At 45.1% G+C, this 72,089-nt stretch overlaps 2 protein-coding genes and 1 long non-coding RNA gene across 3 annotated transcripts; 1 reads left to right on the top strand and 2 right to left on the bottom strand.

The window, feature by feature from the left end:
• Positions 1-11,560: 11,560 nt before the first annotated feature.
• On the bottom strand, positions 11,561-12,614 carry LOC123068600 (uncharacterized). Its single transcript, XR_006431864.1, has 3 exons — positions 12,456-12,614; positions 11,721-11,964; positions 11,561-11,630 (listed from the first exon to the last, which is right to left on the bottom strand). It is a non-coding gene; the product is annotated as an uncharacterized lncRNA (long non-coding RNA).
• Positions 12,615-24,706: 12,092 nt separating this feature from the next.
• On the top strand, positions 24,707-31,570 carry LOC123068599 (E3 ubiquitin-protein ligase PRT6). The gene is made up of 8 exons (XM_044491209.1): positions 24,707-25,015; positions 25,419-26,480; positions 26,955-28,027; positions 28,109-28,249; positions 28,963-29,206; positions 29,297-30,031; positions 30,309-30,494; positions 31,049-31,570. The coding sequence occupies exons 1-8, from the start codon at positions 24,971-24,973 to the stop codon at positions 31,382-31,384; spliced, it is 3,822 nt and encodes a 1,273-aa protein (XP_044347144.1). The 5' UTR covers positions 24,707-24,970; the 3' UTR covers positions 31,385-31,570.
• An 11,387-nt stretch (positions 31,571-42,957) lies between these two features.
• Positions 42,958-45,180, bottom strand: LOC123064804 (F-box/FBD/LRR-repeat protein At1g16930). Its single transcript, XM_044488208.1, has 3 exons — positions 44,045-45,180; positions 43,709-43,852; positions 42,958-43,589 (listed from the first exon to the last, which is right to left on the bottom strand). The coding sequence occupies exons 1-3, from the start codon at positions 45,110-45,112 to the stop codon at positions 43,155-43,157; spliced, it is 1,647 nt and encodes a 548-aa protein (XP_044344143.1). The 5' UTR covers positions 45,113-45,180; the 3' UTR covers positions 42,958-43,154.
• Between the last annotated feature and the right edge of the window lie 26,909 nt (positions 45,181-72,089).

Here is a 72,089-nt window from a genome sequence, read left to right as displayed (position 1 = left end):
AATATAGTGGTACCTGCGCACGCATGCATAACTCATCAATTACATTAATATAACCTCGCTCGAGTAATAAGGGAAACCGAATATGCACACGACAGTAACACTCACGGGCCGTTGTAAGGAAAGAGTATGGTATCTTTGTTTTGATTTTTGATCAACGATTGTAGCAAGTTGTCCTCGGCCTCTTCGATGTTCTTTTCAACCAGAAATACATCTATGATATTTGTGTTAATGAACCCAATATAATAAATTTCTTGTTTTTTGCACTCGGCGATCTTCAATCTGCATAATATATTGAGGATAATTAATTATAAATACATGCAATGAAAGATCCGAGCTATATATAGAGACTTAATGACAGAAATAATACTTACAGGCAGTAGCAAAAGACCATTAATTTATCGAGGGCCTTTTGATTGAAGAACTCGAAGAACTCCTCAAATGGAACACACAATAGATCATTTGAAACGAGGTCGTGCTCCTCTTTAATGTTCAGATACAAACTGTTCGTCCCCTCAGACTCTCTGCAGGTTTTCATGTACCAACTATGGAATCTTCGCATCATTGTTGTCAGAGATTTTTCATCTTTGACGAGAGGCTTCCCGTACTCGTATCTGAATACGTCCACCTCCATGAAATCAGGAAGTGCATCGTCAGGCAGGTAATCTTCAAGATTGCCATAACCGGCCACCGCCCCCGGAGGATTAGACACATAGAGCGGGGGGCACGATTGCTGTGCTTGTTCGCCGAGCTGGGCAATTTTTTCCCCTTTGCTCGTTGTTCTTTTGACCTTTTATCACTGACAGTAGTTCCCGACCGCTTGGCTTGGAGATATGTCTGTTCAGTAATGCGCTCATAGTTGGTTCTCGGCGAAGACTTTGGTGGTTTCCTCAGGGCATCGAGAGTGCGCTTTGCTTTCACCGGATCTACCTTCTCCTCCGAAGGTGGATGTCTCTTTGCTTTCACCCCTTCAAAGAACTCCTTCATGTGGGCCTGCACGATCGTATTGTTTTCCTCCTTGGTCCTCTCGTACGGTAACTTCTCTAGAGGCTTTAGAGGTGGACCGTATCTGTATTGCCTCTCTCCTCTTCTTGTGCTGCTAGACGCCGGAGCAGACGGAGCGGCTGCGGCGTCTGTCTTCTTTCGTGCTTGCTTACGAGGCGGAGGAGAAGGACTACGACGCGCCGGAGCAGCCGGGGCGGCGGCGGGTATCTTCCGCCCTTGCTGGCGAGGCGGAGAAGGAGGAGGCGGAGTGCCACCACGCGCCGGAGAAGGAGGCGGAGTGCCGCCACGCGTGCCCTGATTGTCACTCGCCGGAGGAGGAGGCGGTGGAGGAGGCGGAGTGCCCTGACTCGCCGAAGGAGGAGGAGGAGGCGGAGGCGTCCAGTTCAGAAGGTTGATGAGCTTCTTCCGCCATAGGCATGGAGTCTTGAGAGCAGAACCCAACCTAGTCTCCCCTTCATCGGTAGGGTGCTCAAGCACGAGGTCCTCAAATCCCTCCGTTATTTCATCCACCATCACCTTAGCAAATCCTTCTGGAATCGGCTGGCAGTGATAAGTTGTGCCGGGTCCACTAGGATAAACTCGGCCAACAGCCGCCTTGACCTTCAAATTCATCCATCGCGCCATAATGTGGCAATTTTGAGACTCCGTGATACCATCCACGGGATAGCTGGCAGGAGCCGTCAAGACATGCTCCGGCTGAAGCAGCTCGGTGGAAGCCACGCTGCTTCTCCGCTGAGATGGCGGGGTAGCTTCGGGGGAAGCTTTGGTAGGTCGTTTGTTGCGATATGCTGCTTCTCGTACCTCTTCTCGTTCCTCTAGCCCCATTACCCTTTCGTGCAGCGCCTGCATTTGGTCCTGCTCCAGTTTCTTCCTCCTCTCATGGGTTTTGTAACCCCTTGCGTCCGGAAAACCAACCTTCCACGGAATGGAGCCTGGCGTGCCTCGTGTCCATCCAGGGTGCTCGGGATTCCCAAGGGCCATTGTGAGCTCGTCCTTCTCCCTGTTTGGAAGGAACGTCCCTCACTGCGCTGCATCGATATAGTGTCGAAGGTTCTTGACTGGTGTTTGTAGTTGCTCGTCCGTCCAGTGACACTTCCCTGTTACAGGGTCCAAGGTTCCACCAGCCCCGAAGAACCAAGTCCGGCAATGGTCTGGCCAGCGCATTGTCTCTGGTTCGATCCCTTTTTCAACCAGATCATGCTCAGCCTTGGACCACTTAGGCCGGGCTTTGAGGTAGCCACCTGACCCCGTGCGATGGTGAAGCTTCTTCTTCGCAGCATTTTTCTTGTTTGTCTCCGACATCTTCTTACTCTTTTCCGATGTCTTGTGGGCCACAAATGCGGGCCAGTGATCTTTGATCTTCTCATATTTGCCGATGAATTCTGGTGTCTTTTTTTTCTCGACAAACTGGTTCAGCTCTTTCCTCCACCTCCTCATTAGGCTTGCCATCTTCTTAAGAGCACAAGACTTGATTAATTGCTCTTTAACTGGCTTCTCCGGATCCTCCTCTGGCGGTAGGGTGAAATTTGCCTTTAGCTCAGTCCAAAGATCTTCTTTCTGCATATCATTGACATAAGACACCTCAGGGTCTTCATCCTTAGCAGGCTTATACCATTGCTGGATGCTGATCGGGATCTTGTCCCTAACAAGAACCCCGCACTGAGCAGAAAATGCCTTCCTTGTCCGGATGGGTTCAATCAGTTCGCCGTCGGGCGCGATTTCTATGATCTCAAACTTTTCATCTGAGCTCAACTTTTTCTTCGGGCCTCGTCTCCTTACCGAAGTTGTGCTCGATCCGGAGGGCTAGAAATTATAAGGAAGAAAGACGACAGTAATTAATATGTGTACATATAACAAAACAATGGATGCATCAATTAACTAGTCAGCACGGGCTTAACTAATATATATATATACCTGGCCGGACTCGGTTCGGTGACCGGAGCAGTCAGCACGGTCTCCTTCTTATACCTCCATTGTGTCACCGGAGCCATCATGAACATAGTCCTCCTCTTGTACTGGCATTAATGGGTCGAAGCCATCATAAACATAGCCCTCTTCTTCATCCAGTCCTTCCAGCTGACCATCGGCGTCGAGGAGAAATGACGCAACATCATCACTTCCATTTGCGATTATGTCCCCCAACATCGCTTTTCTTTCTTCGTCTCGGGAGTGCTCCATAGTTTCTGCAAATATTTACAACATGTCAATTATTATTCAAACATGGTACAGATGGATATATATATATATATATATATATATATATATATATATATATATATATATTAGTGGCAAACATAGAACTAGCTAGCTAATCACAATAAGGAATCATGTTAGTGGCCTCGACGCTGCTTCTCTAGGGTTTGGGGTCGCCTCGACAGAACGCTTCAAGGGTTTGGGGTGGCCTCGACGACAACGCTCTTTTAACTTGATAAATTTGGGTGGCCTCGAGAGAGTTAATTTGTCGGGTAGGGGCGCGGCGGGAGGGGGTAGGAGACCAACATCGTTTTCTCTCTAGGGTTTGGGTGTCCTCGAGAGTTATCGGGGAGGGGGTATCGGTACCACCCCCTAGCTCGTGTTGAAGTTTCTTCTCTCTCCTCTATTCCTTTCTTTCTTCTTCTCCTCTTCTTTTTCTTCTTCTTCCTCGAGAAAGGAAAATAATTAAGGAAAAGGAAGAAAAGAGAAAGAAGGAAGAAGAAAAAAAAGAAGAAAAAAAAGAGGAGAAGAACTCCTCTATTCCTTTCTTCTTCTCCTCTATTCCTTTCTTCTTCTCCTCTTCTTTTTCTTCTTTTTCCTCTTCTTGTTTATTTCTCCTCTTCTTCCTCTCCTCCTTTTCTCCTTTCTTCCTCTTCTTATTTTCCTTTTTCCTCTCATTCTTTTAGTATTGCTTGTTTTAAAAAAATGTTCAAATAGAAAATTTCGAAAAAAACAAAGGTTTTGCCTAATGCATTGTTCATATGAATATACAAACATTTGCATATTCTACAATAATTAATATCACCAAAAAAAATCTATGAACAGAAAAAAAACCTAACTTTTCTAAAAATCTATCTTTTGCATATATGAAAACATTAGTACACATATGAACAAAAAATACATATATGAACAAAAACATGCTCTGAACAATTTTTGAACATCTACATACACATAGCCACATACATACACATATACATTATATATATATATATATGAACAAAAAAACTAAACTAATAAAAATGAAAAAAAAACAGAGCCGCATATATATATATATATACATTGAACAAACAGATTAAATTAATAAAAAAAAACAGAGCCGGTGCGGCGCGGCGGCTCACAGCGGTGGCGGCGCGCGGGGGCGGGCGACGGCGACGGGGCAGGGGCTCGGGGCGCGGCGCGCGGGGGCGGGCGACGGCGACGGGGCAGCCTGGCGGCGACGACGGCGGGCGCGGGCTCGGGAAGGACGGCGCGGGCTCGGGGAGGCCGGCGACGACGACGGGCGCGGGCGACGGCGTCGGCGACGGCGGGGGCGACGGGCGAGGTCGGGGCAGCCTGGCGGCGACGATGTGCTCGGCGTCATCGGGGGGCAACTGGTGGCGATGAACTCTGCAAAGCTGTAAAGTGCTACTTATATACAAAGAGCATTGGTCCCGGTTGGTGGCACCAACCGGGACTAATGCCCCCTTTAGTCCCGGTTGATGCCACCAACCGGGACCAAAGGCCTCTTTTCGGCAGCCCAAAGGGCGGGAAGCTGCAGCCTTTAGTCCCGGTTGGTGGCCCGATTGGTGCCACCAACCGGGACCAAAGGCCTCTGTGCTGCCCACATCGGGGCCAAAGTTTAGTCCCACCTCGCTAGTTGAGAGGGGCGCGCAGTGGTTTATAAGCCCCACTGCCGCACCCTCTCGAGCTCCTCTCTATTGCAGGCTTACGGGCCTACTAGCTACTGCTCTGCCTGATGGGCCTTCTGGGCCTACTGCAGGCCTGAATCCTGGCCCAAAGTAGGGATTCAAGTCGAATTCAGGCCGTGTGGGCCCAGTAGGTGGCATTTTTTTGTTTTCTTTACTTATTGTTGCTATTTTTATTTTTTCCAGTTTTTTTGTTTTGTTTTCTGCATTATTTATTTTCTTTTGTTTTTTGCTTTATTTTTTAATTCTTTTTTGCTTTTAGTTTTAGGAAAATTATAAACTTTCTGTTAGTGCCATTACTTTTCAAATTTGAAAACACTTTTTTTTGTTTTCTTTCTTGCTTTATTTATTTTATTTTGTTTCTACTTACAACAAAATACTTATTGTTGTTTTTTTGTTTTGTTTTCTGCATTATTTATTTTCTTTTGTTTTTTGCTTTATTTTTTAATTCTTTTTTCTTTTAGTTTTAGGAAAATTATAAACTTTCTGTTAGTGCCATTACTTTTCAAATTTGAAAACACTTTTTTTGTTATTTTCTTTTCTTTCTTGCTTTATTTATTTTATTTTGTTTCTACTTAGAACAAAATACTTATGTTGCTATTTTTAATTATTACGAGGGCCGAACCATAAGACATTAAAGCATTTCAAATGAACTCTGAAAAAGTTAAAAGTTGGCATGGTGTCATAAATTAACCCATATAGCATGTGCATGTACAAAACGGACAATGGTATCATACTCGTCAGTTACAAAGTTGGCATGGTATCATCATAATAGTTGCCGGAGAAAGTCTTCACTTTTTCTTCGCTTGTGTCATTTGCTTATTGCGCTGTAACCATGGATAATCTTCATCGTTTATCAGGATGCTGGGGTCAGCCTTGACTTTAAAGGGAGTAATTTCATGAAACTTTTCATAATCTTCAGACATGTTTGTCTTGTCCTCCACTCCCACGATGTCCCTTTTTCCTGAAAGAACTAGTGGCGCTTTGGCTCATCGTATGATGTATTCGCTTCCTTATATTTTCTCTTTCTCGGTCTGGTAGACATGTCCTTCACATAGATAACCTGTGCCACATCATTGGCTAGGACGAACGGTTCGTCAGTACCCAAGATTTTTCAGATCCACTGTTGTCATTCCGTACTGTGGGTCTACATGTACCCCGCCTCCTGACAGATTGACCCATTTCCACTTAAACAAAGGGACCTTAAAATCATGTCCGTAGTCAAGTTCCCATATGTCCACTATGTAACCATAATATGTGTCCTTTCCCCTCTCGGTTGTTGTATCAAAGCGGACACCGCTGTTTTGGTTGGTGCTCTTTTGATCTTGGTCAATCGTGTAAAATGTATTCCCATTTATCTCATATCCTTTCCAAATCGTAACAGTCGAAGATGGTTCCCTGGATAACAAGTACAGCTCATCACAAACAGTGTTGTCACCTCTGATATGTGCTTCCAACCAACTGCTGAAAGTCCTGATGTGTTCACATGTAATCCAGTCGTCGCACTGCTCCGGGTGTTTGGAGCGCAGACTGTTCTTGTGTTCATCAACATACGGGGTCACTAAGGTAGAGTTCTATAGAACTGTGTAGTGTGCTTGAGACCAAAAATATCCGTCCCTGCATATTATTGAGTCCCTTCCAAGCGTGCCTTTTCCAGTCAGTCTCCCCTCATACCGCGATTTAGGGAGACCTGTCTTCTTAAGGCCAGGAATGAAGTCAACACAAACCCGATGACATCCTCTGTTTGATGGCCCATGGAGATGCTTCCTTCTGGCCTAGCGCGATTACGGACATATTTCTTTAGGACTCCCATGAACCTCTCAAAGGGGTACATATTGTGTAGAAATACGGGGCCCAGAATGACAATCTCGTCATCTAGATGAACTAGGACGTGCGTCATGATATTGAAGAAGGATGGTGGGAACACCAGCTTGAAACTGACAAGACATTGCACCACATCACTCCTTAGCCTTGGTATGATTTCTGGATCGATCACCTTCTGAGAGATTGCATTGAGGAATGCACATAGCTTCACAATGGCTAATCGGACGTTTTCCGGTAGAAGCCCCCTCAATGCAACCGGAAGCAGTTGCGTCATAATCATGTGGCAGTCATGAGACTTTAGGTTCTGAAACTTTTTCTTTGCCATATTTATTATTCCTTTTATATTCGACGAGAAGCCAGTCGGGACCTTCATACTAAGCAGGCATTCAAAGAAGATTTCCTTCTCTTCTTTGGTAAGAGCATAGCTGGCAGGACCTTCATACTGCTTTGGAGGCATGCCGTCTTTTTCGTGCAAACATTGTAGGTCCTCCCGTGCCTCAGCTGTATCTTTTGTCTTCCCATACACGCCCAAGAAGCCTAGCAGGTTCACGCAAAGGTTCTTCGTCACGTGCATCACGTCGATCGAAGAGCGGACCTCTAGGTCTTTCCAGTAGGGTAGGTCCCAAAATATAGATTTCTTCTTCCACATGGGTGCGTGTCCCCCAGCGTCACTCGGAACAGCTAGTCCGCCGAGACCCTTTCCAAAGATTACGTGTAAATCATTGACCATAGCAAGTACGTGATCACCGGTACGCATGGCGGGCTTCTTCCGGTGATCTGCCTCGCCTTTGAAGTGCTTGCCTTTCTTTCGACATTGATGGTTGGTCGGAAGAAATCGACGATGGCCCAGGTACACATTCTTCCTGCAGCTTGCCAGGTATATACTATCGGTGTCAAGTAAACAGTGCGTGCATGCGTGGTATCCCTTGTTTGTCTGTCCTGAAAGGTTACTGAGAGCGGGCCAATCGTTGATGGTCACGAACAGCAACGCCTTTAGGTTAAATTCCTCATGTTTGTGCTCATCCCACGTACACACATCGTTTCCATTCCACAGCTGTAAAAGTTCTTCAACTAATGGCCTTAGGTACACATCAATGTCATTGCCGGGTTGCTTAGGGCCTTGGATGAGAACTGGCAACATAATGAACTTCTGCTTCATGCACATCCAAGGAGGAAGGTTATACATACATAGAGTCACGGGCCAGGTGTTGTGATTGCTGCTCTGCTCCCCGAAAGGATTAATGCCATCCGCGCTTAAAGCAAACCATACGTTCGTTGGCTCACTTGCAAACTCATCCCAGTACTTTCTCTCGATTTTTCTCTACTGCGACCCGTCAGCGGGTGCTCTCAACTTCCCGTCTTTCTTACGGTCCTCACTGTGTCATCGCATCAACTTGGCATGCTCTCTGTTTCTGAACAGACGTTTCAACTGTGGTATTATAGGAGCATACCATATCACCTTCGCAGGAACCCTCTTCCTGGGGGGCTCGCCGTCAACATCACCAGGGTCATCTCGTCTGATCTTATACCGTAATGCACCGCATACCGGGCATGCATTCAGATCCTTGTACACACGGCGGTAGAGGATGCAGTCATTAGGGCATGCATGTATCTTCTGCACCTCCAATCCTAGAGGGCATACGACCTTCTTTGTTGCGTATGTACTGTCGGGCAATTCGTTATCCTTTGGAAGCTTCTTCTTCAATATTTTCAGTAGCTTCTCAAATCCTTTGTCAGGCACAACATTCTCTGCCTTCCACTGCAGCAATTCCAGTACGGTACCGAGCTTTGTGTTGCCATCTTCGCAATTGGGGTACAACCCTTTTTTGTGGTCCTCTAGCATGCGATCGAACTTCAGCTTCTCCTTTTGACTTTCGCATTGCGTCCTTGCATCGACAATGATCCGGCGGAGATCATCATCATCGGGCACATCGTCTGGTTCCTCTTGATCTTCAGCAGCTTCGCCCGTTGCAGCATCATCATGCACATCGCCTGGTTCCTCTTGATCTTCAGGAGCATCACCGTATTCAGGGGGCACATAGTTGTCATCGTACTCTTCTTCTTCGCCGTCTTCCATCATAACCCCTATTTCTCTGTGCCTCGTTCAAGCATTATAGTGTGGCATGAAACCCTTGTAAAGCAGGTGGGTGTGGAGGATTTTTCGGTCAGAGTAAGATTTCGTATTCCCACATATAGGGCATGGACAACACATAAAACCATTCTGCTTGTTTGCCTCAGCCATTTCGAGAAAATCATGCATGCCCTTAATGTACTCGGAGGTGTGTCTTGAACCGTACATCCATTGCCGATTCATCTGCGTGCATTATATAATGAAGTGACCAAATTAATAGAAGTTCATCATCACATTAAAACCAAAGTACATACATAGTTCTCATCTAACAACATAAAGCTCTGCAGAGCATCTAAATTAATTAAACCATACACTGAAACTATGTAAAACATTTCAATGCGAAAACAAATGCGATCATAATCGCAACCAATGTAACAACTGATCCAACGGCATAATGATACCAATCCTCGGTATGAATGGAATATTTTCTAATCTTTCTAATCTTCAAGCGCATTGCATCCATCTTGATCTTGTGATCATCGACGACATCCGCAACATGCAACTCCAATATCATCTTCTCCTCCTCAATTTTTCTAATTTTTTCCTTCAAGAAATTGTTTTCTTCTTCAACTAAATTTAACCTCTCGACAATAGGGTCGGTTGGAATTTCCGGTTCAACAACCTCCTAGATAAATAAAATCTATGTCACGTTGGTCGGCATAATTGTCATAAGAAATAAATGAACCAATAGTTATGAAAAGATAATATATACCACATCCGAATCATAGACAGGACGAGGGCTGACGGGGGCGGATACCAAAACCATCGCACTATATAAGATGCAATAATAAAAGTAAGAAAATAATACAAGTATCTATTTAAACATACAAGTAAGAATATTTTTCCTTTCAGAAAGAAGATAAGAACAAGAGGCTCACCACGGTGGTGCCGGCGATGAGATCGGTACGGGTGATCGACGACGGTGAAGCTGGGGACGGGGCGTGACGGACCGCTAAACCTAGACAAATATTGAGGAAAATGGAGCTTGGCGGTCGAGCTTGGAGAGGAGAAACCTTAAGTAGTGTGGCTCGGGCATTCCATCGAACACCTTGTGTGCATAGAAGGTGAGCTAGAGCACCACCAAGCCCTCTCCCCCTCGGCCAGAAAAAATAGAGCAGTGTGCTCTGCTCTCGCGCGAGGGGGTATATATAGGCACCACCATTGGTCCCGGTTGGTCGCATGAACTGAGACTAAAGGTTGACCTTTGGTCCCGGTTCGTGCCATCAACCGGGACCAATGGTGGTGGGCCAGAAGCGAGGCCCATTGGTCCCGGTTCATCCCTCCAACCGAGACCAAAAGGTCCAGACGAACCGGGACCAATGGCCCACGTGGCCCGGCCGGCCCCCGGGGCTCAAGAACCGGGTCCAATGCCCCCATTGGTCCCGGTTTTGGATTGAACCGGGACTAATGGGCTGGACCGGCCTGGACCATTGCCCCCTTTTCTACTAGTGAGTGAATAAAGCAAGCCATTGTCAAGAGAAGAGGATTATCACCTGAAGACGAATCAGGCAGCAGAGTGGACTTTTGGAATCTGTATCCCGGCACAAAGAGCAAACTGGTCGCGTCTCAACGGCAGTTGATCTGGGCGCATCTGGCTCAAATGCTGGAACATCATGCCCTTTGTTTCCTGACGACTTCATACTTCAGCAAGTTCTGACCGCTCTGCTCCCATTTTGGCCTAAGACATACAGATTCAGATAAGAAATTAGCAATTACTCCCTCTGTCCCAAAATATAAGAACGTTTTTAACATTAGTATAGTGTCAAAAACGTTCTTATATTCTGGGACATAGGGAGTAGAATTTATGGTAACAAAATCGAGAAAAGGTCATAATTAACAAGCAATGTAGGGAAGGCAACCTGTAGGTGAATTGACAAATACCAATACGTAAATTCAATAGCTAATCGAGGAAACTACACACCTAGTGTTTCTATCCTAGAAAAAATTATGTTGTAAGCACATCCAAACAAAGACCCTGTTTTTCAATTTTGACTGAACCTGGAATTCAAGATGGCTTGAAAATATAATTAGACTAGTATTTTTTTAAGTTAAACTCTTACCATTATTGCAGCTTCGCTTTGGTGCTTTCCCATCGAATCTGGAGATCATAAATTCTGTTTGGCGCTGGCATGATCTGGAATGGATGGGAGTACTTGTGGTGCCATTTGTCTTACTGCAGACATACACTGCTTACTTAGCTTGGCAAATCTCTTTAACAAACTCTCAACTAGAGATGGAATACTGCATCCAGAAGAGGTGATGTCATTGTTTTCCTTGTGCATCAGTGAAACAAGCAAGGTTAGCATGCTATCCTTCTTTAGCTTGTCAGACTCTGGGGAGACTAGTTCTGTAGAGTAGGTCAATATGGGAAAAGCATCTTCTGCATCCGATGACAGAACAAACCATGATTCATCATCATGCTGCAGTAAGTCCATCCCATACTGGTCCGCAGAAATTTGACACTCTGATTCACATATGTCAAGTGCCAACGAAAGCAGGTGCAGACCAGTCAAAAGAACATTGTTAGGGGCACGTGATACCGATGATGCGTCGGTGTAAACAGCATAAAAGAGAACAACACGAATAATTTGAAGGACAGCTTTGGAGGTTGCAATCTTAGAAATACTGCGCATAGGGCTCAAAACATGAGTCCATTGAGGCAGTTGAGCGCCAAGAGCAGAAACTTTGCAAAAACGGTAATATCTCTCTTTAGCAATCTGTAATTCCCTAGAACTCCATCGCGGGTGATACAAGTCCAACTCCTTCCAGAATGCTTCGTGAAGCACATACTTGCCCTGTGATAACTTTTCTTATTAGTCACCCATTCATTCAAACATAAAAAGTTAAGTTGCAGAAGCATGTAGTATAATTTCAAGGGCTAAAACCTTTTTCTTTCCAGATGGATCAGAACAAACTGCGACTGAATCTAGAACATCTTGAAATTGTTCGCTTGACGAAAGGTCACGGGGAAGAGACCTCACAATCTGGCTATGGGTGGCATCTCCGACAGCCAATTTATAAATCAATTCTCTCTTCAAGTTGTCTGCTGTGGAACGCCCACAAAATCTGCGTTCTTTGACTAATTGCACAATAAAAGTTAGCATTTCTTGTATAAGAACTGACTCATACCTGAAAAAGCATAAGAACATTTTAACAAAAAAATTCAGGCAAACTATTAATCTGGATATTGACAGGAAATGCACAGAAGCAATAACATGCTATTCCCTTAAGGCTTTTGTATCATAACACAAAAATAATAATTCTAGAACAAAAATAAAAAAAGGTTGACCTGAATATCACTCAAGTGCGCAACTAAAAGAATACAGTAAGCACAAATGAGCTTCCATGCATGTGCCACTGCCACAACATGTAAGAAGTTAAGTACGTCCCATTGCCACATAAGCACAATCAAATAACAACGGATACAACTAAAACTTACTGGCACTGACAGAGAAAATAGAATGATGAAGATAAAATTGAGCACACTCCACAAGACAAGATGATAAAATAAAAAGTAATACATGATTACAAAAAAAGTATGCTTAAACTTTAGCAAGTAGGGAGACGAGCAAGAAAAACAGTAACACAAGGCGAACTGTCATTATATACTGGGGGCTTACTCATTCTATTGAGTGAGATCCAGAGATGTATAATCTGACAAACCAAATCTTTCTTGAATGGTCCTCACAAAGAACTCTGGAGAAGATATGCACCACAGCATTGAAGCAGAAACAAATCCGACTCCAAGCCCTGTTCAAACCTGGAAAGATGGGTAATCAATCAGTAGAACTTCAGGACCGTAAGTTGGATAGAAATTCATTTGAGGTCACCAAGAAATCACCATTGCACAGAGCGGTACCACTCAGCACTTAGTATAGTTGCATCACCATTCTTACGCCACATCCCGGCACGCACTTGTGCGCAAAATACTCTCACCCTTAATGGATGCTCCATCACAACTAAAGCAAACCCATAAGGCTCACAATCTCCAAGTACCTGAGAAAAGAACTCACTGGACCGCACAACTGAACATTCCTCTGTTTTGGCATCCTCTCCGAACATTTCTTCATTGCTTCCCGCAATAGCATTGAAAGCATACGGTATAAAGGGATATGAAAAGACGTTTCTTGTGAACTGACATCAAAGACAACATGATGCCAGCCGGTCTTGCTGAGTACACCTTGTTCATCAGTTCCTGAATCTGAGTGAGCATATAGAAGGTTGCCACCAGTCAGAGTAACAGCAGTGGCATTTTCAGATTGCAATTGTACATCCGGCGCGCTGCTAGTTTCTTGCAACTTTCCCTTGTCTGTGACGTTACCAACCTGAGGCATCCCCTTGACCTATCAGCAACATGTTGCCAGACTCTTGAATAGGAGGACCAATTACTTCATAATAATCCTCTAATTGGGATCCTTCATTAACCTTCACGCCCACCTCACCAATCTGTTTATCGGATCCACCCCTGATAGCATCAAGAGGCAGCAACTTTCTACTCAGCAGACCAGGTTCCAGCCAGCCATCAATAGCTTTCAAGCACTGACAAATTAAACAGGCAGCAGGTGCTGGTAATTCATTGCTCAAAGAACTCTCTCTGTTACTCAAATTGCACACCAAGTTCTCCTGGGAGACCCTTCCAACTTTTGCAAGCCGCTGGTTCTCGACACTTTCGATGCCTTTTATCGTAGTGGAGCATATAGTAACACTTGTTGACTCTTGTTTCCCAGGAGAAGAAAATGCTCCCCGTGGAAAATATAGAACCTACAATATTCGTTGTTGTATTGATCTAACCCGTGTAGGTATATATATAGAGGTACAATGGACGGAGAGAGACTTGGAGTAGAGGACAAGTTAAACTTATCCTATTTCTATGTCTTATCTCTATCTTAAACGTAAATATACTTCTAACATTCCCCCTCGGTCGTAGCGGGAGTGAAGCGGACGATTACGACTGAATTTGAAGTCTTGCTCTTTTGTCGTCTTCTCCGCTGCGCCATCATCAACGGCGCCTCTGATGGGTCGGCAGTTAGGGCGGTGACTGCGTCCCCTTCTGGTCCCTTCCTGCCTTCTCCTCTATTCCCTCCCGTAGTCACAGCGGAAGTGTCGTGGACGCAAGTGACGAGGCGAACGCTGTTGACTGGAGTTGTTGCCGATGAGTTGCTGTAGACGTAGCCATTAATGTCGAGGTAGCCGATCATGGTGATGTAGCCTTGTAAAGCCGGAGGCGCAAAAAAAAATGCACTATGACGGAGCTGCAGACGTGGACGATGCACCTTGCGGATGTCAGAGGGTGCCGTCGGCGATGAGTCCACCAGTTTTGCCAAGACCGAAGGAAGCCCATCGAGCACACATCGGTTTTGTCAGAACCGTGCGGCCGTGTAGGGTCGTCACTGTAGTGACGCCGTGTCGATGCAGTCGTGCCGTCGTGGATGACGCGGTCGATGCCGTCGTCGTGACGCGGTCATTGCCGTCATCGTGGTCGCGTCTTGCAGAAAATTCTGTCAGAGGACGCTAGGTGTCCATCTTGTGAACAAGGTGGCGGCGGTGTGTTGATGAAGATGTTGATGAAGACCACGTTGATGAAGACCTTGGCAATGAAGTGTCGGCGATGACGTTACAGCGTCAATGTCGACGATGATGCGTCGCTTGAAGGCGTCCCTCCGCGATGACGAAGTGTCGATGTCGTGCCGTGCTGAAGAAGTATGTTGGCTCGGCGTAGTCGTACAGCTCAATGTCGTTCGGCGTATTGCGTCGGTGCAGAAGTTTAAATCGATGTAGATGTCGATGCAGTTGCAGCAGGCCAGCTCGATGTAGACCGTTGCTTGACGGCGCGCCCGTGAGATGCTGGAAATCGTGCGGGTCTACGAAGCTGGAGACGCGTGGAGCTGGGTCCCGATGAAGCTCGATGCCGATGTCGACTGGTTGGAGCTCGATCGTAGCATGCTCATGGATCCGCCACATGCATGTATGGCAATTAATTCCATCAGCATGCACTTCGTCGGGTGGATCGGGTGCTGGATCTGTAGCGGATGGCCAACCCAGGCATGAATGCGCCTGCATGCATGGAGTTGATGTTGCTGCAGGCTCGTGGCGTTGGAGAAGTCATCGTGCTGGGTTGTCCTCAAGCCGATGGAGACTCGATGTGTAGCGCCTCGATCCTGCCCTGCGCCCATGCGCGCGATCCTTGCAGGTCAATGCAGCAGGACGCGAGCGCGGTGACTGCATCATCCTCAGGAGGGAGTCCTTGCTTGCTGGGTTAATGAAGCCGGTTGGTGGAGGCAGGAGTCCCGGCGGCGCGGGTCGACGTAGATTGCATCGCACTTATGTCGCCATCTGGTGATGACGCGCTCGTCCGTGTGGCCGGCTGCTGATGGCGCGTGGTGCTGATGTAGATCGTGCCCGGGAGGTGTCGGCCTGAGGCGGTCGCCGAGCCGAGGAAGATTTCAGATCGAACAGGTGGTTGTTCGGCCGTGTCCTTGCATGCGCCGCTCGGAGTAGATCGATCTGCTGCATGTCGCTGGGTGTGCGCCACCTCCGGCCCGTGGCGCGGAGCAGCTGCACGTGGTACCGTCCGTGTCGTGCGGTCGCGCGCTTGCTGTAGGCGTAGATCGTACCAGGAGATCGACCTCCTGGTGTCCAGGCCTCCGTGCGCGCGCGTGTCTTGAGCGTGTGGAACCGCCGGGTTGAGGCTGTTGGGCCGGATGTATGCACGGAAATCACCGGGGATGCTGATTTTTCTCACCGGAGTGGATCTGATCGTGGGGTTTATTTGTGGCTAAGAAAAAAAATAGATCTACGGAAAGGAATTTGAAGATTGATCTAATCTAAGGAATTGATCTAAACTATGGAGTCGATCTAATCTTTTGACCGATCGGGTGCCTTGCCCCTAGGGAGAGAAGATTAATCTCCCCCGGGGCGGCGCGCTGCGAAAGTGGTAAAGGAACCTAGGATCGGCATCGTGAGACTAACCGCTCTAATACCATGTGGAAAATATAGAACCTACAATATTCATTGTTGTATTGATCTAACCCGTGTAGGGATATATATAGAGGTACAATGGACGGAGAGAGACTTGGAGTAGAGGACAAGTTAAACTTATCCTATTTCTATCTCTTATCTCTATCTTAAACGTAAATATACTTCTAACACTCCCATCATCAAAAGATTCTGAATGATCCCAAGATATTGTCCTAGCACGAAAGGCGCAGATAGATTCTCATTCTCATCTTCAACATGAATACTCGTCACTCTCTTGTGAGGATCCATTCCTTGCACAAGTAACAACAGCTTAACCCATGAACTTGTTAGATCAGGCCTCTCAGAAGCAACATACATCGAAACCTCCTCATGTCTCAGGACATAGCGTGCATCTTCCAATAATCTAAAAGAAGCATTGTACAAATTTACCCATTTGCTCGTCTACAAATAACAATGTAGGAACATTCCTGTGAGCATATGTAATAACATTACACTGTACAGATCTTTGTGGGATATCAGTTAACATATAGTGTGAACACACATTTATCAGAAACCAACAAAATATTATCCTGAAATGTCTACTGTTCATCCATCCCCAGTAATCCAAGTACATGGACCTGTTATTTGTCTCTTCTGCATAGTTATTTTTGAGACTTCTCTTGTGCATAGTCAAAGAGAAGCTAGGCGTGCTAATGTTTGATGACAAGCCTACATTCAGGGCCTATGCCCTGTTTTTGACCTGTAAGTGTTACCATTAACGGGTAAGAGAAATATGTTCACCGCGAATTGTACCAGCAGCTTTCACAGAATATAGCAATTATGCTTGAAAAGTAACAATATCCCATCAGTGCACATTGGCTGGATAATAAGGCATATAAGCATCTAACGTTTTGAGCCACAGAAAGAAGAAGATAAACATACCTGTAAACGACCATCCTCACCAACGCAAGAAAGAAACAGAGCTGTCAAACATTCAAGAAGAATACCCAACAAATTGTGCTCGCGCACAAGCCTTGTAGTCAGCGTAGGCACGGTAAATATTTGGACAGAAAAGTTTGGTATCAGCGGATACTCCTCCAGCACAAGATCAATAAGTATGAGCGTCCTCACCCCAAACGCCCGGGTCCCGCCCGATGGCCCAGGCGTTCACCATGACGGGCATTGCTGCTGGGATCTGGTACCCGTCGAGGAGCCGCACCCTGTCCATGGACAGGTGCGGCCCGAGCAGGGGCGCTGGACGGTGGAGGCGAAAACATTCTTTGATCACTGCCTTGAAGTATGGTTTACCCGCGAGATCATCCCGGGTTAGTATCCCTCCATGTCCATGGCTGCTTCCTCTGTTGGGGACGCTTCTCCTCTGTTCGGCTTGGAGTGTGTACATCGCGCGAGGGTTCGCCATTAGTTCCACCAAAACGCATTCCATGAGCGTTGCGGTGGAGTCGTGGCGCCGAAGAAGGTGTCCTGCGTACACAATGACAAACAGAAGCACATGATCAGTAGGCATTTGAAGTGGATCAGTAGGCTAATTCAAGAAAGAAAAATAAGTACGAGTATCAAGATTTCAGGAACTTACGATTAAGATTGATCTCACGTGCTCCTTGGACAACCCGTACTCGCGCTGAGCCGACCTCAGCGAGTCGATGAATCCGTCCTGCTCGTGCTCCGCGATGATTTCATCTAGAACCCTGTCCCACACGCTCCTGAGCTTGGCCGCCTTGCCGCAGATGAACCGCCTGACGAAGGCAGCCTTGCTGACCAAGGCCGGGAAGAAGTCCAGCGCGCTATAACCGGCGACGAGGGCGCCGGTGGAACGGACAAGGTCCTGCAGCTGTTGGCAGCGGCCGTCCATGTTGAACACCGGCCCGAAGACCGCGCGGCAGACCATGGCCATGGACTAGCTGTGGAGCAGCTTGCCCATTTCCAGCGCCTCGTGGCCGACCGCCGCGTCCGAGATCCATGCCATGGCACGAGCCATCTCTGACTCCCGGCCTCGACAGAACGACTCCACCTTGTTGACCGTCAACAAGGTGGTGGTAAGGATCTTCTTGGCCCGGCGCCACTCGTCCCCGTACGCCGCGAAGGCGACGTCGACTGGGCCGCCGAGAAGGTTGAATATGTAGGGATATATGTAGCGTAAAATATGTTTGAAATGAAAAAAAATTAAATGGAAAACACAAAATTAAAAGAAAAAATAAACCTCTAAAATCCCTGAACCTTTTAGTCCCGGTTGGTGTAACCAACCGGGACTAAAGGCCCCCAGCCCCCCCCCTGGCGCGGGCCTGTACCACGTTGTGGGCCTTTAGTCTCGGGTCGTCACGAACCGGCACTAACGGGGGGGGGGGGGGGGGGGCTTTAGTCCCCACCCTTTAGTGCCGGTTGCAGAACCGGGACTAAAGGGCCTTATAAACCGGCACTAAATCTCGATTCTGCACTAGTGATAGCAGCTCAGAATCTTACAATAAGGGCATTACAATTAAAAGTTCACACACAAATTTAAGCAAATAAGTCTTTGGAACCAAAAGAACAGTAGCAAGCCATCAATGGTTCACATGGCAGCCTCGAAATCTTTTTTTTTTTGGAACATAGACGGTAGAGGCGTCCGGCTTTAAATTAATATAGCCACCAGGCAGCATCCACACAAACATAAGTCTTACAAACCAAATGAAACAGTCTTCGAGCCGTAGGATCCGAATATAGCTAGGAAGGGACAGACATAAGGTCTAGATCACAAAAGTGGACCCTCAAGTAGATAGATAGCTTAAAGTAAGAAACTCATGGTCACGCAGTCGTCCCGTCTTGTCGCGCCTTCGCCATGGTCGTCTTGATCAACTCCATAGTCTCCTTCATGCGTTCCTCGTCACGCTTCTTCCCCAACGGCGCCCATACCTGAAGGAAAATGTGACATTTGAAGATGATGTCAGCCGGGTGAGCCGGGAACTTGTGCTCAATCGTAATTTTGTTCCAGACCGACCAAAGGGAACCACAACAACACCCCAATGCATCGCCAAACTATCCTAGCATTGACCCCACGTTGCGCCGTTAAGATAGTAAGTAAATCGTGGCTAGATTGTGGATTCCAATTTTGTTTGAAAGTGTCTCTAACCGCACTTCACGCAAATCTAGCGAGCGCTCATCCAAAGAACACGTGGTTTGTGTTTTCCCCTAAACCGCAAGTGGTGCATGTTCCGTCCGCCGGCCCATTGCATTTGGCCACATTATCGGAGGTTGGTAAGCGCTTGCGAAACATTTGCCACAAGAAGATCTTGATTTTGAGAGGTATACCGGCCTTCCATAGCCCCCTAGCTATGTCTAGCGTAGTACCCTCGGAAAGCTTGTCGTATAGGGACTTGACCGTAAACTTCTTGGAGGAGGTCAACTTCCATGTAATCATATCTGCCCCAATACTACGGGTCAATCCATCCAAGTCAGTCGTCAACGATTCCCAGCTGGCGGCCTCCGTCGTGTCTAGTGTCCTAATAAAGGAGATAGCAGGCGGATGGAGACGTAGCGCATCGGCCACCATAATGTTGGTGTCCGTTGCCAGTTGGTATAGTTCCGGGTGGGAGTGCCACAGCCGTCCCTGACCCCACAAATGGTCGAGCCAGAAACGTGTGGACTTGCCATCGTTCACACATAATTGCGCACCCACTGTGAAAGCCGGCCGCACTGCTTGGACCCCATTCCAAAAGGCCGAACCATTGCTCTTTGCCTTGAACAAATTCCCATCCGGAAAATATTTAGCACGAAGGATGTCGGCCCAGAGTCCCGACTCATTTTGGGTCAGACGCCACCACCACTTAATAAGCAGGGCCACTTTCATGAGTTTAGAGTTCATAACACCCAGGCCGCCGAATTTTTTTTGGCCTACAAACCGCTGCCCATTTCACTAAGTGATATTTGCGCTTGGTCCCAGCTCCTTCCCAAAAGAACCGAGAGCGCGGTGTGTCGAATCTAGCATGAACCCCATCGGCTAGTAAGAACATTCCCATTGTGAAAAGTGGGAGGGAGGATAAGCTCGAGTTAGTGAGAATAAGCTGTGCCGCCGAGGACATAAACCTGCCCCTCCAAGGGCTTACCCGGTTTGCGAATTTCCCATATAAAGGCTCCCATTCCACAATGAAGAGTTTCTTGGTCGAGATCGGGAGGCCAAGGTACTTAATCGGGAAGCTCCCCAGCCTGCAGTTAAGTAGGTTGGCAATCCGAGCACTTTCAGGATCATCCACCCCGATGGTGATCACTTCGCTCTTCAAAAAGTTGATCTTAAGCCCCGATAAAATCTCGAAAGCGAGCAACAACAGCTTGATGGTAGCTATGCTGTGTTCGTCGGGCTCGAACAAGAGCATCGTATCATCTGCGTATTGCAGGTGCGTAACCCCACCAGGGATGAGGTGGGGCACTAGCCCAATAATGTGACCCGCTACTCGCGCTTTGTTAATCATGGCCGCCAAGGCATCCGCAACAAAGTTAAAAATGAGATGCGAGCTTGGGTCTCCCTGCCGGAGACCCCGTTACTTACGGAAAAACTTGCCCATTGTGCCATTGATAGTGACCGCCATTTGCCCACTACATACGAGGTGCATGATGCGGTGCACAAAACCTGCCTCAAATCCCTTTTTGAGGAAGACCTCTCGTACAAACTCCCAGTTCACGCGATCATAGGCTTTCTCGAAATCTAATTTAAGGAGCATGCCCTGGGCCCTGGTGCATTTTAACTCGTGAACGATTTCTTGTAACGCAATTGGGCCCTCAAGAATGTTTCGACGTTTAAGAAAACCTGTCTGACTAGAACTAATGACCCGCTGAGCAACCGGAGCCAAACGCGATGCGTAAGCTTTTGCACAAATTTTGAAAGGAACATTGATCAGGGTGATGGGTCTAAAAAGCTTAATGTTATCCGCCCCTTTCACCTTAGGAATAAGGCTAATGGCACCATAATTCAGGCGAGAGAGGTCGACCATACCCAGCGCAAAGCCGTTGACAATATCATAGAACAGATGCTTAAGGCAGGTCAAAACTTCTTGAAGAACTCGATAGGCCACCCGTCCGATCCGGGCGCCGTGCTCGTTTTCATGCCGTCTAGGGCCTGATCTATTTCCTCGGGCAGAAAAGATAGAGCAAGCCTGCCGTTCTCCTCCGGATATACACGCTCCTCATGATCCCACAGATCATCATGCAAGCAAAGAGGTTTTTCGTCGGCCGTCCCCAAAAGGCCTGTGAAAAACTCACAAATATGAGCCACGATTTGATCCTGCATCAACAGGAGCCCGTGATCGGATTGCAGACGCAGAATGGAGCACTTCCGTTTCCTCCCGTTCGCATAAGCGTGGAAATGTCCGGTATTTGCGTCTCCTTTCGTAACCCATTTGACTCCGCCCCTACGTCGCCAGTACTCCCCCTCCGCGCGCAAAATCGCCGTGACTTGGTTTTCCAAGGCGTACCTATGGGCCCACTCGGCCTCCGAGAAAGGACGGCGATCTGCTTCCGCATCTAACATCGCAATTGCCTCTACAATACGCGCGCGAGCTTTCTTGGATTCGCTACCGTGGTTAGCGCCCCACCCGCGCAGGAAGGCATGTACCTTGCCTGCAGCCGCGTTCCAGCACTCCGCTGGCCCATGTTGGGGCCCCACTTGGGCACAGATCGATCCCCATCGATCTACCACCATCTGGGCGAAAACCTCCGCTTCGAACCACGCCGTTTCGAAGTAGAACCTCGAAATCTCAATTCTTCATGAAGAGTCAAACACTCAAGCACAACTTTCCAGATCAGGTGGGGGCACAACCTACATGAGAACATACCATGAGATCACACATAATTTAAAACTTGGGAATTATGCACATTATTTAGTAGCAACGAGGAAGTACTTCACCTCTTGATTGTCTTGAGACAAGTCCAGAAACTTGGTGAGTTAGCATTATTGCCATCTAAGATAAAACAAGTTAGTACAAGTGAGCATCTAAAGAAACATGGCAGCAAGATCAATAAGAATATAGTAAGCAAACACCTTGAACCTTGAAACATGGCACAAGAAGGAAAGATTTAAGTCAGAGTAGTTATTTGAGCGATATTAGTATGGTGCAGACTAATCATGCTATTCTACTCCGGATCATAAAACACTAAACTTAAGCATGTATTGTCCACTGCAAAGTTGTAGTTTCACAAAAGCATAGGGTTATTTATGGTACTCCCTCCGTCCGTAAATACTTGTCGTAGAAATGGATGTATCTAGACTTATTTTAGTTCTAGATACAACCATTTTTATCCATTTCTTCGACAAGTATTTTCGGACGGAGGGAGTATGTAGCAACTGGAGCACTTTTTGACTAGTCAGCTCGTCAAGAGAATAGAAAGCTACGGCTAGGACAAGACAATTGTTTTGTGCTACCATGCTTTGGACGAGAGTAGCTGGAGGACTAGAGCCATGTTAATTCCATGTTCCAGATTGGTACAAGGGAAACAACTTGGTTGTGATTCAACTTCAAATCGCAGTCGAGTTGTCATCTGGAGATGCTTCCTAGCAAATACCGGGACACAGTGTAACTGTAAACTAATTAACATGAGATTCATGAGTTATATTTCAGGCTTCACTTGGTTACGTGCTGCAGATTCCGGTGTCGAATTGACAAGTCCATCTAACACATCCACCAATGTACAGCATCAAGCCATTACGACAGGTGACGAAATTCTTGTGCTCTACTTCAGAAACTTCAGAATCTGACAATGCATAAACTTTCCCTTCAACTAGACGCTCTTTGAAACACATTTTTATCTTTGTGTGTGATGTACAGTATATTGGCTTGCATGGTTTGTCCCTGCAAGTGAAAGGCCGAAAGAAGCATCAATATGTTGAGAAGACCAAAAGATAAGGGTGCTAACTGGACAATTCTGTTTGGTGTCGAGGTTCAGGCAGGGAATGTGCACCCGGATTTGGGTTGAAGGTTTCCCACATCAGTGGGATGCGCACCCGGACTCGGACTCTGTACCTCTGCTTTGAAGCTGTTAACTGAGATAGACAGTGGGGTGAACTGAACCTCAGTTGCATCCATTTTGCCCTTAATGCCTCAAACTTAAGCTCTGCAGGCATCTGGACACAAAATCAAAATAAATACAGTTTGTTCAATCTTTTTGTGGTGTCTCTATATATGTCAAGCCAACAATTGTGAAAAAACTTGGGAATGTGCAGCAATATTTTTCACCATGAAGCTGAAAGAAACCTGAATGAGATGCGAGGTGGAGCACTGTCGCGGTCGAGCCCACCCACTTCCGTTCATCTCCGCCCACCTCCACCACCACTAGGCATGCCCGCTGGTACTGGCCCAACCGCCATTTCCGGCCACCCGCGGCCGGCGTCGCCAGCCCGGCCATCCCTCTAAACACCCCGCACCACGACATCTTCTCCGACGCCGGCGAGCCCCCGCACCATCAACCCTGACCTACTCAGGCCGTCTCCGCTCCGGCGGCTCCTCAACCGCCTCGTCTCTGCCGGAGACAGCCTCGTCGTGCTCCGGCTGGACCGCATTATTGGGTCGGGCCAGCAGCAACCCCCGTTTGTGTTGGCAGGACGAAAAGACTTTAATACCCTTTGAGCTCAATATAATCAGATTTGTGAGGGAAGCGTGTGTAGAATTGTACTATAGCGAGGACCTTCTCGATGATGTGAAATAATCAGTTGCAATGCATCATGTTATTTGCATTAAATTACTTTTAGTTATCTTATCTGAATTTATAATCATGTACTACTATCTCCGATTCAAAATAATTGAAGTTTTAGGATTGTCACTTTGACCGAGTCTATAAAAATATGTTAACATTACAAAACCAAATTTACTTCATTAAATTCATTATAAAATATTTATTGAATTATACCCCTTTGTTCCAAATTATAAGATGTTTTACCTTTTTTTAAATAAAACGTATGTAGACATGCTTTCACTATGCGGCTGAAAGGCTATTTATAGCACACAGGGGTAGAGGAAACGGGACACTTGGTCAAGCTATCCAACTTATTCTAGAAGTCCAACCAAAATATTTTTTAGAAGCTTACTAGTCAAGTCTTAATTAGTTGGCTTTTAAAAATATATATTTGATTGGGTGTTTAGAATAAGCTGGGCAGGGGCAGCTTATTTCAGCTTATTCTAGAAGTCTATAAAATAAATGGCCCTTGCTACCTCCTACACTACCCTTGTTAGTATAGTGTCTATCCATTTCCTACCCGTTGCCTAGATATTTTACAAACTAGGCAACGGGGTGCTTTGCTCATACTCTCTCCGTCTGAAAATACCTGTCAGGAAAATGAAGGGAGTATAAATTTAGTAGATGTTTTATAGGAGGCGGATTTGTGGTCTATGGGGACATCTACACCCAATATGGAATTTCTTTAGTAATTCAACAAAAAATTAAAAATTCCTGAAAATATTTTTGAATTAAACTTGACCTTTTATTGTACTCGTGAGAAAAAATCCACACAAAAAAAATCTCCCTTTGACTTCTTTTCAAAAAAGACAAATTTTTGGCTGAAATAGTGTGAATAGTTAGTACCCCTCTGTAAACTAATATAAGAGCGTTTAGATCACTATTTTAGTGATCTAAATGCTCTTATATTAATTTACGGAGGAAGTAGAGAATAAATTTTGTCTTTTTTGCTGTGAGGTCAACTTTTGTTTTTTTCATGAAAATTTATATACTGGTGCAAAAGTAAGTCAATATTTTTGTGAAAATAGTTCTTACCTATTTTGACTTTTTATTAAAATATTAAAAAAATCCTCATAAATGTTGCATATACAACCAGAAACACAAATGTATTTCCCACGTTTTGTATAGTATAAAAAAAGGCCCCCTTTAATGGCGGCAAAAGAATGCAGAGAAAGCAAAGAAGAAAAACTTGGGTAGCGGCAAAGGACTTTTGTTCCGGAGGCGAATGAGTGCGTGGTGGGGAGGATGGCGTGGCAGGCTTTGGGAGTAGTTTAGTCATTACCGGGCTCGCTCAACCATCTCCGCTCTACGTACTACTACTCACTAACACTAAGTCAGTCGTCGCCTACAGTTGGGGAATTTGTTGGTGTTCCTGTGTGAGCTGCGGGGAGGATTCCTGCGGGGAGGATTGTTTGATCCGGCGAGGCGAGGCTGGACCTGCGCCAACCGGCTGCTTCTGCTTGCCATGGCCGGAATCGACGACGGCGGGGCCGCCGCGCAGCTGGTGCAGGTGCGTCTTTCTCGTCTCCTCTGATCGATCTGGCCCCGTGCCGGCGGTTGCCTGCCTTCTGCTGCATGCCTGTGTGGGATTTGTTCTTAGAACCGCTGGTAGCGCTCGCGATTCGCCTTGGCGAAATCGATTTGTGTATCCATAAGTTCATCTAAAAAATTATTACTGTAACACTCTTTTGGCCCTTTCCTCTTTCGGACCTGATCACCACCGCCAGAATTTTTTATTTTTTTTTAGCCAAGAACGTTTTTCTCATTCAGCTTTCTCGATGCTATCTATGGTTGGAGATCTACAGATGAGAAGTTGCAATGATTCAGTAGGATATAAGTACCATTTGCAAAAAAAATAAATAAATCAACATCTGCTAATCAGCTGATGTACTAACACTGTGTCCCTCCTGCAGAAGCTGATAATCTGTGGAGTTGCAGAAGAGCAGACACATCAAGAAGGCTTGCTCATGTATTTGGAGGAGCACAAGGATAAGATTCCTGAGATCACTGCGGCCATCTTGTCAGCAGGCACTGATTTAATGGAGTCGCCGAAGAAGGATGAAGACGGCAGCAGAAGCAGCACCAACGCATACAGTGAGAGCCTGTTGTGGCTGCAGTGGATGATGTTCGGCAAAAATCCAGATGCAATGCTTCATGACATGGAGCTTAGCTCTGAGGATGACCGCGCTGTCTGCGGGACTGTCTGGGGGCAGAATGGCGTTGCTTACCGTTGCCGGACCTGCGAGAGTGACCCCACATGCGTGATTTGTGTTCCGTGCTTCCAGAATGGTAATCACAAGGATCATGATTACTCCATCCTTGAAACAGGTGGTGGGTGTTGTGATTGTGGGGATGCTACTGCTTGGAAGCCTCAAGGGTTCTGCACGAGGCACAAGGGGGCTGAACAAATTAAGCCTCTTACCGAGGAGCTTGCGAGTTCCGTAGGGCCTGTGTTGGACGAGCTGTTGCTGTTCTGGAAGGAGAGGATTTGCATTCCTCGTGAAAAGGCTGACGATTGCAAGAAGAGGGTTGCCCAAGAGTTGACGATTTCTATTGCTGACATGCTTCTTCGCTTCTGCGCATGCAGTGAAAGCCTTCTAAGTTTTGTGTCCCAAAGGATCCATGAGTCCCCTGGTCTCTTGGATGCATTGATGAGGGCAGAGAGGATACTGGACAAGAAAGTTGTGAACAAATTGCATGAGTTGCTTTTGAAGCTTATCGCTGAACCGGCTTTTAAGTGTGAGTTTGCCAAAGTTTTTATTCAGTACTACCCTGTTGCATTTTCTGAAGTTATTAAAGGGGGCAACGACAATGTTCTGGAGGAGTATCCACTGATACCAGCCTTTTCTGTCCAAATATTTACCGTGCCTACGCTGACTACAAGGCTTGTGCGCGAGCACAATTTGTTGGGTACTCTTCTTGAATGTTTGACAGCTCTGTTTCTTTCTTGTGTTGGTGAGGATGGCCGTTTACAGGTATGTTTATCTTCTTCTTTCTGTGGCTCAAAAAGTTAGATGCTTATATGCCTTATTATCCAGCCAATGTGCACTGATGGGATATTGTTACTTTTCGAGCATAATTGCTATATTCTGTCAAAGCTGCTGGTACGCGGTGAACATTTTCTCTTACCCGTTAATGGTAACACTTACAGGTCAAAAACAGGGCATAGGCCCTGAATGTAGGCTTGTCATCAAACATTAGCACGCCTAGCTTCTCTTTGACTATGCACAAGAGAACTCTCAAAAACAACTATGCACAAGAGACAAACGACATGTCCATGTACTTGGATTACTAGGGATGGATGAACAATAGACATTTCAGGATAATATTTTGTTGGTTTCTGATAAATGTGTGTTCACACTATGTGTTAACAGATATCCTACAAAGATCTGTACAGGGTTATGTTATTTCATATGGTCACATGAATGCTTGTACTTTGTTATTTGCAGACGAGCAAATGGGTAAATTTGTATGATGCTTCTTTTAAATTATTGGAAGATGCACGCTATGTCCTGAGACATGAGGAGGTTTCTACATATGTTGCTTCTGAGAGGCCTGATCTAACAAGTTCATGGGTTAAGCTGTTGTTACTTGTGCAAGGAATGGATCCTCACAAGAGAGTGACGAGTATCCCTGCTGAAGGTGAGAATGAGAATCTATCTGCGCCTTTCATGCTAGGGCATTATCTTGGGATCATTCAGAATCTTTTGCTGAAGGGAGCATTATCTTCTCCTGGGCAACAAGAGTCAACAAATGTTACTGCATGCTCCACCGCGACAAAAGGCATGGAAAGTGCCAAGAACCAGCGGCTTGCAAAAGTTGGAAGGGTCTCCCATGAGAACTCGGTATGCACTTTGAGTGATTCGAGCAGTGAGATACCATCACCTGCTGCCTGCTTAATTCGTCAGTGCTTGAAAGCTATTGGTAGCTGGCTGGAACTGACTGGTGATTTGGGCGTGAAGGTAAATGAAGGATCCCAACTAGATAATGTTGCAGATTATTATGAACTAATTGGTCCTCCTATTCAAGAGTCAGGCAACATGTTGCTGATAGGTCAAGGGGGGATGCCTCAGGTTGGTAACATCACAGGAAGGGGAAAGATGCAAGAAACTAGCAGTGTTGTTACTCTGACTGGTGGCAACCTTTTATATGCCCACCCACATTCAGGAACTGATGAACTAGGTCTATTCAGTAAGACAGGTTGGCATCATGCTGTCTTTGATGTCAGTTCACAAGAAACGTCTTTTCATATCCCTTTACACCGTATGCTTTCATTACTATTGCGGGAAGCAATGAAGAAATGTTTCGGAGAGGATGCCAAAACAGAGGAATGTTCAGTTGTGCAGTCCAATGAGTTCTTTTCTCAGGTACTTGGAGGTTGTGAGCCTTATGCGTTTGCTTCAGTTGTGATGGAGCATCCATTAAGAGTGAGAGTATTTTGCGCACAAGTGCGTGCCGGGATGTGGCGTAAGAATGGTGATGCAGCTATACTAAGTGCTGAGTGGTACCGCTCTGTGCAATGGTGATTTCTTGGTGACCTCAAATGAATTTCTATTCAACTTACGGTCCTGAAGTTCTACTGATTGATTACCCATCTTTCCAGGTTTGAACAGGGCTTGGAGTCGGATTTGTTTCTGCTTCAATGCTGTGGTGCATTATCTTCTCCAGAGTTCTTTATGAGGACCATTCAAGAAAGATTTGGTTTGTCAGATTATACATCTCTGGATCTCACTCAACAGAATGAGTAAGCCCCCAGTATATAATGACAGTTCGACTTGTGTTTCTGTTAACATATTGCTTCTTTCAATTTTTGGTGGTACATGTACGTTTGCATTGATAAACCCAGTCAACCGTTTTTCTTGCGTGTCTCCCTACTTGCTAAAGTTTAAGCATACTTTTTTGTAATCATGTACTCCTCCGTTCCTAAATGTAAGTCTTTGTAGAGATTCCACTAGGTGGACTACATACGGAGCAAAATGAATGAATCCACACTTAAAATGCATCTATATACATCCGTATGTAGTTCATAGTGGAATCTCTATAAAGACTTATATTTAGGAACGGAGGGAGTATTACTTTTTATTTTATCATCTTGTCTTGTGGAGTGTGCTCAATTTTATCTTCATCATTCTATTTTCTCTGTCAGTGCCAGTAAGTTTTAGTTGTAACCGTTGTTATTTGACTGTGCTTATGTGGCAATGGGACGTACTTAACTTCTTACATGTTGTGGCACATGCATGGAAGCTCGTTTGTGCTTACTGTATTCTTTTAGTTGCGCATTTGAGTGATATTCAGGTCAACCTTTTTTTTATTTTTGCTCTAGAATTATTATTTTTTGTGTTATGATACAAAAGCCTTAAGGGAATAGCATGTTATTGCTTCTGTGCATTTCCTGTCAATATCCAGATTAATAGTTTGCCTGAATAGTTCTGTTAAAATGTTCTTATGCTTTTTCAGGTATGAGTCGGTTCTTATACAAGATATGCTAACTTTTATTGTGCAACTAGTCAAAGAACGCAGATTTTGTGGGTGTTCCATAGCAGACAACTTGAAGAGAGAATTGATTTATAAATTGGCTGTTGGAGATGCCACCCATAGCCAGATTGTGAGGTCTCTTCCCCATGACCTTTCGTCAAGAGAACAATTTGAAGATGTTCTAGATTCAGTCGCAGTTTGTTCTGATCCATCTGGAAAGAAAAAGGTTTTAATCCTTGAAATTATACTACATGCTTCTGCAGCTTACTTTTTTATGTTTGAATGCATGACTAATAAGAAAGGTTATATATCACAGGGCAAGTATGTGCTTCGCGAAGCATTCTGGAAGGAATTGGACTTGTATCACCCGCGCTGGAGTCCCAGGGAATTGCAGATTGCTAAAGAGAGATATTACCGTTTTTGCAAAGTTTCTGCTCTTGGCGCTCAACTACCTCAATGGACTCATGTTTTTAGCCCTCTGCGCAGTATTTCTAAGATTGCCACCTCCAAAGCTGTCCTTCAAATTGTTCGTGCTGTTCTCTTCTATGCTGTTTACACCGACGCATCATCGGTATCACGTGCCCCTAGCAATGTTCTTGTGACTGGTCTGCACCTGCTTTCGTTGGCACTTGACATATGTGAAGCAGAGTCTCAAATTTCTGCGGACCAGTATGGGATGGACTTACTGCAGCATGATGATGAATCGTGGGTTGTTCTGTCATCGGATGCAGAAGAGGCTTTTCCCATATTGACCTACTCTACAGAACTAGTCTCCCCAGAGTCTGACAAGCTAAAGAAGGATAGCATGCTAACCTTGCTTGTCTCACTGATGCACAAGGAAAAGAATGGCAGCACCTTTTCTGGATGCAATATTCCGTCTCTAGCTGAGAGTTTGTTACAGAGATTTGCCAAGCTAAGTAAGCAGTGCATGTCTGCAGTAAGACAAATGGCACCACAAGTACTCCCATCCATTCCAGATCATGCCAGCGCCAAACAGAATTTAGGATCTCCAGATTCGACGGGAAAACGCCGATGCGAAGCTGCAATCATGGTAAGAGTTTAATTTAAAAGGTTCACCGGTCTAATTATATTCTCAAGCCATCTTGAATACCAAGTTTAGTCGAAATAAGTCTTTGTTTGGGTGTGCTTACAACATAATTTTTCTCTAGGATAGAAACACTAATAGTTTCCTCCCATTCATCTACAATTAAATTTACATATTATAATCTTCAATTCATCTACAGTTTTCCCTCCCATTTCTGCCATTTTCTCATTTTGTTACTATAGATTCTAAGTGCTAGTTTCTTATCTGAATCTGTATGTCTTAGGCAAAAATGGGAGCAGAGCAGTCAAAACCTGCTGAAAGTATAAAGTCCTCAGGAAATGAAGGGCGTGATGTTCCAGCATTTGAGCCAGATGCGCCCAAATCAACTGCCGTTGAGACGCGACCAGTTTGCTCTCTGTGCCAAGATTCGGATTCCAAAAGTCCACTCTGCTGTTTGATTCGTCTTCAGGTGATAATCCTCTTCTCTTGACAATTGTCTTGCTTTCTCCAGTTGATGCTTTATGGCAACATGAACTGGTGATTCCCTTCTGTAGTATTTCGACAACTTAAAGTACCTTTCTCTATCTCATGTTCAATATCATGCCAATAAGACTAGCTAGATTTTTTTAAATCTATTATATGTTGGTGGTATACTATTCTTGTTTGTTCTCTGATCCAGAAATCTCAGATTGCAACTTTTGCTAGGTCTTCTATTTGTCCGGGATACACCAATGTAACCTTCCTTCATTACATCATGGAAATGACACATTTCTTGATTTCTCAACATCCACTGATTAGAATATATCATGTTTTACCAAGTGGATGCACGTTACGGTGCAAGTGATTACTGTGGGGCTTACAAAAATAGCATGATGCAAAATCTGACGGTTTCATAAATATAGCTTACCAAGCCAACTTTTAGGACTCAAAATAGTTTGTGTGCGATATAACATGTAAAAGTTGTTCTGCTTGATGGTCCACTGATGCAACTTCTCTCCTACTCTGCTAACTGAAACTCTTCAGACTGCTATGGAAACTATGATGGCAGACACTGTTGAAGATGGTCAGACCCCAAGATCAGTTGCAGAGTTCGCTTCCAAGCTACTCTCCCATGCCAGCTCCATAGGCTCGTCGAAGTCGCCAGCTGTTCAAGTTCTTGAGGATAAACTCGAGGTAGAAAGACGGGGTGCAGCTGCTCTCCGGGAAGAAATCAGCACCCTGAAGAAGCGAGCAGAAAAGGCTGATGCGATCATCGCGAAAACCCAACAGGAGATGGAGGAAGTCGGGAAGAAGCAAGCCGAGACTGACCAGATTCTTCAGCTTCTCCTGCGCAGGTCTCAGGGTAACCCCGCTTCTTAGTCTGTGTTGAAACTGTGATTCTTATGGATGTATGGCGACCTTATTTGAACTTGTCGTTGTGTGAACCCACTTGGTATCTTGTGTATATATCTTAAATAAAATGTGAGTTAAATGCTGGATGTATGTGACATATTCAGTATGTGTATTGTATTGGGCTATGCAAATGCATGATGCTTCTGATTGCCATTTGGCCGATCCATGTTGCTTCCTGGCGGGTGACCATGCAGTCAACTCCGGTAGCACCACAAGCTCCAGTGTACCAGATATTTTCCCAACACTCCTGTGTGTGGAGCTCCCAGCTGACCAGCTGCACGCAACAAACACCGCATGTGGCCACCATGTGCTGCTGACATATCTTTGTTTCCCATCCACTCGTCTTCTCCATAGGCTTTCTATCGAGACTTCCAGAGCCAAGGCAAAATCCCCAATGTGTGCTTCTCATCCTCGATCGCGCCAGCCAGGACACCATTGTTGGAATATAATGTCCGGCCCTCTCCCATAGTTCAGACTTCTGGATGAGTTGGGCCTCTCCCATATCAACTCATCCAAAAGTCTGAACTGATGGAGAGAGGCGGGCAATATATTTCAACACTCTCCATCACGTCTAGGCTATTTTAGTCCTTAGACGTGGGATCGATGTAGACCGTAGAATCGTTTATTTAATACTACGTTGGCAGGATCTTGAACTTAAGACCTTTTGGCTCTGATACCATGTTCAATTCATGCTCCAGCCAACTCATTCAAAAGTCCGAACTATGAGAGAGCGCCGGACATTCTACTCCAACAACCATGACACTTGACGTCGTTGGGATGCCACAGCATGCCCTATCGGTGCACCGCCGCCGCAGATCTGTTGAGCGCAGCTCAACTGCAATGCATAGCGTGGAGCTCAAACGTAATAACCTAAAATAAATATGTGCTAATATTTAGTGTAATCAGATTTTTGTACTGGGATTATTTATTAAACTACCATGTGAAAAGAGAAGGAATAGACATATACAAAACGTCTGCTAAATTATATGAGCAAAGCATCCCGTTGCCTAGTTTGTAAAATATCTGGGCAACGAGCAGATAGACACGGTACTAATCAGGGTAGTGTAAAGGTTTCCGAGTAAAGTCGATCTAATCAACCTGCTTTCCCTTAGTCGGTAGATTCAACAGACATCCCACTCTCCTCTACCCCTGTGTGCTATAAATAGCCTTTCGGCCGTACGGTGTAAAACACGTCTACATACATTTGATTCAAGAAAAAAAAGATAGAACATTTTATAATTTAGAACAAAGGGGGTATATTAAAAAACGTATTTTATAATGAATTTAATGAAGTTTGGTTTTGTGATATTAATATATTTTTATATAGACTCGGTCAGATTAACAATCCAAAAAATTTATTATTTGAAACGGGGATAGTACTACACGATTACAAATTTAAATAAGATAACTAAAAGTAATTTAACCCAAATAACATGATGCAACTGACCCTTTATGGAAAAATTTCACATCATCGAGGATGTCCTCGCCATGGTTCAATTCCACACACACACTCCTCTCACAAATCTGATTATATATTTAATTCAAAGGGTATTGTAGTAAAAAAACGCTCTTATATTATGAGGGAGAGAAGTGGACGCACCGCACAAGATGCACAGAGGCGCTGCATCCACTGCCTCAAGTCACCGTAGCAGATCACCGTCTGCGCCCGATCGACCACAGAAACAGAGCCCCGCCGCCATCGTCAGCCACGCGGGCAAGCGCGGGGGCGTCGCTCGGCGGCGGTGAGAGGAGAGCGCACGGGGTGAGGGGCCGAGAAAAGTGGATCCGGACGCCACCCGAGACGGGGACGACGCGGGGCCGGTGCTCGCGTACTCCCGTGCTTGATTTGCACTACAAGACATGCTTGACAAATTATAACAAAAATATGTAGGATAGTACATGTTATCTTCTACCATCATGCAAAAGTTTAGATGCAACTAGTACTTGTACTAGACGCAACAAAAAAGAGAAATCGATGTTTGAACAGTAACATAACTATTATGAACAGTTGCAACCCGCAACTATCGAAGCTGATTTTCTCTTTTTCGTTGCACCTTCCACAAGTATTTGTTGCATTTCAGATTTTGTGTGATGATACTCCCTTCGTCCTTCAAGGAGTGTATTTTTAACTATGTTGGAGAGTCAAGCTATCTCAAAGTTTGATCGAGTTTGTGCAAAAATATATCAATATTTGTGAAACCAAATTGATATATGATGAAAATATATTTTATCATGCATCTAATGCTACTAATTTAATGGCATAAATGTTGATGTATTATTGTATAAATCGGTCAAACATAATTTTTTTGACTTTCCAATCAAGTTGGAAGTACACTCATTTAAGGACGGAGGGGGTAGGTGATAATGTGCACTATCCATTTATATTTTTGTTAGATTTTTTCATGCACTATTGACACTACTGGAATCAATTTATATGCCGGGTGCCACGAACACTCGGCAAAGGGCCGAAAACCGCCGCCAAAGCCTTTGCCGAGAGTGGCACTCGGCAAAGGCCACCCGGCGTATAGCTCTCAGGCAAACAGGAATTTGCCGAGAGCCAATGGTCAGGCACTCGGCAAACACTTTGCCGAGAGCCAAACAGTGTAGCTCGGCAAAATAAAGTGACTCATGGACACCTGACGGAAACGGCAACCTGACAGGTGGGTCCAGCCATCTAGGTCAAGGGCCAATAGAAAGCTGACACGTGGCGCCCACCTGACTGGTGGGTCCAACTGTGTAGGCCGAGGCTGGCTTTGCCGACAGCCACTCTCGGCAAAGTAAGCCAATAGGAAGCCGACACGTGGTGATCATCTGACAGGTGGGTCCAACCGTGTAGGCTGATGCTGGCTTTGCCGAGAGCCGTTCTCGGCAAAGCTGGCCAATAGAAAACTGACACGTGGCACCCACCTGACAGGTGGGTCCAACCGTGTAGGCCACAACTGCCTTTGCCGAGAGCGGCTCTCGGCAAAGCGGGCCAATAGGAAACTGACACGTGGCTACCACCTAACATGTGGGTCCAACCGTGTAGGCCGAGCCTGGCTTTGCCGAGAGCTGCTCTTGGCAAAGTAAGCCAGTAGAAAACTGCCAAGGGTAACGCTCGTCAAAGGTTTGTCAGGCCCTACAGGTCATCCTGGTTTTCTGAGAGGAGCCCTCGGTAAAGAGAGCCACCCGCTCCAGTTCAATAGGTTTTACCGAGAGTAGCCCTCGGTAAAGGTATGTCCAACAGTCTTTTTTCCTCGTTTTTGGTTTTATTCCTGCAACAAAACAACACAAACAACAGTATACAGTGCATCCCACATCGAACATCTCACATATAAGCAGCATTGCACATAAAAAGCAATATTTCTCAATCACATCCCACATACAAGCAATAGTGCATAAATGGTCTAATAGTGTTGTTCATACACTCGACTACCACAAGTTCACAAGTCTCGAGCACACAAGATGCAATAGTTCTCAAGCACACGCCTGGAAGGACTAGGAGTGGGAACATGAACATGAAGTTCACACAGTTTTGGTGCTCGGAGTGGGAACATGAACACCAGAAGGACTAGGAGGCGGACAAGGAGGAGCCATCATTACGTTTGCTTCCCCAACTACATCAACATCAGAAGGAGTAGGAGGTAGACGAGGTGGAACCGTCGGAACATTGTTGGACCCTTGTGATGGATTGAGCTGTAAGAATTTTGAGACAATAAGATGAATGCATATGGCAATGTCGAAAATGGTCACTCGGCAAAGTTCGAATGGAACTCACAATGTTCCACTCTTCCGTCGCTGGCATGTCTGGCTTGCCCTGTATAGAATAAAGATTGGCCACCATATATTGTAAAGACTTCACTAGATCATTTTGTGCCTTCAGTTGAGCCCGGTTTTCATTCGTTCCTTCTCGGTGTCATTCAGCCGGGTCTATAATATGGCAATGTAAATGTCATCAGTGTTGAAATGCAAACATGCAGGACCATTAAGGATCATGAAGAAGCACTGACCTGAATTTCCTTAATAATGGTCACGGTATGTGGTACGTGACGCTCTATGGTAGGAGCAGAGCTAGTACTCATAGCACGGAGCGTGGTGACTCTCGAAAGGGAGGAGGTTATGACGGAATCGAGGTGAATTGCCATCCGGCCATTCAGTCAACCGCCTGCCGCGGCAATGGCCACAATAGGGTCAAACGGCGCCGTAAGAGGATCAACATCTTCCTCGTACTTCTCATTTAACTTTTTGGTGTAGTTCTCCCCATCTGACTTGGCTTTAGAGCTGATCCAGTCCCTCTTCGGGCGAAGATCCGTGCACCCGGCGTATAGGAAAATTCCAGTAGTGTGAGATGTATTTTGATAGTGGGAGCACGGGAGCACCTAAACACCTTGGAGCACCTGATATCTCTTGATTATGCATTTTACAATATTATACTCCCTCCGTTCCTAAATACTTGTCTTTCTAGAGATTTCAACAAGTGACTACATATGAAGCAAAATGAGTGAATCTACATTTTAAAATATGTCTATATACATCCGTATGTAGTAGTCCATTTGAATCTCTAAAAAGACAAATATTTAGGAACGGAAGGAGTAACAGTGTATGCCATTTTGTTAAAGCTGTGAATGATTTTTGTTTAGATGGTGCTGATTGGCTCAATTGTTGCGTTATGCAGTACTTAATTTTTTCAGAGGAAAAAGGAACCTCCCTCCGTGCAACTGTATGTCCTTTTTTGGGTACATCTTTGGGTATCTTGAGTTGAACTGAAATTTCTTGTAACTTAGCTAACACTCATGGCTTCACCTTCACAGTTATCCGCGCCGGGCTCCAGGTTCCTGGTCCTGGGAGCGCCGCTCCAGAACATCACGCATGTCCATCATGCTCAAGCAGGTCAGCGGTTGCATGAAAATTGTCATCGGCCCGCCAGCATACTTGGCAATCTCGTTTTACTCATATAGTCAATGGGAAATGCCACGTTGGAATGACAAATTATTTGTTACAGAATTTAATTATATGAGCTCGAACTTGCTATTTTTTAAATAATACATTTTTTAATAAATTTGAGAAATAATACACCATTTTTATTTTCTTTAAAATTAATACACTGTTGGCCACCTGGAAGCCGACTGGCTGCAGTCGGCCGTGGCTAAGCCGACAGGCCTCAGTCGGCCACTGCAAGGCCGACAAGTGGCCACTCGACCGCGTGGAAGCCGACGATAGGCCATGCCGCGTCACCCCTTATCCACTCGGCCTGGTGGGCGTCCGGTCGGCCGGGCCCAGGCCGATAGGGCCAGTCAGCTTTGGCCAGGCCGAAAGGAGGCGGCTAAGCCACCAGCCACACACGCCCCCCTTCTTCCTCCTACATTCTTCTTCTATTCTTCCGTTCTTCTCTCCCTACTCGAATAAACTCTAATTTTTACACGAATGTTAGCCGATTTCTTGCCCATTTTCCACCGTAGTTGCATTGTAGAGGGTTGGGGGAGGCAAGGGAGACCTCGATCTCGTGATGGGATAGCTTGGTGGTGGTGGTGAGCATTTTGGTAGAGGTGGTGGAGGTGGAGGTGGTGGATGCTCCGGTGATTGAAGGCCACCGTTCATTGTTGCTTCGCACGCTTCAAGGGTAAAATTCAACTGACATTTTCTCTGTCATAGTTGTTCCGTAAGTATTTAGTAATATGTTTAGATGTGAAATATTATGGTGTGCGATTATTCAGTGGGTTCCGTAATATTCCGTAATATATTTAGATGTCTGATATTTAGGTCTGTGAATATTTTTAGTTGGTCCGGTAATTTTTCATAATATATTTAGATGTCAAATATTTAGGTGTGTGCATATTTTTAGTTGGTCCGGTAATATTCCGCAATATATTTAGATGTCAGATATTTAGGTCTGTTAATATTTTTACTTGATCCAATAAAATTTCGTAATATATTTAGATGTCCAATATTTAGGTTTGTGAATATTTTTAGTTGGTCCGATAATATTCCGTAATATATTCAGATGTCAAATATTTAGGTGTGTGAATATTTTTAGTTTGTTATGCTGCACGCCCCGCACGTCTGGTTGCGGCCACAGATATCTCTACACGCCTCGCCATTGATGCATCTTTGCTCACGTGCTTAGTGGACCGATGGAGGCCCGAGACCCACATGTTTCACTTCCGCCGAGGAGAGATGGCAACTACTCTGGAGGACGTGTCACTTTTGTTGGGACTACCCTTGGCGGGTCATGCCATAGGACCGTTGGAGGCACCGGCTGCTTGGGAGCAGGAAATTGCACAACGTTTCCGAGATGTTTACCCTAATGCTCCGGCCTTAGTCTCGGAGCCTTACGGACCTAAGTTTGACTGGTTGCTCCATTTCTAGGTTAGTTCACCAGCCTCATATTTTTATTTGTCATGCATCTGGTTCTACATATACCTTCTCTATTTACTAACTGTCTCTATTTACTTACTGACTACAGATCTAGAAGTTCCCGGGGTATCCACAAGTCCTCTTGACTGCGACACAGATCACTCGGAGCCTGGAGGCATACCTACTGTGGCTTCTTGATAACCACAAGTATAGGGGATCGCAACTGTTTTCGAGGGTAGAGTATTCAACCCTAATTTATTGATTCGACACATGGGGAGCCAAAGAATATTTGTGAGTATTAGCAGTTGAGTTGTCAATTCAACCACACCTGGAAACTTAATATTTGCATCAAAGTGATCAGTGGCACGGTAATATGATGGTCTGATAGCAATAGCAAACAATAGCATCAGTAGTAACAATGACAACAGTGATTTTGTAGCAGTTGTAACGGCAGCAGCAACAGTAGTAACTTAGCAGAGATCAATATAGGAAAAACTCGTAGGCATTGGATCGGTGACATATGGTGGATGACATTTATCATGTAACAGTTATAACCTAGGGCGACACAAAACTAGCTCCAGTTCATCGATATAATGTAGGCATGTATTCCATATATAGTCATACATGCTTGCGATAAGAACTTGCATGACATCTTTTGTCTTACCCTCCCGTGGCAGCGGGTCCATATGAAAACTAAGGGATATTAAGGCCTCCTTTTAATAGAGAACCGGAACAAAGCATTAACACATAGTGAATACATGAACTCCTCAAACTACGGTAATCACTGGAAAGAATCCCGATTATTGTCACTTTGGGGTATACGGATCATAACACGTAATAGGTGACTATAACTTGCAAGATCGGATCAAGAACATAGATATAATCATGAAAACATAAATGGTTCAGATCTGAAATCATGGCACTCGGGCCCTAGTGACAAGCATTAAGCATAGCAAAGTCATAGCAACATCAATCTCAGAACATAGTGGATACTAGGGATCAAACCCTAACAAAACTAACTTGATTACATGATAGATATCATCCAACCCATCACGGTCTAGCAAGCTTACGAAGGAATTTACTCACGCCCAGTGGTGAGCATCATGAGATTGGCGATGAAGGAGGGTTGATGATGACGACGGCTACGAATCCCCCTCTTCGAAGCTCCGAACGGACTCCAGATCAGGCCTCCCGATGAAGAACAGGAGGTGGCGGCGGCTCTGTCTCATGAAACGTGATGAAACTTTCTCTCTTATTTTTTCTCCGGAAATAGGAATTTATAGTCCAGGAATTAGGGTCGGTGGAGCCACGAGGGCCCCACAAGCCACCAGGGCGCGCCTGGCACCTGGGGCGCGCCCTGGTGTCTTGTGGACCCAGGGTGGCCCCTCTCCGGTGGTTCTTCGCTCCAGTATTTTTATATATTATATAAAAATTCTCCTGAAAGTTTCGTCCAATTCTGAGAATTTTTATTTCTGCACAAAAACAACATCATCGCAATTCTGCTGAAAACAGCATCAGTCCGGGTTAGTTCCATTCAAATCATGCAAATTAGGGGCCAAAACAATGGCAAAAGTGTTTGGAAAAGTAGATACGTTGGAGTATCACTTCTCGGGAAGGTGATGTTCACAGAGAATGGAGGGAAAGGGTTGGCGGGAAAGAATGACGACAAAGGGTTGGCGGGAAGGATAATGCCGGAACATATGGAGGGAAAGGTTGCGGGAAATTGCGGCTAACTAGGGAGAGGGTGGCGGGATAAAATTACGGTCGAAAATATGGTTCCATGCAGCCGTCGGTTGAAAATTTTGGTCTCATGTAGCTGTCGAGTTTGCCTAAGCCGATTTGAACTAATCGGTTTCGGCGAAGCTGATTACTACTAATTGGTTTCGGCTAAACCGATTAGTACTAACTAGCTTCGGCAAACTGATGCTAATGCCGCTGGTCGACCGGCCTATCGGCTTAGGCTAGGTCGACTGGGTCCTAATTAGCCTAGGCATGGCCGACTGGATCCAATGGGCTTAGCGACCCTTGATGCTGTATTGTTTTTCATAAATTTTTGAAATGTCGTATTATTTCTCATTTTAAAAAAAATATTTAACAAATTAGCCTCAAACTTGACAGGTTATGACGATGATGCAAATTTCAAAACGAGGACAATTATGCCAGCTCAAGGCGTCCAGCTTGGCAGCCCAGTCACCCAATGGGGCAATCTTCCCTAAAGTAAATCACCTTTTACCATAACCGGGTGTGCTAGAACAAGGAAAAAAGTGATGGGGAACGTAGCAAAAATTCAAAAATTTTCCTACGAATCACCAAGATCTATCTATGGAGAGACCAGCAACGAGTAGAAGGAGAGTGCATCTACATACCCTTGTAGATCGCTAAGCGGAAGCGTTCAAGTGAACGGGGTTGATGGAGTCGTACTCGTCGTGATTCAGATCACCGATGATCCTAGTGCCGAACGGACGGCACCTCCGCGTTCAACACACGTACAGCCCGGTGACGTCTCCCACGCCTTGATCCAGCAAGGAGAGAGGGAGAGGTTGAGGAAGACTCCATCCAACAGCAGCACAACGGCGTGGTGGTGGAGGAGGAGCGTGGCAATCCCGCAGGGCTTCGCCAAGCACCATGGGAGAAGAGGAGGAGGGAGAGGGGCTGGGCTGCACCAACGAGAGATCAAATCGCGTGTTATGGGCAGCCCCTAGGCCTCATATATATAGGGGAAGGGGAGGGCTGCGCCCCCTTTAGGGTTTCCCACCCCAAGGGGCGGCGGCCAGCCTCCAGATGGCATCTGGTGCGGCGGCCAAGAGAGGGGGGGAGGAGTCCATCCTCCCCAAGGCACCTCGGAGGTGCCTTCCCCCTTGAGGACTCTTCCCTCTAGGGTTCCCTAGGCGCATGGGCCTCTTGGGGCTGGTGCCCTTGGCCCATGTAGGCCAAGGCGCACCCCCTACAGCCCATGTGGCCCCCCGGGGCAGGTGGCCCCACCCGGTGGGCCCCCGGGACCCTTCCGGTGGTCCCGGTACAATACCGATGACCCCGAAACTTGTCCCGATGGCCGAAACAGGACTTCCTATATATAAATCTTTACCTCCGGACCATTCCGGAACTCCTCGTGACGTCCGGGATCTCATCCGGGACTCCGAACAACATTCGGTAACCACATACAAGCTTCCTTTATAACCCTAGCGTCATCGAACCTTAAGTGTGTAGACCCTACGGGTTCGGGAGACATGCAGACATGACCGAGACGTTCTCCAGTCAATAACCAACAGCGGGATCTGGATACCCATGTTGGCTCCCACATGTTCCACGATGATCTCATCGGATGAACCACGATGTCAAGGACTCAATCGATCCCGTATACAATTCTCTTTGTCTAGCGGTATTTTACTTGCCCGAGATTCGATCGTCGGTATACCGATACCTTGTTCAATCTCGTTACCGGCAAGTCACTTTACTCGTTCCGTAACACATCATCCCGTGATCAAATCCTTGGTCACATTGCGCATATGATGATGTCCTACCGAGTGGGCCCAGAGATACCTCTCCGTTTACACGGAGTGACAAATCCCAGTCTCGATCCGCATAAAACAATAGATACTTTCGGAGATACCTGTAGTGCACCTTTATAGTCACCCAGTTACGTTGTGACGTTTGATACACCCAAAGCACTCCTACGGTATCCAGGAGTTACACGATCTCATGGTCAAAGGAAGAGATACTTGACATTGGCAAAGCTCTAGCAAACGAACTACACGATCTTTGTGCTAGGCTTAGGATTGGGTCTTGTCCATCACATCATTCTCCTAATGATGTGATCCCGTTATCAACGACATCCAATGTCCATAGCCAGGAAACCATGACTATCTGTTGATCACAACGAGCTAGTCAACTAGAGGCTCACTAGGGACATATTGTGGTCTATGTATTCACACGTGTATTACGATTTCCGGATAATACAGTTATAGCATGAATAAAAGACAATTATCATGAACAAGGAAATATAATAATAATACTTTTATTATTGCCTCTAGGGCATATTTCCAACAAAAAGGTGAATATTTTCATGGAATCAAATAGTGTATCTGCTGATTGCAGTGCACAAGATTCAAGAGCAACCGTAACATCCATAGCGTACCGCATAACAGCATTTCATTTGGAAGAAGCAGCAGAACTAAGCAGCCAAGCACAATACCACGTCATTGCTGCTAGTACCAAATATATATGCACTAATACAAGTCAAAGCTAGGCACACAGACTGTTTCATCTAACCCAAAGCTTAGGCAGAGTGATATCAGATTCTTTCTGTTGTTTTCTCATCAAGTTCAATTGTCATTCAGACATAAGCATAATACTGATGCAAGCAACAAACACACTCCTATCCTCAGTGGTTAAAAGTATATTTGTAGCATGCTAATAGCAACATATAATAACTTATAACAATCATGGACAATATCTGATCAAGCAAATAAATGCACCATAAATCAACAGTGAAGTTACACAGTCAAGTAATTCCAAACGGAGGGAGTAATAAACTGATAATGGCACACCTAAAGTCCATTCTTCTAGGTAGAAAGGACCTTAATTCACAGTTTAAAGGAAAGCATGGCACCAAGAATTCAAACCTAGCATTTGAAATCACCAAAAGAACTATTTTTATTTTAGCATTTGTTTCCCTCTGAGTTGCTTAAGCTGTTACTTACCTTTGTGCAAGATACCTATTTCATCTTCAGACAGTGCAGTGCACGTGGCATAGTGATAAATTGGACTTAACGGTGCCTAAAAAAAAATATGGTCCATCATTTCAAAACAAAATGCCAGAGCACATGGTAGAAGCAGACTGACCAAGATATATATTTGTTTAAGGTAAAATGAAGCCTAGACTTATGTCCCTATCATAAATGTAATTATGTATAAATAAGTGTCACCCAAACCCAGTTGAAGCAACAATCAATAGTAAATTTAGCCCCATATTCCATAAGTGCATGGTAAAATGGATAGGCAGAACAAAAATTAGAAACACCGTAAATAGCTACGGAGGTAATTTGGTGTAAATATGTAAATAAGCAACCAAGCACCATAGAGAATTTGCAAAAATTGAAGCACGATGCCAAAAGGAGCAATTCTTGAGGAACATTCTTAGATAGTAAGCGATGGATAAAACTTTCCCATCAATATTCAGCCATACATTTAGACAAACTCCTGCAATGTAAACTGAATCCTGGAAACAGCATTTCTATTTAACTAACAATAGTCTTCTGCAAGAGAAATGATAGTGCTAAATAACTTGGGCACTTAATAGTCACTGAAGCCAAGCAAGTAGGATCCTTCCCAAATCCCAGACCAGAGAAAACACATTACCAACAGTCTAAGGCAGTACGTTATAGATGCTTAACAACACAGAAAACTAATGGGCAGCACATTTGTCTTCGCGGCATTTTGAGACATCAAAAGGATCCTCAATAGAAAAATCAAATCCTCTTAGGTAGCACCACGCTGTACCTTCTTGCTCAAATGGACTCTTGAAGACCATCATCTTGCAGCATCCATTAGCCCATTTTGCAGAAGCCATGAAGATCCTCAGCTTGGCACCCAAATTATCTGACGGCAAATGCCCATGGGTCATCACAATCACCATCTCCTCCAGAACTTGCGCATGCTCGGCAATGTACTTGAGGAAGTCAAGCTCGCTTTTCCTCCCCCGGAACTCACGGAGAACCAACTTCTTGATGTGCCTCTGGATGCATTCAATAGGACCAGCATCCTTCCAGAACTTGAGGTTGATGGCTTTGCTTGTGCCACCAGTTTTAGGTCCCCAGAACTTGAAGTCATCATTCTCGGACTGCAAATTAATAAATCAAACAGAGGACATATAGATGGCACGTCATGAGTAGCAGTCTCAATTCATTTGGTGCAGGCAGACACAAACATGAGTAGCTAGTGACTCAGGTCAAATTATACCTGGACATAGAGCGTCTCGATGTTAGGAAAGCATCTGAGGAAACTAGGCAGCATCCTGGCTTCAAAGTGGGTTCCAAGTTTCACTTGAACTCCCAGCATCTGAACGCTTGGGACAGTGGTGTTTGGACTTGCCTTGGTGTTAACCTGCAAATTAATTTAATTATGATGCATTTTGTGGTAATACTGCTATATATACTTACTACAAATTAAAGGATGGAACTTAGAAATTAGTATTAAAACATGGTGATTCGGAATGAAAGAAGATTCATACTCCCTCCGTCCGAAAATACTTGTCATCAAAATAGATAAAAGGGGATGTATCTAAAGCACACGGACCATGATGGCTGTGTTGCGAATCTCAAGTTGGTGCATTCCAGGCACCAAGAATCCCAGGAAGCGCAGCTTGGGTGCATGGCCGATCTTGACTTTGGAGGACATGTTGGTGAGATCACGGTCGCCCCAACCCCAAGCTTCCCACAGAAAGAGCCTCTCCAGGCGTGTAGCGCGCACCACATTGATTTCTGGCACGATAGCCATGCACACCTGAACGCTTCGTAGACTGCGGCTGTGGATGCGGAGGCACACTGGCCACCGGCTTCTGGCGATCATGAGCTTCTCCAGGACGGGGCATCTGTCCAGCACGAAGGCGAGGTCCTTGTCCTTGATGAGGAGGTTGCAGAGGCCAAGCTCCCGGAGGTAGGGGAAGGCAGCAGTAGGCGGGAGGTCGGATGTGCTTGTGTCCGGGAAGCACCAGGTGCCGATGTAGAGCTTGGTGAGGGCGGTGCAGTTGAAGAGCTCGGCGGCGGGTATGGGCAGCTGGTCGTCGAACTTGGATGCGAGGTTCACAAAGACGAGTTCTTTGACGCCCTTGGCGGCGAGGAGTTTGAGCCAGAGCTCCAACTTGTCCAGGTGATACAACATGTTGTTGCCGGCGAGGTAGACGAAGGCGAAGGGGCCCGGGTGCGCGGCGAGGACGTGGGACACGTTGTCTGCGAGGGTGCCCATGGCGTCCAGGATGCGAAACAGGCCGGCGTACCAGGACTCGAGGCCCATCTCGCGGAACTGGCCGCGCCCCACGACGCTGCGGTCGGAGAGGAGGTGCGCGTCGACGAGGACGAGCGGCACCGAGTGCCAGACGCGGCGCCAGCGCTTGGCCAGCGCGGTGGTGCGCCCGGCGTCCTTGGCGGGGAGGCGGGAGACGATGTTGCGGAGGATCCCGACGGGGAGGCGGCTGATGCGGTCGACGCCGTCCCGCGCGGCGGCGGCGGCGCTGGCGAGGGGCGCGGCCGTGGAGACGGTCGGCCTGGGGATGGCCTTGAAGACGTCCACCGTCAGCATTCGCATGTTCTCGTCCATCTTCTTGAACTCGGGGCCAGAGAAAATCATCCCGGCTACGTCCTCCATGGTGAGGCCAAAGGACGGACGCCGAAGGCGGAGGCGGAGGGCGCGGCGGTGGAGCTGGTGGGAATGGGGAAAGTGGAGTGGAGGCGAGGCGAGGCGGCTGCTTTGGTCTTTGTGAATGATTGAGCTAGGGTTTTGGTTTGGTTCCTTCCTTGTCGGCTGGGCCAAATGTCCCAAGCTGTATTGTTGTTCCAGGGCCCATCACACGCTCCTACTTACTTGGTGCATTTAATTTGAAATTGAAGGCAAGCTCAATGCCTCTTTAGTTTGTCAAATGAGGGAGTTTGATGAAAATGAAGCTGTGGGATGTTTTAGCTTAAACCGGAGATTGGGACTTTCCAATACTTTTATCATGGATGGATGCAAATGACATGCACATGTAGGTGATGTTTCTCGCAACATTTTGATATCTTATTTGTATTTTTCTGAGTTAGTATGAATTTTTATGAAGTTTTCAAAATGACAATCAAACGGTCAAAGGGCAAAAGCATAAGATGAGCAAAGCGGTTTGGGCATGAACGCGTGTTTTTGGAAATTAATAAAAAGGATGAATATTAATAAAAGATTAAAGAAAGAGTTGGAAATTTTACGTGTTGTTCCTGGGAGAGTTGCCCCCTCGGTAAGAGAAATTAAAATTAAAAATGAGCTGCTGGAGCTATACAAGCATGAGGAGCTCATGTGGAAGCAGAGAGCTCAGTAGAATGGCTGCGGGCTGGTGACAAAAGTACTCGTTATTTCCAGATGAGGGCCAACATGCGAAGAGTTAAGAATAAAATTAAAGTGTTACTTGGGGCAGATGGTGTACTGCTGAAATTTCAGATGGGCTCTAGGCCCATATAGCAATTTCTGAAAAATCTCTAAAGGTCCATGTGGGTTATATGGCACTAGGTGTAGTGGGAAGTTTAGTCCCACCCTGAAAGTGGAAGAGGAGTTGGACCTCCTTATAAGGGTTTCTCTTCCACATGCTATTGGAGGTTGAGAAGAGAAGAGGCCCTCGCGCACTCCTCCGCCGCGCCACGGGTTGCGGGATTGAGCCGAGCCGAGCTCACACCTACGCGCTTACTTTTGCCAGTCACTAACGGAGAGTTCTCTGACAGCTGGACCACAATCTGAGACGTCGGATCGTGGGCTGTCACGGACTCGGACGTGGGTCGAGCCCCACGCGGCTGCATCTATATAAGTGTGCGGTGTCTCCTAACCCTAGCCGCCATGAACAGATCACATCTGCTCCACGCGCACGCCCACCGTCGTTCCCTTGCTGCTGCTGCCGCTGATGTCTACTACACAACCTTCTTATTGTAGACGTTGTTGGGTCTGCAAGTGCACATGTTTGTAGGACAGTAGCAAATTTCTCTCAAGTGGATGACCTAAGGTTTATCAATCCGTAGGAGGCGCAGGATGAAGATGATCTCTCTCAAACAACCCTGCAACCAAATAACAAAGAGTCTCTTGTGTCCCCAACACACCCAATACAATGCACTAGTAGAAAAACACCTAATAGTCCCGGTTCGTGAGGGCCTTTAGTCCCGGTTCATGAACCGGGACTAATGGGCCGTTACTAATACCTCCACCCATTAGTCCCGGTTCAAACTAGAACCGGGACTAATGTGCCTCCACACGGCTCTGTGCGCCGAGCCCAGTCAGGGGGCCTTTGGTACCGGTTGGTGGCTCCAACCGGGACCAAAAGTCCATGTTTTTTTTTGGAAATTGACTGCTTTAGGGGTTTTGGGGGTTATTTTTAGGTTGTTATATTAGCTAGCTAATAAAGAGAAGTGTCCTCTCTTATATCTTCGTCCTTGGTTTACCAACGCTGCTGCTATATATGTTCATTTTACCCGCTGATATAATAACTCATGCATGCTCGCATACATCAGCATATATAATAACAAGTACCCGTCCTACTAATCATGCATCATCATACAACTTTTACTCGTTATTAATAATAAGTCATACGATCATCATCCTCATAGTCATCGGACCCAACCCTACATAATTGTTCTTAACACATGATCATCAGTATCAGGTAGGACCTAAACACCCTTAAGGTAAAATAGCATAAAACAATATAAACCCTGACTCTCCATTATGAAGAATGGCAATCATCCTGTCTTCAATTTTTGCCCTTCGCTGAATGTTGCTTCCAAGAAGCTCCTTACGACTGTCCATACATTTTTTCCATTCTTTGATTCTCAGGTCTCCACTTATTTTAGAAACCCGGTATGGACAGTTGAGATTCGTAGGCCGACCTGGTTGTATGTTCAAAACATGAAGGCTACCATGTGTATACATCAGATGAGGCACACAATCATTCGGGATTATCTGTTGAAAAACATAGTAATAACTTCGTAGTTAGCAATGATATGATGTACTAGTTTTAGAAGTGTGCAAAAAGATGCACGGATGTTGTAATAGTACAAAAATCTTACCAGGGTATCTCCATGGTAGTTACCGTAGTTCAACACGTGCACTAGTGGCACGTATTGACCATAATATTGAGGAGTTCGATTGTAGGCATTGTAATTCTCAAGATCAGTACAAAATGTGACCAGATGATTTTTCTCCTGATAAGTTAGTTCGGAGCCTTCGGTGTAGTAGGTTCTGTCTACCATCTTCCGCACATTCTTTGAAGAATGAAAATAAGCTGTCAATGGAGAATAAGTTTTCAACTATTTTGAAATAAACAATATAAATTACTTAATATCTATGTTAAGCTCACATGGGGGAAGAATTGGAGGTGTATCCACAAGGACGAAAATCGTAGGTCTCTCTTGCTCGATTGTAGGATCACCAAGATCCATGGTAACAAGCATACCCTCATCAAAACCATACATCTTGCAAAGTGCTTCCCAATTTTTGCAACCAAAATGGGTTACACTCTGAGCATTGTACAACTTTACTTGAAAATCCACACCATGATGGGTACTTAGGATAATTTTTTTGGTTTCGAAACTTTCATGGTCTTCAAAACCCATCCTCTCCAAGACATAGCGTCTTGCAAAGCATGGGATAAGCTAGTCGAATTGGAAAAGATGAAAAATATTGTCATGATTAAAATAGTTGAAGTCATGAGTAATTACGAAAAAAACTTTTATCGTCGGTTGCGTACCGTATGAACATCGAAGGTCTCCTCAAGCTTAATGTTGAAGCGACGATCTTCGTCCAGCACAATGAACCTGTCGCAGATACCTCGGTCGTCGTGGCACCAGTCGCACTCCCTCGGGCGGTTTTCATCGTCCGATGAGTACGACATTTCCGGCCTACGTTCATAATTCAAATATTAAACTAGATCATTATTATTAATCATGGGTTGACTATCGATGATCGATGTACGTAGCTCCTCCTTTCATTCCCGAATGTATTATTATATCAAATTGTCTAGCACACGGGAATGAAGGAGAACTTATCCAATATGAGCATTCAATAAGCAAAACCAAATCATAAAATAAGCAAAACTAAATCATAAAATAAAGTATAGTATTCAAATTAGCATGCATTCAATAATTATAAGCAAAAGTACATCATCTCTTGGTGTTCGTACATCGTCGAATATTATCACTAATACAACTAGAACCGTAGCGCCCGACGGGTATCGACGCGAGCGGTGGACACCCAAAGATAAGGAACTATCACAGGATCATAGCTCCAGTGAGATCCCTGAAGAACCTGCCAGGTATTGTCGAATCTGCCCTCCAATGCAACCATGTAGCGACGGATGTGCTCGTCCTCCTCGCTGACACGGTGACGTACCACCTCCACGGTGTCCGGATGCCTCACCACCGTCACTGGCCCACGCGACCGCCACCAAACAAGGATCGGGTCAACAACGGGCTGCCTCCTCACCAATCTACGTCCCCCGGAAGGTAGCACCTCCCAATACCAGCCCGGCGGAGCCCAGTCCCGAACATGACCCTGATCAAGCAGGCCTCCACCGCCTAGTCGACGACGATGAGGATGCGGGATAGGCATCGCCGACGTCGATGCGGCAACTACTTCTATATATAGTTAAATAAAAGTAGTTTTATTAATTAAATCAACTATCTAGTTCAACTACTAAGCACTTACTAAAAACAAACTACTTCTATATATAGTAAAATAAATTAGTTTATTAAATCAACTAGCTAGTTCAACTATATATAAACTACTTCTTATTAATCTAACAAAAAAATCATTAATTGCTACACATCTAATCTAACAACTATATATAAACTACTTCTTATTACTACACATCTAAACTATATACAAAAAAATCATTAAAATTCTATGAACAAAATTAATTACTACACATCTAATCTAATCTAACAAAAAAAATTAATCTAACAAAAAAAATCTATGAACTACATATCTAAATTACTACACACATCTAATCTAACAAAAAAATGTAATTAATCTAACAAAAAATCTAACATAATATAAACAAATTAATTGCTACACATCTAATCTAACCAAAAAATCTAATCTAACAACAAAATCTATGAACTACATATATCTAAATTACTACACATCTAACCTAACAAAAAAATCTAATTAAATCTAACAAAAAAAATCGAAGGCGACGGCGAGGTGCTCACGTACGGCGACGGCAACGGCGACGGCGATGGCGAAGGCGATGACGAGGGGGCGACGCAGGCCGGGGCGGCGGGGCGACGCGGGTTGGGCGGGGCGGCGCGGGCCGGGGCGGCGGGGCGCGGCGCGGGCGGGCTGGGCAGGGCGCGCAGGCGGCGACAGCGTGGGGCGGGGCGGCGCGGGGCGGCGACGGCGTCAGGGCGTGGCGGGACGGGGCGGCGACGGTGAGGTGGCGGCAGGGAGACGCGCGGCGACGGGAGTGGAGCAGAAGAGATCGAAAACTGCCAAGTCCTGTATATATATAGGAAGAGCATCGGTCCCGGTTCATGGTACCAACCGGGACCAATGGCCCCTTTAGTTCCGGTTGGAGCCACCAATCGGAATCAAAGGCCTCTTTTCAGCAACCCAAAGGGCAGGAAACAAAGACCTGTGGTCCCGGTTGGTGGCTCTAACCGGGACTAAAGTGGGGGCGTTGGTACCTCTTGGTGCCACGAACCGGTACCAATGCAACCCTTTAGTTCCGGTTGGTGCCACCAACCGGGACTAAAGGCCATGTGCTGCCCGCGTCGCGGCACGAAAGTTTAGTCTCACCTCGCTAGCTGAGGGAGCTCGAGAGTGGTTTATAAGCACCAGTCCTGCTGGCCTCTTGAGCTCCTCTCAAATGCAGGCTTACGGGCCTAAACGCACTATATGTGCCTGTGGGCCTATTGGGCCTATTGCGGGCCTGAATCCTGGCCCATTCTTGGGTTTCTAGTCGTATTCAGGCCGTGGTAGCCCTTTAGGTGGCACTTTTATTTTATTTTATTTTATTTTGATTCTTCCTGCAGCTGTTTTTTTAGTCCCACCTCGCCAAGCGAGAGGCACTCGCAGCTGTTTATAAGCCCTGAGTGCAGAGACGATGACGAAGAGGCTCAATGCTCCTGCACGTTGGTTAGCTTCAAGCCTTGAGGAATACGGTAGACTGCACAGAGCTATGTGCAGTGCAGTTGACACTATTCCGAAAGGCTTGAAGCAAATTAACAAGCATTGCGCCTCTTTTTTATTTTTAATGACTTATTACAACTGAGAAATAAAAAGAAAAAAATAACTAAAAAGAAAAAAAACTATATAGAAAACTACTCATAAATGAATTGAACCAAAAAATAGTTGTGATTAACTGTACTAAAAAAGGAGCATAGATGCTTATTTTTAATGACTTATTACAACTCAGAAATAAAAAGAAAAAAATAAATATAGCAGAAAAGAAAGAAAAAACTATATAAAAAGATACTCAGAAATGAATTGAAGCAAAAAATAGTTGTGATTAACTGTACTAAAAAAGGAGCATAGATGCTTATTTGTAATGACTTATTACAACTCAGAAATAAAAAGAAAAGAAAGTAGTTGTGATTAACTTTACTAAAATATGAGCGTAGATGCTTATTTTTAATGACTTATTACAATTCAAAAATAAATAGAAGAAAAAATAGTTATGATTAACTTTACTAAAAAATAAGCATAGATGCTTATTTTTAATGACTTATTACAACTCAGAAAAAAAAGGAAAAAAAATAAATATAGCAGAAAAGAAAAAAAACTATATAAAAAGCTACTCAGAAATGAGCATAGATGCGCTTATAGAGGAAATTCAAATTAAATTCATAACAAATTTCAAGAGAAATTCGTATGAATTTAGCCTAAATTCCCTATATAAGGGCATCCATTTTCATTTTCAGAGGAGCTCAATAAGGCAGAGAGGGAGGGGCTTATAAACCGGTCTGATTCCCCTCCGGTTGGCGAGGTGGGACTAAACTTTGGCCGCAACGAGGACCAACCCTTTAGTCCCGGTTGGCGGAATGGACCGGGACTAATGGTCGTCCTTTGGTCCCGGTTCGGGCCACCAACCGGGACCAATGGTGGTGGGCCAGGAGCGAGGGCCATTGGTCCCGGTTCGTGCCACCAACCGGGACCAATAGGTCCAGCCGAACCGGGACCAATGGCCCACGTGGCCCGGCCGGCCCCTGGGGCTCACGAACCGGGTCCAATGCCCCCATTGGTCCCGGTTCTGGATTGAACCGGGACTAATGGGCTGGACCGGCCTGGACCATTGGCCCCTTTTCTACTAGTGATGATAAATTGTATAGGTGCACTAGTTCGGCGAAGAGATGGTAATACAAGTGCAAAAGAGATAGTAGATAAAGGTTTTTGTAATCTGAAATAATAAAAACAGCAAGGTAACTAAGGGCAAAAGTGAGCGTAAACGGTATTGCAATGGTAGGAAAGAAGGCCTAGGGTTCATACTTTCACTAGTGCAAGTTCTCTCAACAATAATAACATAGATAGATTATATAACAATCCCTCAACATGCAACAAAGAGTCACTCCAAAGACACTAATAGCGAAGAACAAACGAAGAGATTATGGTAGGGTACGAAGCCACCTCAAAGTTATTCTTTCGTATCAATCTATTCAAGAGTTCGTACTAGAATAACACCTTAAGACAGAAATCAACCAAAACCCTAATGTCACCTAGATACTCCATTGTCACCTCAAGTATCCGTGGGCATGATTATACCATATGCATCACACAATCTTAGATTCATCCAACCAACAGAAAGTACTTCAAAGAGTGCCCAAAAGTTTCTACCGGAGAGTCAAGAACGTGTGCCAACCCCTAGGCATAGGTTCATGGGCGGAACCCTCAAGTTGGTTAGCAAAACATACATCAAGAGGCACATGATATCCCATTATCACCACAGATAAGCACGACAAGACATACATCAAGTGTTCTCATAAAAGACTCAATCCGATAAGATAACTTCAAAGGGGAAACTCAATTCATCACAAGAGAGTAGAGGGGGAAAAACATCATAAGATCCAACTACAATAGCAAAGCTCGAGATACATCAAGATCATGCCATAGAGGGAACACGAGAGAGAACATGAGAGAGAGAGAGAGAGAGATCAAACACATAGCTACTAGTACATACCCTCAGCCTCGAGGGTGAACTACTCCCTCCTCGTCATGGAGAGCGCCGGGATGATGAAGATGGCCACCGGTGAAGGATCCCCCCTCCGGTAGGGTGCCGGGAAGGGATCCCGAGAGGTTTTTGGTGGCTACAGAGGCTTGCGGCGGTGGAACTCCCGATCTATCTTGATATTCGATGGTTTTAGGGTACGTAGGGTTATATAGGTGAAATAAGTCGGTCGGGGAGTGCTCGAGGGGTCCACGAGACAGGGGGCCGCGCCCTGTAGGGAGGGGGGCGCCCCCTATCTCCTGGGCTCCTCGAGGATCTTCTCACTTGATCTCCAAGCCTCCAGGATGATAATCTTCCAAAAAAACATGTTGCCGAAGGTTTCATTCCGTTTGGACTCCGTTTGATATTCCTTTTCTTTGAAATACTGAAACAGGCAATAAAACAGCAATATGGGCTGGGCCTCCGGTTAATAGGTTAGTCCCAAAAGTAATATATAAGTGTATAATAAAGCCCATAATCATGCAAAACACATAGTAATATAGCATGAATGCTTCATAAATTATAGATACGTTGGAGACGTATCAACATCCCCAAGCTTAATTCCTACTCGTCCTTGAGTAGGTAAATGATACAAGAAAGAATTTATGAAGTGTGAATGCTAGAAGGTGCACAAGTTTGATCAATGATAATTTCAATCACCTTTACTAGCATCATTATATGTCATAACAGTAGTTCATCTCATAAAACTTTTCACGAACTAGTAACAAGAAATTCACATGTTAAAGCATAGACCATAAACTTTCTTGAAAACTAGCAAACTTCATTCTTAGTCATCAAACAATTGCAATTCATCTTACTTTCAGGAAGAGTCTATGTCAGAGCTTTGATTTAGCAAACTTCACATACTCAACTATCATATAGTCTTCTACAATTGCTAACACTCATGCAATACTTGTGGTTATGAAGTTTTAATCAGACACAGAGAAAGATTGGGGCTTATAATGTTGCCTCCAAACGTATTCACCTTTGGGTGATGTCAACTATGATAGTTCATTCTAACATACATCCAGTTGGATATATATATCAGAATCACCCTAACACAAAGTGCTTGCCAAAGGATAAAATGAAAAAGGGAAAGGTGAAGATCACCTTGACTCTTGCATAAAGTAAAGGATATAAAGTAAAATATAGGCCCTTCGCAGAGGGAAGCAGAGGTTGTCATGCGCTTTTAGGGTTGGATACACAAAATCTTAATGCGAAAGAACGTCAATTTATATTGCCCTTTGTATATGGACCTTTATTATGCAGTACGTCGCTTTTATTGCTTCCATAACAAGTTCGTACAAAGCTTATTTTATCCACACTAACAAGTCATGCATATTTAGAGAGCAATTTTAATTGCTTGCACCGATGACAACTTACTTGAAGGATCTTACTCAATCCATAGGTAGATATGGTGGACTCTCATGGCAAAACTGGGTTTAAGGATATTTGGAAGCACAAGTAGTATCTCTACTTGGTGCTAGGAATTTTGGCTAGCATGAGGGGGAAAGGCAAGCTCAACATGTTTGAATGATCCATAATAATATACTTTAACTGAGATGCGAGAAAACATAACCCATTACATTGTGTTCCTTGTCCAACATAAACTCTTTAGCATGTCATAATTAATGAGTGCTCACAATTATAAAAGATGTCTATGATAATATATTTATATGTGAATTCTTTTTTCCTTCAATATTCTTTCATGAATTGTTCAAATGACCAATACAATGCTTGCTAACCGTCAATAAATTTACAACCTCTACTTCTTAGATGTGAAGTCATTACTCCCCATGGGATAAGCAAATGAGACATATATAATTTCAGATTTATGACATTCAACTCATTCAACAATTTACTCATAGGATATAAGTGAAGCACACGAGTAAATGACAAACTACTCCAAAAAGATATAAGTGAAGATCAATGAGTAGCTAAATAATTATGCAACTATGTGAAGACTCTCTCTCAATTAAGAATTTCAGATCTTAGTATTGTATTCAAGCAGCAAGAAAAACAAAATAAAATGACATTGCAAGGATAGCACAACTCATGTGAAGAAGCAAAAAAACTTAGGCTCAACCAATACTAACCGATGATTGTCGAAGAAAAAAGGTGGGATGCCTATCGGGGCATCCCGAAGCTTAGATGCTTGAGACTTCTTGAAATATTATATTGGGGTGCCTTGGGCATCCCCAAGCTTGAACTTTTCTGTCTCCTTAATTCCTCTCATATCATGGTTTCTCTTTTTATCAAAAGCTTCATCCACAACAAACTCAACAAGAACTCGTGAGATAGGTTAGTATAAACCAATGCAAAACCTTATCATTTTCTACTGTAACAAATCACTAATATTATTATTCAACATTGAATACTAAATGTATCTGCATATTTAATACTCATATCCTCAAATAGAATCATTAAACAAGCAAACATATGCAAACAATGCAACCATAACAGCAATCTGCCAAAACAGTATAGTCTGTAAAGAATGCAAGAGTATCAATACTTCCCTAACTCCAAAAATTATGAACTAAAATTCCCACTGTAATAAATTTATCATAGCTTAATATGCAAAAAGATTCGACATTATAACACTTTCTGACTTTTCTAGGGAATTTTTGCAACGGCGGTAAACTTTCTGTTTTCAAACAGCAACATGTATACTAGCAAAATAAGCATGGTAAAGGCTATCCTTGACACTTTTATTGAAAATAAAGATTCCAAACATTATTCTAACTAACAGCAAGAAAAAACTAACAAAAGAAAATGACGCTCCAAGCAAAACACATATCATGTGGCGAATAAAAATATAGCTCCAAGTAAAGTTACCAATGAACGAAGACGAAAGAGGGGATGCCCTCCGGGGCATCCCCAAGCTTAGGCTCTTTCCACTCCTTATTCCATAGTCCATCGAATCTTTATCCAAAACTTGAAAACTTCAACCACACAAAACTCAAAACAAAACTCGTAAGCTCCGTTAGTATAAGAAAATAAATCACCACTTAGGTATTGTAATGAACTCATTCTAAATTCATATTGGTGTAAAACCTACTGAATTCTAACTTCTCTATGGTTCATACCCTCCGATACTACTCATAGATGCATCAAAATAAGCAAACAACACAATGAAAACAGAATCTGTCAAAAACAGAACAGTCTGTAGTAATCTGTATCAAACGTATACCTCTGTAACTCAAAAAATTAAGAAATAAGTTTCTGGACCTGAGTATTTTATATATTAATAATCTGCAAAAAGAATCAACCTAAAATCACTCTTCACTAAAAAAAGGCAGCTATTCTCGTGAGCGCAAAAGTTTCTGTTTTTTACAGCAAGATCACATAAACTTCACCCCAAGTCTTCCCAAAGGTTCTACTTGGCACTTTATTGAAACAAAAGCTATAAAACATGATTATGAAAGTATCATAATCATGTGGACACACAAAAACAGTAAGGGTAAATATTGGGTTGTCTCCCAACAAGCGCTTTTCTTTAATGCCTTTCTAGCTAGGCATGATGATGGCAATGATGCTCACATAAAAGATAAGAATTGAAACATAAAGAGAGCATCATGAAGAATATGACTAGCACATTTAAGTCTAACCCACTTCCTATTCATAGGGATTTTATGAGCAAACAACTTATGGGAACAATAATCAACTAGCAAAGGAAGGTAAAACAAGCATAGCTTCAAAAATTTAAGCACATAGAGAGGAAACTTGATATTATTGCAATTCCTACAAGCGTATGTTCCTCCCTCATAATAATTTTCAGTAGCATCATGAAGGAATTCAACAATATAACCAGCACCTAAAGCCTTCTTTTCATGATCTACAAGCATAAAAAATTTACTACTCTCCACATAAGCAAAATTCTTCTCATTCGGAATAGTAGGAGTATCATAAGAGACTTGAACACTAAAAATTGTTTCCACATTAAAAGAGTAATGTTCAGAAAAAGGGTAATCATAATCATGACAAATTTTGTAAATATAATCATCACTACTTTTTATAGCATAAGTTTCATCACAATAATCATCATAAGTAGCAACTTCGTTCTCATCATAATCGATTGAAACCTCTCCCAAGATAGTGGAATCACTAAATAAAGTTGACACTCTTCCAAATCCACTTTCATATTCATCACAATAAAATTCAACATCCTCCAAAATAGTGGGATCACTACTTCCTAAAGTTGACACTCTTCCTAACCCACTTTCATCAATATAATCATCATAGGTAGGAGGCATGCTATCATCATAACAACTTTACATATCAAAACTTGGGATGCTAAAAATATCATCTTCATTAAACATAGCATCCCCAAGCTTGTGCTCTTTCATATCATAAGCATAATCACTCTCATCATTAAAAATATGGATAGCACCAATAGTAAAGCAACTATCATCATCACAATGAGTAGTAGGAGCAACATCATTTGGGAGGGATACCTTTCTACTTTGTTGCTCCTTCTTTTCTTTTTCTTCTTCACATTATGTGTAGGTTCAACCTTCCTCTTTGAGCTCCTTATTGATGAGATTGGTTGAACAGAAAGCTCCTCCTCGTTACCTGATTCATCATGAGAAATAATAGGAGGATATTGGGATGTGTCTTCCCTTTTATTAGTATTCTCATCATCTTCTATTTGCTTTCTTTTCTTTATGTAATTGGCAATATAAGGATTTTCAATGCAATTCATCGCACAAAACATATAAATCTTTTCTAGATCAATATCAAGGAAATGCCTAAGATTAAATTCTGGAATAGGCTTAGTTAAACGTTTCAACTCTTCACAACCCAAAAGCAATCTAAGTTCATTGTAATGAGAAAGGGAGATCAAATCATCACAATTTTTGGACACGATCCGATCATGAAACAATTTGCATTGGAGATGTAAATGATCTTGTTTATTGCAAAATTCACATCGGGAAAGATATTTTAAATTCTCCGCACTCTTATCTAGCCTTCCTTGCAACCTCTTAGTTTCTAAATACTTATGCTTCTTGCAATATGTATCTTCTCTATTTGGTGTGTTCATGCAAACATGCACTCCACAAAAGTTGACATGCTCATAAGATATATTCTCATCATGACTAGAGCAATCATCATTAGTACTATGGATATTCAAGGAGTTTATACTAACAACATTGCAATCATGCTCGTCATTCAAAGATTTAGTACCAAGCATTTTAACGCATTCTTCTTCTAGCACTTGAGCACAATTTTCCTTTCCATCAAACTCACGAAAGATATTAAAAAGACGAAGCGTATGAGACAAACTTAACTCCATTTTTTGTAGTTTTCTTTTATAAACTAAACAAGTGATAAAACAAGAAACAGAAAGATTCGATTGCAAGATCTAAAGATATACCTTCAAGCGCTAACCTCCCCGGCAACGGTGCCAGAAAAGAGCTTGATGTCTACTACACAACCTTCTTCTTGTAGACGTTGTTGGTCCTGCAAGTGCACAGGTTTGTAGGACAGTAGCAAATTTCCCTCAAGTGGATGACCTAAGGTTTATCAATCCGTAGGAGGCGCAGGATGAAGATGGTCTCCCTCAAGCAACCCTGCAACCAAATAACAAAGAGTCTCTTGTGTCCCCAACACACCCAATACAATGGTAAATTGTATAGGTGCACTAGTTCGGCGAAGAGATGGTAATACAAGTGCAAAATAGATAGTAGATAAAGGTTTTTGTAATCTGAAATAATAAAAACAGCAAGGTAACTAAGGGCAAAAGTGAGCGTAAACGGTATTGCAATGGTAGGAAACAAGGCCTAGGGTTCATACTTTTACTAGTGCAAGTTCTCTCAACAATAATAACATAGATAGATCATATAACAATCCCTCAACATGCAACAAAGAGTCACTCCAAAGACACTAATAGCGGAGAACAAACGAAGAGATTATGGTAGGGTACGAAACCACCTCAAAGTTATTCTTTTGGATCAATCTATTCAAGAGTTCGTACTAGAATAACACCTTAAGACACAAATAAACCAAAACCCTAATGTCACCTAGATACTCCATTGTCACCTGAAGTATCCGTGGGCATGATTATACGATATGCACTACACAATCTCAGATTCATCCAACCAACACAAAGTACTTCAATGAGTGCGCCAAAGTTTCTACCGGAGAGTCAAGAACGTGTGCCAACCCCCATGCATAAGTTCATGGGAGGAACCCTCAAGTTGGTCACCAAAACATACATCAAGAGGCACATGATATCCCATTATCACCACAGATAAGCACGGCAAGACATACATCAAGTGTTCTCATAAAAGACTCAATCCGATAAGATAACTTCAAAGGGGAAACTCAATTCATCACAAGAGAGTAGAGGGGGAGAAACATCATAAGATCCAACTACAATAGCAAAGCTCGGGATACATCAAGATTGTGCCATAGAGGGAACACGAGAGAGAACACGAGAGAGAGACATCAAACACATAGCTACTGGTACATACCCTCAGCCTCGAGGGTGAACTACTCCCTCCTTGTCATGGAGAGCGCCGAGATGATGAAGATGGCCACCGGTGAAGGATCCCCCCTCCGATAGGGTGCCGGGAAGGGCTCCCGAGAGGTTTTTGGTGGCTACAGAGGCTTGCGGCGGTAGAACTCCCGATCTATCTTGATATTCGATGGTTTTATGGTACGTAGGGTTTTATAGGTGAAAGAAGTCGGTCGGGGAGTGCTCGAGGGGTCCACGAGACAGGGGGTCGCGCCCTGTAGTGGGGGGGCACCCCCTATCTCCTGGGCTCCTCGAGGAACTTCTCACTTGATCTCCAAGCCTTCAGGATGATAATCTTCCAAAAAAACACGTTGCCGAAGGTTTCATTCCGTTTGGAGTCCGTTTGATATTCCTTTTCTTTGAAATACTGAAAAAGGCAATAAAACAACAATATGGGTTGGGCCTCCGGTTAATAGGTTAGTCCCAAAAGTAATATAAAAGTGTATAATAAAGCCCATAATCATTCAGAACACATAGTAATATAGCATGAATGCTTCATAAATTATAGATACGTTGGAGACGTATCAGCCGCCGGTGACTCCACTACGTCCGCCGCGTACACAGTCGACGGGAGAGCAGGTCTCCGAAACCACGCCCTTCTGGTTCCTATACGGGGTGAGGGGCGAATAGGTTTTTGGGTAGCGATTACGCGACTGCTCGCTTCCGATTGTCTACTTCCTCTACGTCCGCGTCACCTTCATCATCACCATGTCAACCGACGCCGAATGTGCCGTCGCCGAGAAAGCTGAAGCCGACAAGAAGGCCGCCGAGGACGCCGCTGCCGCCACCAACGCTGCGGCCTCTGGATGGCCTACTGGAGGGTATAACTCATTTATCCCGCTCCTACTGTTTTCTGTTTTAGCCATGCTAGCGTTATACGTAGATTTTTCTGCAATTAGCGTAGTATGTGCTTGCTTGACTGAATATCAGTATGCATTTATTTGTGTCAATGCCATGCTAGTGATTTACTCGTGGATAAATTTAGTCGAGAAATTGCCTATTTACTCAACAATCCAAAAACCTATTATGTGTAGGAATTTTTCGGCAAGGAGGCCACCGTTGCCTAAAACTGGATAAGTTTACTGGTACGTATTTTAAGCGTTGGCAGACTAAGACCACTTTATGGCTCACAGCTATGAACGTGTTCTGGGTCACCGGTGTCTCCACGGGAACGATTGGTCCTGAAAAGGAGAAGGCGTTCAAGGAGGCCACCATTGTGTTCCTCAGAGCAGTTCTTAGCGTGATCGGAGATAAACTGGTCGACGCATATTTACATGTGCATGTCGCCAAGGACTTGTGGGAGGCGCTCGAATCTAAATTCGGGGCCGCCGATGCTGGGAGCGAGATGTATATTATAGAGCAGTTCCATGATTACAAGATGGTTGAAAACCGTCCTGTATTGGAGCAGGCTCATGAGATAATATGCATTGTTAAGGAGCTTGAGCTTCTTAAGTGCAAGTTACCGGGCAAGTTTGTCACGGGCTGCATAATTTCTAAGCTCCCTAATTCCTGGAGGAACTTTGCCACCACTCTGAAACATCAGAGGCGTGAATTCTCTGTGGAGGATATCATTGGCCATCTGAGTGTTGAGCAGAATTCAAGGGAAAAGACTCGCACGGAAAAGGGGCCGAAGGGACTTCTGTCGCCAACATGGTGAACCAGAAGAACTTCAACTCCTACAAGCCCAAGGGAAAGAATGGTGTCCAACACAATACCGACTTTAAGAAGAAGGGTAAGAAGACCTTCAAGAAGAACAAGAAGGATGAGGGCTGCTTTACTTGTGGTTCGGTTGAACATTGGGCCAACAAGTGCCCAAACAAGTACAAGAAGCCAGGACAGGACTCCAAGTCTGTCAACATGATTGTGGCTAACAATGAGAATGGTGCATCTGGGTATGGTAATCTGTTTACTGTTTTTTCAGTGTTTCAGCCCAACGATTGGTGGGTGGACACATGTGCAGGTGTTCATGTGTGTGCTGACATTTCATTGTTCACTTCTTACCAGGTCATGGGACACGGGTCCGTATTGATGGGGAATGGCGCGAGTGCTTCTGTTCATGGTGTTGGCACGGTCGATCTGAAGTTTACTTCGGGAAGGATCGTGCAGCTGAAGAACATGCAGCATGTCCCCGCCATCAAGAAGAACCTCGTTAGTGGCTCCCTTCTATGTAGAGAAGGGTTTAAGTTGGTTTTTGAGTCTAATAAATTAGTTGTTACAAAATATGGATTCTTTGTTGGAAAAGGTTATGAGAGCTGAGGGATGTTCCGCCTTTCCCTCGCAGATTTTTGTAATAAAGTCGTGAACCATATTCATTCGAATGTTAATCAAAATCTGAAGTTTGGCACTCACGTCTTTGTCACATCAGTTTTGGTGTTATGACGCGGCTAGCCAAGTTGGATTTAATCCCGAGTTTCACTTTAGCCAAAGGTTCTAAGTCCCTTTCATGTGTGCAAGCTAAGGAACCTCGCAAGCCTCACAAGGCCGCGGAGGAGAGACACTTGGAACCATTAGAACTCATACATTCTGATCTCTGTGAGATGAATGGTGTGTTGACTAAAGGTGGAAAGAAATACTTCATCACATTGATAGATGATTCCACTAGATATTGCTATGCGTATCTGTTAAATACTAAAGATGAGGCTCTACACTACTTTAAAATATATAAGGCAGAAGTTGAGAATCAACTTGAAAAGAAAATTAAACGAGTCCGATCAGATCGTGGTGGAGAGTACTTCTCGAGTGAGTTTGATTCCCTCTGTTCGGAACATGGCATTATTCATGAGAGGACGCCTCCCTATTCACCCCAGTCAAACGGGGTTGCCGAGCGGAAAAACCGTACTCTAACTGATTTGGTTAACGCCATGTTAGATACATCGGGTTTATCCAAGGCATGGTGGGGGGAGGCTATATGAACGGCATGTCATGTCTTGAATAAAGTTCCGACAAAGGATAATGAGATCACTCTCTATGAGAAATGGGCAAAGAGAAGGACAACACTCTCGTACTTGCGTACTTGGGGCTGTTTTGCGAAAGTCAATGTGCCAATCCCCAAAAAGCGTAAGCTTGGACCAAAGACTGTGGACTGCGTTAATTTGGGCTATGCTAAGAATAGCGTTGGCTATAGATTTCTAGTAGTGAAATCGGAGGTACCTGACTAGAAGGTCGGTACAATTATGGAGTCTAAGGATGCTACATTCTTTGAGGATATTTTTCCTATGAGAGATATGCAAAGCACTTCTAGACAGGAATCTGAGGAGACTCCTGAACCTGCCATCCCTATGGAATATTATGAACAAACACATGATGAAAATCCCGAGGAGGATGACTAGGAAACCCTTGGTAGGGGCAAGAGACAAAGGACTGCAAAGACCTTTGGTGATGATTTCTTCGTGTACCTCGTGGATGATACTCCCACTTCTATTTCAGAAACGTATGCCTCTCCAGAAGCTGACTACTGGAAGGATGCGGTGTGTAGTGAGATGGATTCAACCATGGCTAACGGAACATGGGAGATCACTGATCGTCCTATGGTTGCAAACCACTGGGCTGTAAGTGGGTGTTCAAAAAGAAGCTTAGGCCCGATGGTATGATTGAAAAGTACAAGGCTAGGCTTGTGTTGGGGATATAACTATTTGTGTAAACCGCCTAGGAGGGGCCGGGTCACGCGAAGAAGATTCACCAGAAAGAAGCCCAAGACTAAAGCATGAAGATGGCGGTTCATAGAGGGCTTAAGGCCCACAGGCGACTTAAGGTCCGTTGTAGTAAACCGCCACAGTAATATGACTTGTATCATAAGGTAGACTTAACTAGTCACCGAGCCGGACACTGTTTATAAGCCGGCCGGGACTCTGTAAGCCGCAGGGTGTCAACCTGTGTATATAAGAGGACGACCTGCTGGCGGCTGAGGGCAAGAAACAACTCATCGAGAGCCGGGCATAGCATATCTCACTCCTTGGTCATCGAAACATCAATACCAACCCAACTAGACGTAGGCCTTACCTTCACCGTAAGGGGCTGAACTAGTATAAAACCTCTCGTGTCCCTTATCCCGATTAACCCCTTCAAGCTTCCTAGTTGCGATGGCTCCACAACTAAGTCCTTTCACGAGGACATCTGACGTGACAATTCCACGACAGTTGGCGCCCACCGTGGGGCCAGCGCACGGTGGATTTGAGTTCTTGAAGGGCAACTACGAAGGGCTCAAGGGATACGTAGTGTGCCGGATGACCAAGAGTTGTCGCGGCAAGATCTAGATCAACGATGAAGGCTGGGGCCCTGACGCCGGCTCAATTGAGTATGGGTATCGGGTCCCCTTTGGAGGGATCCACATCTTCATCGGCCGGATTGGTGAGCCGGGACCTGAGCCAGAGAACTGCACCGACCTTGTCGAGACGGCTCAGCGTGCGAAACCCGCCCGAGCTCAACCCGGCATGAAGCGTGTCTTTGTGGGTTGCGTCCACGGAAAAGAGCTTTCTAAAGGACCTGAAGATGGTGGTGAGACGACTGTCCTATCTGACGGTGATTCGTCTGCTGGTCAACAGATTCGCTGTATCAAGTACAAGATGGCGTGCTCGGGGGCTGTTCCGATGGCTTCAGTATTCCGGACCCCTCTGAGTCGCCGAATTGGGCAGGAGTCTTCATGGTTGGGATTCAACCCGTACAAAACTCTACAGCCGCTGCGACAATTACGTCCGGGATAGGGACAGCCGGGGCAGGTGGCCCTGTGCGCCCACCGGCTCAGGTGCTGATAGACCTCATGGACAAGCTTACGGCCCTGTTAACCGCCACGGTTATCCCTACGAACAAAGATGAGCATGACACGGAGGTGGCACGGGTACGTGAGGAGATAGCTCAGGCCAAGGAGGCCTTGGCAGCTGAGGATACTAGACTAGCTACGGAGCGGGCGGCTCTCGATGCCCGGGCACAACGGTTGCAGTCAGAAGCTTACCAGCTCACGATGAGCTTAAACGCATCCAATGAGATAATGAGGAGGAGACACCAGAAGACCCAGTCCCGTTTACCTCCGAATTATGACCCTCGGGTTTTGTTTGCTACACCCGGAGCCGGACCAAGTAACCCGCCAGATGCAAATCAGTTTATGACAGCCGGAACAGGGGGACCGGCTCAGCCTCGGGCGATGGTACCTCCTCATGGAAACATGGCGCCGCCACGTTATGCACCGATACCGCCGGGTCACTTTTCCAACTCCATGGAGAACTTAATCGTAGCATCAGCGCGTCTGGCGGCTCTCCCAGTGGACGGTGATGATCCAACAGCGGTGGAGACCCGGAGAATCAGGGAGCTCGTCCAGACGGCCCTGGCTCAGCAGGAGACCTATTCTTATAGCCGGGATAGGATTCATTCAACTCCTCCGCCTTGGTTAGCACCGTCTCGTTAGAACCGGAGCCCGAGTTACAGCAGGCACATGGAATCTGAAGCTTTGTCAAGCAACGCCCAACGCCGTAACCAACACAGTGGTTATAACCCGGTGCAAGACCGAGTACGTCAGGAGAACGAGCAGGCGGCTCAGCTGGCGGCTCAACAGGCGGCTCATCAGGATATTCTGGAGTACCCAACGACTTCTGTTGAGACGGGAGTAGCCACTAGAACCGGTGGTGTTCCATGTTTGGTACCGACTTTGCGTAACGTGCGCCTGCCCAAGGACTTCAAGGGACCTCGAAAGGTGCCAAATTACACGGGTGACTTACAGCCTGGAGCATGGATCGAGAGTTATGAGATGGCCATGGAACGGTTGGAGGTCAGTGACGCAGCAATGGCTAAGTATTTTACCATGATGTTAGATGGAACGGCCCGGTCTTGGTTAAAAGGTTTACCACCCAATTCCATTGGTTCATGGGAAGAGTTAAAAGCCCATTTCATCCAGAACTTCAAGGACACCTGTAAGCAATCTATGTCGATCGTGGACTTGACGAATTGTAAGCAGGGGGAGGGTGAATCCACCACCCATTGGGTACGCCGGGTTAAGGAGATAATTCATTCATCTGATAAGATGGATGCCGACTCTGAAGTCCTTATGTTGGAAAAGAATTGCAGCTTTGAGCCGCTGAGGCAGAAACTGGGGCGCCTTAAACGTGACTGCAAGGATATGGGTACGCTAATGGCAGATTTAGTCAAATATGCTGATTCTGATAGTACCAAGGATCCCACGTCGGACGATGAGAAGACATGGAAGGGAAAAAGGAACGGGAATGGAAAGGGTCAACATCACAACCTGGTGAATCAAAGCGGTAATAAGCGTAAGGCGGACGGTAACCCGGAGTTTGTAGCCAACGCTAATGCACAAGGTAACAATCAGAGACGTAAGGGTAAGTGGCCTCGATCCGGTGGGTCAGGCCCATCTCTTGAGCAGCTACTCAATGAGCCCTGCCTGAAACACGGCACCCGGGAGCACCCCGCTACACACCTGTGGAAAGATTGCGCGATCATGAAGGCGTTTAAAAATTCCAATACCTTTGATGGCAGTCATGGATCTGGCGGCGGTTTAGGGGCTGGCGGTTTTCATGGCCCGGGCGGCGGCTCAAACTCCGGTTTTCAGGGACATCCGGGTGGAAATAATCAATAGCAGTCTGGTCAGGGAGGACAACAGCAGCAGCAGTCGGGTTATCAAAGCTATCCGAAACAGTTGAGTGGTGGGCAGTACCATGTGTTTACCACTAGCTTATGCAAACGTGACCAGAAGGTTCATAAGAGGGCCGTAAATTCTGTTGAGCCGGCAATTCCTCGTTATTTGAGATGGTCAGAGCAACCCATTATATGGAGCAGAGAGGATCACCCTCCACGAGTCGATAATCCGGGTCAGTTAGCCTTGGTGGTAGCACCCCAGGTTGGTGGATATAAATTCACTAAGGTACTCATGGACGGAGGTAGCAGCATCAATATCCTCTATTACGAGACTTTTCAACGCATGGGGTTGACTGAGAAGAATCTGAGAACATCCAACACTGTTTTCCATCGGGTGGTTCCCGGCAAGTCGGCTTACCCAGTTGGCAAGATTGAATTGGAGGTGGCTTTTGGGGATGAGTATGATTCCAGGGCTGAGAAATTGACGTTTGAAGTAGTTAAAATCAGGAGTCCATATCACGCTCTGTTTGGGCGACCGGCTTATGCTAAATTCATGGCACGGCCGTGTTACGTTTACTTACAGCTCAAGATGCCGGGTTACAAGGGCACCATCACTGTGCATGGGAGTCGAAAGGTGGCCTTGGAATGTGAAGAAGGCGACGCGGCTTACACTGAGACTGCATGTGCCACGGAGGAGCTCAAATTTTATCAAGACAATGTTGACCCGGCGGATATGACCTCCCTCAAGAAACCAACTACTGAGCATGACCCGGCGTTGAAGTTTAAATCGGCTGCTAAGACAAAGCTTGTTGACTTTACCCCAGGAGATGCCTCTAAGCAGTTCAGTATCAGTGCCAATTTGGATCCTAAATAGGAAAGCGCGCTCATCGAGTTCATCCGTGAGAACCGGGACATCTTTGCATGGAAACCTTCTGACATGCCGGGTGTACCGAGGGAACTCGCTGAGCACACTCTCAATATTGATCCAAAGTATAAGCCGGTCAGGCAGTTTCTCCGATGGTTCAATGAAGAGAGACGGAAAGCTATTGGGGAAGAGCTTGCCCGGCTCTTAGCGGTCGGGCTTATCGTTGAAGTTTTTCACCCGGAGTGGTTGGCTAACCCGGTGTTAGTTCTCAAGAAGAACGACACTTGGCGGATGTGTGTGGATTACACGGACTTAAACAAGGCTTGTCCGGCTGATCCCTTTGCTCTCCCCCGTATTGATCAAATCATTGATGCTACGGCAGGTTGTGAACATTTGAGCTTCTTGGATGCTTACTCTGGCTATCATCACATCAAGATGGCAGTTAAGGACTAGGAGAAGACATCTTTCATTACTCTGTTTGGAGCCTTCTGTTATGTATCTATGCCATTTGGACTCAAAAGTGCCCAGGCGACTAATCAGCGGTGTGTGCAGAACTGCCTGCACGATCAAATTGGGCGTAATGTTCATGCTTATGTGGATGACATTGTGGTGAAGTCCAGAGAAAAGGAAACCTTGATATCTGACCTGAAAGAGACCTTTGATAATCTCCGGGTTTACAAGATGATGCTTAACCCGGCCAAGTGTGTGTTTGGTGTACCTGCGGGCAAGCTCTTAGGTTTTCTGGTGTCAAACAGAGGCATTGAAGCTAATCCGGAGAAGATTAAGGCGATTACCTCTCTGGCTAAGCCGGCGTGCATCAATGATGTTCAGCGCCTGGCGGGTTGTGTTGCCGCTTTAAGCCGGTTCATAAGCCGGTTAGGTGAGAAGGCCCTTCCATTATATCAGATGATGAAGAAAACTGACACTTTTGTCTGGAGTGATGCTGCGGATGCTGCCTTTGAAGACTTGAAGAGGCAATTATCTGAACCACCGGTTCTTGTGGCTCCCATTGACAGAGAGCCGTTGCTGTTATATGTGGCTGCTAATTCACGAGCGGTCAGTGTCGCCATCGTGGTGGAGCGTAAGGAAGCTGGAAACGAGCATCCGGTTCAACAACCGGTTTATTATATCAGTGAGGTGCTCATTGAGTGTAAACAAAGATATCCACATTGGCAGAAACTCGTTTACGGAGTGTTTATGGCCAACCGGAAGTTGAAGCAATACTTTCAAGGTCATCCTATAACTGTGGTCAGTTCTGCCCCTTTGGGAGACATCATCCAGAATAGGGAGGCCACAGGACGAGTCGCCAAGTGGGCTATCGAGCTTGGGCCTCATGGTTTGAAGTACATGCCACATACTGCTATTAAGTCTCAGGCCTTGGTGGACTTTATCAATGATTGGACAGAGTTGCAGGCACCTGAGGAGAAGCCAGATAACACATATTGGACTATTCACTTTGACGGGTCCAGGCAGCTAGTAGGCTCGGGGGCTGGAATTGTTTTAACTTCTCCTCGAAGTGAAAAATTTCGTTATGTACTCTGGCTTATGTTCCCATGTACTAATAATGCAGCTGAGTACGATGCCTTACTCCATGGTCTCCGGATGGCCAAGGAGATGAACTTAAGCCGAGTAAGGTGTCTGGGCGACTCAGATCTCGTGGCTCAACAGGTGTCAGGCAAGTGGGATTCCAAGGATCCTCTCATGGCGGCTTATCGACGTGAAGTAGATGCTGTGGCTGGACATTTCAAAGGTTATCAAGTGGAGCACATTGATTGAAGGAAGAATGAGGCAGCTGATGCTTTAAGCTGACTGGGATCTCAACGTAAGCCGGTGCCACCTAACACCTTTCTTGATGTTTTGCATAACCCTTCTGTCAAGGTGCCTACCGAGGAAGAACTAGCGGTGGCAGACCCGGAGGCCCAGCTGGTGGCAGCTCTTCATGTTATCCCGGATTGGACAGTGCCATATTTGGCCTACATGACACGGGGTGAGTTACCGGAGGATGAAACTTTGGCAAGACAAATTGTTAGACGATCCAAATCCATGACGATTGTTAATGGTGAGTTGCATCATTGCAGTATAACAGGGGCGTTTCAATGTTGTGTGTCGCCTACGGAAGGACAAGAGATACTTCGTGAGATTCATGAAGGAGATTGTGGTCATCATGCCGGCTCAAAATCTCTTGTGGCCAAGGCTTTCCGTCATGGTTTCTACTGGCTCACGGCTCATGCTGATGCGGTGGATCTGGTCAGTAAATATGACAGTTGTCAGAAGTTCTCACGACGTGCTCATGTGCCAGCTCAAGAATTAAGGATGATCCCAATTACTTGGCCATTTGCAGTCTAGGGGCTTGACATGGTTGGACCCTTCAAAAGGTCTAAGGATAAAAAGACACATCTCCTGGTGGCAGTGGATAAGTTTACAAAGTGGGATGAGGCGGAGCTAGTCTGTAAGTGTGATGCGGCCACATCGGTTTAGTTCATGAAAAAGGTGATCTTTCGTTTTGGTTCCCACACAGCATCATAACTGATAATGGTACTAATCTTTCCAAGGGAGCCATGGAAGAGTTCTGTCAACGAGAACATATCCGGCTTGATGTTTCGGCTGTTGCTCATCCTCAATCCAATGGTCAAGCAGAAAGAGCTAATCAAGAGATACTGAAGGGTATTAAGCCCCGGCTCTTTGTCCCCTTAAAACAGACTCCAGGTTGCTGGGTGGAGGAGTTACCCTCTGTATTATGGAGCATCAACACTACGCCTAATAGATCTATGGGTTACACACCTTTTTTCATGGTCTATGGAGTAGAGGCAGTTCTACCAAGTGACATCCGACACGACTCACCCCGTGTGGCAGCTTATGTTGAGGCGGACAACGAAAAGGCTCATCAGGAGGCACTTGACTTGTTGGATGAGGAGCGAGACTTGGCAATAGCCCGCTCGGTGATTTACCAGCAAGACCTGCGCCGTTATCACAGCCGCCGGGTCAAGAGTAGAACCTTCCAGGAAGGTGATTTGGTGCTCCGGCTCATCCAGGATCAATCTGACATGCACAAGCTATCTCCGCCTTGGGAAGGACCCTTTGTGGTCAGCAAGAATCTGAACAATGGGTCATACTAGCTCATTGATATTCGAGAGCACAAAGACTCACGTAAGTCGGAGGAAGAGACCCGCCGGCCGTGGAATATAGCCCATCTTCGGCCTTACTATACTTAAGCCACCGGCTCTCAAGATGTATATATTTTGACAATGTATATATTATAAAGCAATAAAACAGGACCTCTGTCCTTTTTCTTTACCCTCAAAATTCTATATGTCTTTTTTGTCAGATGGTGGAAACAACCAACAGGGAACAGATCATATCTGAATCCGGCTTTTCCTTTGGTCCGGCTTATGATCATATCTGAATCTAGCCATGATCGCTTGGGGGCTTCCTGTTCAAACATAGGTCGTATTCGAACCAAAGAGAACATAGCTGTCGATACCCACTTGATGGGCATACTACCAAACCAACTTGGTGGCTTCTTGATCATATTTAAATCACAGCTTAACCCCTTTGGGCCTGACGTGGATCGTATTCGAATCAGCGTCATTAAACAAATCTTATGGTCACTTGGGGGCTTCCTGTTTAAACATGGGTCGTATCCGAACCAAAGAGAACATAATTGTCGATACCCACTTGATTGGCATCGCCAAAGCCACTGGGGGCTATATGATCGTATCCGAATCTTAGCTTAACCCCTTTGGAACGGTTTACTGATCGTATTCGAATCAGAAGCCTGTAAATTATTTTGACTATCCTGATACCTTGTGAAAAGCATTATGAGATGTTTTTTGTCTTTCTGGTTTAATATTGGTCACACTAGGTTGTTAAGTATCAGGTGAGCATCATATCAGCAGGAAAGATTATCAAAGGATCGCATGTATGCTATTATGCTTATGCTTAGCAAAGTATAGTCATACACCAGTCTATTTATGATGTTTTTTGGTTTGCGTTCTGGGTTATCAATACTTTCCGTGACCCCGGACGCGAAAAAATGCCAAGGGAATTTTGCTTGTTTTATGTGCAGAATAAGGCAAGCAAATTTAACACGCCAAGGAAATAAAAGCCAGAAATATATAGCAGGGGCGGCTTATGAAGGTGTTAAGCGCTAGGAACATGCGCGAAGGCATGACAAACATTGGGAAGTTTTTTCTACCCTATTACAAGACTCCCCGAGTCTGAATAAATGAAGCATTGTTTTTTGCAAAACACATGGCGATTCACTCCTTCGGCGGGCTTGAAGATTCCGGGTTACCCTTTTCCGCTTCTCCGTTGGTTGTTTTGTCCTAGAAAGTTGACGAGGCCCAGTCAATGCCGCTCAAAGCTTCAAACTCATCTTCATCATCTATTAAACCGGCTGGGTCCACTTCAGGGGTAAAAGTATGCTTACGAATTGGAGGGATCAGGCTGATTTGATCATATGGAGTGTTTGGAATTCTCCGGTTCTCACTGTCATAACCCGGCGCATACTTGGTAAGGTCAGTGTTGTGTCCAATAAGGGTTGCCATGGGACGTATGGCTTTGACACAGGCGGTGAAATCATGGTCGTCAAATACAGTACCGTCCTCCTTCAGACTTGGCTATGCAAGGGCAAGGTCGGCCGGGTCTAGTTCTGGGAGCCATGCTTTAGCCCGGCTCAATGCGGCTATGGCCTCGGCTCTTGAGGACACCCGCCTTAAATCTTGGATCCGCTGAGGTAGTACAGCGAGGCCCTTCAACACGTCTTGCAGAAGGTGGGGACTGGTCTTTGATAAAGCTACAACGGCCAAGGCACGTTGTGACCCGGTGTACAGCTGTTCCACTAGGATGTAAACATCCTTAAGCTTGATCAGCATGTTTTGCTTAAGGTTAGTACTCCTGGTGCCTGTGTGTGCACAAGCATAGCAGTAAGCCGGAGGTAACTATTACAATAGTCATTGGACGATTACAATGTTTGAGGTTTTGCACAGTAACTTACCGAAGATGGCTGAGACCATTTGAGATATTTGCCGTTTTAAGTTGGACAGCTCGGTTGTTGCCTCTGCAAGAGATGCTTCTGCTATCTCGGCCCGACTCACCAGTGAAGCCTTTTCATCAGCTCAAGCTTTCTTCTATGACTCAAAAATTTTCTTCAACTTCTCATTTTCGGAGACACTGAATTCAAATTTGGAGTTGGCCTTCTGAGTTTCAAGTTCTTGAGTTTCCAGACGACTCTTCAGGACAGCAAGCTCCGATTCAAATTGACTTATGGTGGCCTGCATTGACACCAGGTAATGGTAAGGATCATAGTAAGGTAACATTCAAGTCCCAAGCACTTTACAAGTAAAGATAATTGGCACTTGGGGGCTAATGTATGCTGAAGAATTTTAAATCTATCATACCGGGTCAAACATATTAAGTCTCAAGCACTTTACAAGTAAAGATACTTGACCCTTGGGGG

This window comes from Triticum aestivum, chromosome 3B, assembly GCF_018294505.1.
Source record: "Triticum aestivum cultivar Chinese Spring chromosome 3B, IWGSC CS RefSeq v2.1, whole genome shotgun sequence".
NCBI lineage: Eukaryota > Viridiplantae > Streptophyta > Magnoliopsida > Poales > Poaceae > Triticum > Triticum aestivum.
The sequence above is the reverse complement of the archived record's forward strand: the minus strand, read 5'-3'. Positions and strand labels throughout refer to the sequence as shown.

What these genes read in the sequence shown, in the direction of transcription:
- LOC123068599 (XM_044491209.1), top strand. Translation starts at nt 24,971, where the DNA reads ATGGCCGGAATCGACGACGGCGGGGCCGCCGCGCAGCTGGTGCAG. An exon ending in CCGCCGCGCAGCTGGTGCAG is followed by an intron (nt 25,016 to 25,418) that starts GTGCGTCTTTCT and finishes TCCCTCCTGCAG; the next exon opens with AAGCTGATAATCTGTGGAGT. An exon ending in GATGCGAAGCTGCAATCATG is followed by an intron (nt 30,032 to 30,308) that starts GTAAGAGTTTAA and finishes TGTATGTCTTAG; the next exon opens with GCAAAAATGGGAGCAGAGCA.
- LOC123064804 (XM_044488208.1), bottom strand. Translation starts at nt 45,112, where the DNA reads ATGGAGGACGTAGCCGGGATGATTTTCTCTGGCCCCGAGTTCAAGAAG. An exon ending in TTCGCAACACAGCCATCATG is followed by an intron (nt 43,853 to 44,044) that starts GTCCGTGTGCTT and finishes ATTAATTTGCAG; the next exon opens with GTTAACACCAAGGCAAGTCC. An exon ending in TCGAGACGCTCTATGTCCAG is followed by an intron (nt 43,590 to 43,708) that starts GTATAATTTGAC and finishes ATTAATTTGCAG; the next exon opens with TCCGAGAATGATGACTTCAA.